At 51.6% G+C, this 56,833-nt stretch overlaps 2 protein-coding genes across 6 annotated transcripts; one reads left to right on the top strand and one right to left on the bottom strand.

Annotated features, from left to right (window-relative positions):
- Window positions 1–1,959: 1,959 nt before the first annotated feature.
- Window positions 1,960–21,577, bottom strand: TTC22 (tetratricopeptide repeat domain 22). The gene is made up of 8 exons (XM_047724933.1): window positions 21,505–21,577; window positions 20,696–21,420; window positions 8,205–8,260; window positions 7,892–8,007; window positions 7,481–7,599; window positions 6,059–6,220; window positions 4,329–4,481; window positions 1,960–3,788 (listed from the first exon to the last, which is right to left on the bottom strand). Exons 1-8 carry the CDS (start codon window positions 21,575–21,577, stop codon window positions 3,252–3,254), a joined length of 1,941 nt encoding a protein of 646 aa, XP_047580889.1. The 3' UTR covers window positions 1,960–3,251.
- Window positions 21,578–24,499: 2,922 nt separating this feature from the next.
- LEXM (lymphocyte expansion molecule) lies at window positions 24,500–51,554 on the top strand. 5 transcript variants are annotated; one of them, XM_047725813.1, is made up of 10 exons: window positions 24,500–24,627; window positions 27,127–27,214; window positions 27,697–27,861; window positions 27,964–28,086; window positions 32,812–32,949; window positions 33,126–33,281; window positions 34,738–34,899; window positions 35,924–36,049; window positions 37,562–37,695; window positions 50,345–51,554. In XM_047725813.1, the coding sequence occupies exons 2-10, from the start codon at window positions 27,176–27,178 to the stop codon at window positions 50,415–50,417; spliced, it is 1,116 nt and encodes a 371-aa protein (XP_047581769.1). In that variant the 5' UTR covers window positions 24,500–24,627; window positions 27,127–27,175; the 3' UTR covers window positions 50,418–51,554. The 5 variants fall into 5 exon arrangements, with proteins under 5 accessions (XP_047581769.1, XP_047581767.1, XP_047581766.1 ...); XM_047725811.1 differs by lacking the exon at window positions 24,500–24,627 and adding an exon at window positions 24,643–24,797 and having other exon boundaries at window positions 33,126–33,269; XM_047725810.1 differs by lacking the exon at window positions 24,500–24,627 and adding an exon at window positions 24,643–24,797.
- Window positions 51,555–56,833: the final 5,279 nt, after the last annotated feature.

Here is a 56,833-nt window from a genome sequence, read left to right as displayed (position 1 = left end):
GCTAGCATCCTCCTGGGGGTTTCCACACCTGGCAGTGACTTGCTGAACAGGTGGAGCCAAGGGCCAGGGAATCCAACAGCCAGGGAAGTGGGGAAAGGCCACTAACACAGGATGAGTATGACTGGTGTGGTGGGGGATGGGCAGCCAGCGCTGCCAACTAAAACCTTTGATAGCTTTCCATATGTCTTCCAATGTCCCCAATGTGGCCCACAAGGCCACCTGCTCTGCCTGGCAGAGACTGTGAGCTCCCTGAAAGCAAGAGCCTATTTTGGTCTCCACTGTGGCCCCAGAGCTTGGCACTATTCTTGGCGTTTGGCCAGTGCCTGGTAAGTATTTGCTGAGTGAATGAATAGAAAGCCTGTAGTCTTCCTGGATTTACTGCAAGTAAACTTGGCAGAGGATACAGTGCTGAAAGGAGAGAGAGCACTGGCCGACGGGTCTGGGGGTAGGATTCAAGTGTGTACCTGTCATCAGTTTGTTGCTTGACCATGCCCAAGTCCTGCTCTCTTGCCTCGGTTTCCCAGTCACAGAACTGGGGATTGGGAGAAGGTGGAGAGGAGGTGGAGAGAAAGCTGAAGCTTTCTGGTTGAGCTCCAAGCCTCCCAGGTCTTTGAGCTGCAGACCTGGCCCCAACCTCAGCCCTTGCACCCCTGGTGCAAGTCATCCATTTGGGACTGAGATGGTCCTATCACTGCTGAGTTTACTCAGCTCAACAACAAACCTGAGCATATCTTGTGTGCCAAGCTCAGAGCAGGACCATAGGGCTGAATCAGATGTGGTTCCTGCTGTAAAAATTCCAGAGCTGACTTATGACCCAGGGAGAGGAGAATAAATGTAACACAGTGGGTCGCAATGCCCTGAGAGCACTCCTTGCATAGAAGAGAGTGAATAATGACAATTGGAAGGATTTGACAAGATTCCCTGGAGAAGACACTTTTGAGGCAAGCACTTGGGACAGAAATTACAGGAAAAAGAGCCAGCAGAGGAATAGCACATACAAAGGCACAGAGGTAAGGCCCTTTGGGCAGGGAGACAAGTACCCGGTGGGGAGGGAGCATGGCTAAAGTGATGGGATGAGTTGATCACAGGCCTACCTCTAGACCACAGATGACGGATCTTCGGATCTTCGAGGAAGGGCTTTGTCCCAGAAGGCAGAACACAACAACGGCAGGTCTGGTCCAAATCCTGGCCCTTCCCATATTTATCTGTGACCTTGTTTGGTGGCTCAGTGTCCTCATCTGGAAAGTGAGGATTATAGTGCCTACTCCTCAGGGCTCCTGAGGAATTGAGTGAGCTTACATGTATGAATTGCCTTGCACATAGGAGATGGTCCTGAAAATGGGGTTTCCTTTCTCTCTTTGTCTTTTGGCCGGTATGCAGATACCCCTGAAAGAAACTCTAGCGTGTGTATGTTGGTTAATTATACAGTTAGTTATGGATGAGATTGTCAGAAAGAGTTTACTGGAAAGGTTCAATAGGAGTAGGAGGCAATGGAGGGAGAAATACACAAACTGGCGGAGAGGTAAAGTAAGGCAAAGCAGCACACTGGGGATCCTGGGGACATAGACAAAGTTCACCAGCTTCCCAATTTTCCCAGCAAACTGCCTTGAATTCAGTTTGTTTGGGGAAGTGTGAGCAGAAAGAGTTGCTTTTCTGGCCTAGGGAAGGGTACAGGTCACAGTTGTGGGGTTTGAAGGACATGGGGGAGGAGGGGACAGGGCTGTGGAGTCAGCTGCTGCACTCTGCTGCAGTGGGGGTAAGAGTTAGGAAGGAGAGAGAGGTCACCACCCACAGCAGTGAGCCATGGTGAGCCATGAGATGGAATTTGGGGGCTTTGGGGTGGTCTCACTGCCCAGACGTCACAGATTTCACTTTTGGTGTTAGAGCATTATCCTGATGGATATCACTGTGCCCCCACATGTTGGGTGACATAAAAACCCTTAACATATAAACCCTTAATGCTTTAGCATTAATCAGTTTATTAGTATTTTTCCAAACCTGTAAAATGCTGACAGTAAGTCTGAAGTACAGTGGTGGGAGGCTGGGCGGTGGGACTTTGGGCAAGCCATCCCCTTCTAGGTCGTCTCAGGATTCTCATCTAATGGGATTGGAGTGCATGATCTCTAAGGACTTCACTTCTCAGTCTGTTCTCCATCTGTCACTGGAGACATAAGAAGCAATGCAGGGGTGCTGGCTTTTCCCTGGTAAAGTTTGAGGGTCAGGGATAGGAGCAAAGCAATCGGTATTAACTCTCCAAAGAAAGGGGAAAAAATGAAAAATAAATCATAAACCATTATGGGGGTCCTGCCATCGCAGGTATGAACAACCAGCATTCCCAGAGTCTGGCAAGATCTTCATCTGGAATTTTAGGTTAAATTGGCTCTTGTAGGTAGAGCTCAAGAATCCAACTTGGTGTTTCTAAGATTCACTGGTGATTAGAGCCTAAGTCTTTGACAATAAAGTTCCATATCTAGAACTCTACGACTACGAGTTCACGAGTGTAAAATTCCAAGACTTTCTTCACTCTTTTGCGGAAGGTTCACGACCAGGTGCAGGTAGCACTTGCTGATGGGTGGGGAGGGGAACCCTAGGTTCTCCTAAGAACGGAGAAATGAAGCAAAGATTCTACTGGATGGGCTTTAGGTCAGGAAGTCTAAGGGCCTTTCAGACCAAGCTGGCCAAAGATGAGGACTGCTGGAAGACTGCTAGGCAGGTGGGCAAAAGGCCTGCGCGGCCACGTGTAGGCTGTCTTGCCCTTACCTGCTCACCGTTCAGCTTTGCCCTCTGCTCTGGAATGGCTTTTCTGGCTGTGGGACCTGGAGACCCACTCCAATCAATTTATGTAAAGGCGGCTTTATTATAAGGGTAGAATGTGGTTCACAGCAATCCCAAGACAGGATCTCAGGTCTCAAGGACTGCGCACTGGGACTAAAAAGCCGCCAAAACGGAAACAGTTACCTTCTGTATCTTGCATCCATCTTACTTTTCCTGTGTATTTGTACAATTCAGTGCTTCATATGGCAGCTTCCCAGTGGCCTCTCGCGTCTGCCCCAACCTTCCCTGGTCGCCTGAATCATGCCTTTGTAGCTCGGTGGGCACGCCACCCGACCCTCGCGTCTCAATCGCCGGGTCCCAACATCCCCATTCCCGGAAGAGGATCTAATTGGCTCTGCTCACCAGCCAGCCTATGGCAGAGCAGGTCCGTTTTGAGCGTCCAGTCAGCTGTAGGTGGGGCGGGGCTTCGTCGCCCTTTAGAGGGAGAAGGCGCGGTGGCCCCGCGGCCCGCTCCCGATGTCGCCGTCCTGCTCCATGGTCTCGAAGAGTAGCCGCACCAGCGCCGGCCGTCCCTGGGCCACCAAGGCCCGGGCCAGCCCCAGCACCTCGCCCGTGTGGCCGCGCCACACGCGCTGCAGCTCCTGGCGCAGGCGCGCCGCGGGGTACTTGCCCTGGGCACGGCGCAGCCACGCGTCCACGTCGCGGCCCAGCTCGGCGTCGCTCAGCTGCGCCTGCCTCCACTGCGCCAGCAGCGCCTCGAGCAGGCAGCCGAAGCCCTCGGTGTGGCTGGAGCCCGCGTCGTCCAGCTCCACCGCGCGCTTGAAGCAGGCCGCCGCGTTGGCCTCCTCGCCCTTGATGCGCAGGCACTTGCCGCGCAGCAGCTGCAGCTCGGGCAGCGTGGCGCCCAGCTCTGACTCGCCGGCCTTGGCCAAGAAGACCAGCGCCTGGTTCAGCGCCGCCTCGTCCACCGCCAGCAGCTCCTGCACAGCATCCACACCCATGTAGTAGTAGACCTGGGCGGGGAGTGGGGCGGGGAGCGGTGAGCCTTTCTCCCTGGGCATTCCGCTGGCATACTTGCTTTAAAAAAAAAATATTCCACTTGGACGTTCCCACCCTCCCTCCAACAGTTCTAGGCAAATGTTGGTCCCGCCCTGGGAAAAGGAGAAGACAGCGATTCCAGTGCCAGCCTCACCACTCTTGTTCATATAATCTTGAGCCAGGTACTCTCTGGGCCTCAGTCTTATCGCATGTAAAATGATGATATTGTCACCTCTTGGTAATCATTTCCTTGCGCCCAGAAGGCACTTTTGGATAAAGACTAATAGCCCTCACTTCCTGAGTGCTTTAGAAAGAGCCTGGCCCTGTTCTAAATGCTGTATGTGCATCTTCTCCTATAATCCTCACCATAGCTGTAGGAGGTGGGCAGGGTATCGAGTGGTGGGGGGTGGACAGCTATATTTCTCCCTGTGTCCTCAGTGCCCAGGCCTGCCTTGGTAGAGAGTAAATGGGTTTTTAGTAAGCCATTGGGTACTCAAGCCAAGAGGCTGCCTTACCTGGCCGATGTCCAGGTAGGTGTTGAGGCTTGGGCACACCTTGACCACTTCCTCCAGGTCGGCCTTGGCACAGGACAGGTGGTCCCTGTCAGGCATGCCCCCGAGGCCCATCTTGGCTCGCTCCAGGTCATGAAGGTAGGCTTTGAGGTGGATCTGCCGTAGAGAGTTAGTTCAGGGTTGATGCTCCAAGCAAGGGCTTCTGCCCTCCCTTCTACCTTAAATGATGCCGGTCTTTTTCTCCACAGCAACTCAGGGAAGTTCTGTGGTGGATAAGGCCCCTGAGACTGGGACCTAGCTCTGTGCCAGCAGTGCTAATGACACCTTTTCTGGGCCTTAGTTTCCCTGTCTGTACAATGAGGGGGTTGGATGAAGTTAAGAGTCCCTCATTCATTTAGCAAATATGTATTGAGTGCCCACCCTATGCCAGGCCCAGTGCTAGATACTGGGCATGCAGTGATGACAAGTGGCTATGAAAAAATAAACAGGGTGGTGGGCTAGAGGGGACTGGGGGAGGGGGCTATTCTAGATAGGATGGCAGCACTGATTTTGTGAGAGTCCATGTAAGCAATTTGGAAGGAATGGAAGGTGGCCCCAACATACAAGCATCAAATTATAAATGATTCTAGACTCTTACCTTCATCCCCACCCCTCCTTTCCCCCCATACTTGGAGCATTAAAAAAATCTAGAGGTTCAGAAGGGGAGGCATGAGAAGGAGGAAATAGGTAAAAGGGGTCATTGTTGCCTAAGGTCTTAATGCTCTATAGCCAACTGGGTGGGCTCTGGTTCCAAGAGAGCCTCATAAGGTGGGGGAGGGGGGAGCTCTGGCTTGGGAGCCAGTTGGACTTGGCGGAATTCCAGCCCCTCTCTGCTCCCCTTAATAGCATGTGATCTGGGGAGGATGCTGTTCAACCTCTGTGAGCCTTATTTTCCACATCTGAAAAATTAGTATGCTGCTCTCTTCCTTGGAGAGTGCCCATGATGACTGAGAGAACATACTCTAGCCAAGATCTAGCCTATGGTAGGTGCTCAGTTCATGCCTTCATTCATTCCACAAATATTGATCGAGAGCCTGTTATGGGCTAGCACTGTTCCAGGCACCCAGGATGCAGTAGAGAGCAAAACGACAACATCCCCTGCCCCCACGGAGCATATATTTTAGTGTGGGAGAGAGAAAGACAATATGCATGGTAAATGAATAGTATGTTGGGGAGTAATAAGCACTAAGAAGAAAAAATAAACCAAGAAAAGAGGACATAAAATGTTGGCGAGAGGTTGACATTTTTGGTAAGTTGGTGCTAGAAGCTTCCTTTCTTCAACACCTCCAGGAATCAGGGAGAAGAGCATTCCAGCCAGAAGTCATGACCCATACCTCACAGTTCAGGGAATGGGGTTTTCGAGAAGTGACTTGTCCCCCGTCCCAGAGTAATAGCTTGAGGGGCCAGATTTCAACCAAGGTCAGTCAGTCTGTACAGAGTGCTGACCGAGTAGAGGCTGGAGGTCATTGACCAGGTGGTTGTAGCGGGGTGCCTGTGGCAGGTGGGAGTCTCCTTCATTCTTTCACTCAGCAACCTTACAGAACACAAAACTGTGTCTCCATGACTCCTAAGCTCCTTTCCGCTGTGAAGGCTCACTCTGTGACCTTTGGTCTCTGGCAACACAGTCTAAACCCCTGGCCTGTGTTCTCTGATTCCTGGTGGCAGGGTGAGGCGGAGCCTGCAGGCTGACTCACCTTGGCCCTAGTGCAGTACGCCTGCCAGTTGAGCTCTGGATCTCGTAGGCTATCCAGAGCCATGTTGCAGGTTCCAATGGCCATATCCTGCTTTCCTAGGAAGTGGAAGATTTTGGCCAGGCGATTCAGGATGGTGGGGTGGTCCTTGGCTATCTCAATGGCCTAGGGAAGGGAGAAAGGGTAAGAGAAAACTATTTGGGTTATTTGTCTGACCTGTAGGTCTCCCATCTCTGGACAGGGACATGTCACTGCAATGCTCTGATTCCCTAAAGCCACCTGCCAGTAAGTTTGGACATACCATGGAACCCAACACTTTAGAGTACAACTCACTGGCACTCAACTCCCAAGAGCCCGACTCCCATGCTCTCTGCCATGTTCATGTGTCCTGTCCAGTGAATCCCTCCATACCCCAGGCAAACCTCTCTTCCTCGGACATACCCAGTGTATGCTCCCCCAGGGCTTTTGGAAGGAGGGTCAGAATCAGCCTTTTACCTCCCCCATACTTCTATAGCAGTGTTTCTATCGGGGCCGTAGCACCTCCTCTCTCTACTGTTACTGACCACTGCCTGTCCTGTGTGTTTCTGCCTCCAGGATAGTGAACTCCTGCAGGGACTCATCTCTGTGCCGGGGCATGGGATAGGATCTTAAGGAGGGGTGAAGGTATCGTGTTTGTTAAATTAGACACAACTCTCAGAATCATGAACCAGCGCTTCTATTCTGTTTTAAGATCTCTCATCAAGGACCTGCTCATTAATCTACCCACCAGCAAATATGAGGGATGGGCCCCATGCAGGGCACTGTGCTGAGTGCACAGGTCAATGGATATCACAGCGTGCCCGGCCTTCAGGAAAGACTTCAAAACTGAGCTAGGTGTGGGAACTACCACATAAGCAAGGTGCCCAAGAACAAGGCTTGAACAGTACTTTACAGTTTACAGTGAACTCTTTCAAGCACTACTTCCTCTGAGTCTCTCAATGACCTAGAAGGTAGACGACATCATTAACACATAATGAGGTTCAGAGATGGAAGTGACTTGCATAGGGTCCCATGGCCCGTGGGCAGTGCTGGCACAAGATGCCAGCTAAGCCCATCTACTTTCCACTATGTCACTGGGGGTGGGGAGGGACAGTGAGAACCTTGGCCTGAAAGGGAGAAGTCTGGGTATATCTGAGACATGGTGAAGAGCTTAGAAGATGGCTGGAGAAGCAGGCTCGGGGACTGGGTGTGGAGAGGTTCTGATTCTTTAGCAAAGAGGAACGATGACAAATATCACTGTTGTTTTAAATGAAGAGAGGAGGGAGAGCCAGGTCATGCACTTGGGGTGGTGGGACACCACCCAGAGAAGCAGCGGGTTCCAGGAACAGAGGCTGGGGCATCACACTCCATCCCAGTTTGGAGAGTGGGTGTGGCCAGGGGACATACCTTGCCAAAGCAGTCCAGGGGGTCCGTTCCCGAGTACCCGCAGTCGTGGATACCCATGGGGGTGGTGGAGAAGGTGTCCTTCCTCTCCAGCAGCATCCCGAGGTAGCACCAGGCTAGAGCTGGGGGTGAAGTGTGGGAGAGGGTGTCTAGGAAGCAGCGGGGTGGAGAAAGGGAGGGGGCCTACGAAGAGGAAGGGTCCGTGGCATGAAATCACTGAGCAAGGTGCAAGGTGCCTGTGTTCGGTGGGAAGGTGCCCGCATTCTGTGAGATGAACGAATGAGTATATGGGACAGAGGGTGAGAGAGAGAGAGAGACAGGATGTCCCAAAAAGGAAGACGATGCTAGAGGTGGGGACAATGACAGTGACAGGCAAGGCTGACGACAGGTAAAGGGGGAGCCAGGAAGCCCTACCTTGGTGGTGGGGGTCCGAGGACTTGAGCACCTGGCGGAGCAGGGCCAGAGTACGGTTGAAGGCGGGCAGCCTCTTCTGTTCCTCGCTGCCCAGTTCCAGGAAGATGCCATCTAGCCTGTGGCCAAGAAGGGGATGTGGGTGGCTGGCACCCATTCCAGCTGTCCCCAGGGTGCTGTGACCATTCCCCAGGCCAGTGGCATGAAGGGGAACTTGGGGAGCCCTTGCCACGAAAATGGACTCAGCCACCTCTTCCCCGGATCCCAGGCCACACGTCACCCTCCCGCTGTCCAGTCCCCGGCTCCCCAGCCTGACCTGATGAAGAGCGTTGTCATGGTGAAGTACCAGCCCCTTTTCTCCTCCATGGGGATCTAGGAAAGCAGAGGATGGCCCGTGGTGCTGTTACTGAGGCCCACAGGCCATTGTTCACAGATTCCCACACCTGCCCTGAACCCCAAGAAGCAGGAGGTACGCCTCTGTTGTGGTCCCGGATCTGCCACTGGTGGCCGGGTAACCTGGGGCGAATCACCTCACTTCTCTGTACAGGTTTCGATGAGATAACCCGTGCGAATGCCCTCTGTAAGGTGCCCATTACGGGGCAGGAGGAGAATACACTTCTGACCTCCATCTTGCTTTCCAAGCTAGGCTCCCCTCTCCCTGGGTCCCCGACCTGTGCCCTGGGATTCCCCCCCATTCCAGTGCCCGCCCGTCACTGGTCACCTTCTCTCTCCCCCACTGTCCCCTGACTTCTCCCCCCTTTGGCGCCACCCCTCAGCCTCCCTCCTTCCCGAGAAAGCCCTTTTGGGCTTGTTGATGGAGTTCAGCCGCAGCCCAGGACCCCCCTGAACGGTTTTCCCACTGTTATTCTTGCCAACCTCACCAGGCATTTAGACTGACTTGGGCACCAGATAAAATATTTATGCTGTTATTTATGGGAGTAGCTGCTGCTGCCTCGGGAAGGAATTTTAATGAAAACCAATAAAACCCCTAGTGCATATCCGCAGCTCTGTTTCGGGCTCTGGTCCCTCCCTCCGCATTCGTCTCCTGGCATGGATCTCCAGGCTGGATTCTGCACTCACCGCCCCCCGCCCACCACGGCCTCCTTAGCTCAGGATCTCATCATTCCTTCACCCCTACTCCCAGCACCTGGGTGAATGCACTCCAGCCAGCATTCCTGGGCATCTGTGGTGTGAGGCCCTGTGCTGAGTGCTATAGGGATGCAGCACTGCGTTGTACCTGCACCCTGGTCCAAATGGGGTCAAAACCTAGCTAGGAAAATAGGTCCAGGCATAAATAATAGAGCTTGACTGGGTGGCCGTCATGTGCAAGGATCCCGACACCCACCCTCTCAATCTCTCAACTACTTATTGGGTAGGTATCATCTGCCTTTTACAGATGAACATATTGAGGCTCAGAGGGGTTAAGGGACTTGCCTAAGGTCACACAGCACGTAAGTGTCAGAGCTGGAACTTGAACTCCCTTTGTGAGGGTCCAAAGCCCAGTGCTCTGCTTACACACCAGGTTTCCTGTAACACTAGTAAGAGGCCAAGTCTGAACAAGGCCATGAGAGAGATGTGGGAAGATGCACTAGGACGGGGAGGCCACTCCCAGCCAAAAGACTCTAAGAAGGTCTTGTGGAGGAAGGTCCTGCTGTCAGGTGAGTCTTGAAGAGCAGTGGTATTTCAGAGGGTGGGGAGGGGGCCAAGGACATTCCGGATGGAGGGCTTAGTGTGGAGACACAGGGTGCACCTGGTGAGCATGGAGCATGGAATGTGTGAGTGGGGCGTGGTGGGGAGCAAATGTCCATAAGTTATGCCGCAGGTGGTCTGGGGAGACTGTGGATGAGCTTGGAGGGAGATGAGAGAAAGGGGGTCCTGTGAGTCCAGTCTCACTGAGAGGTGTGACTGCCCATCGAGGCAGGGTCTTGACCCAGGCTCAGGCCAGAGCCCCCAGAGGAGTCCCTGCTAAGCACATTTCTTAGCCACTATTCATCCAGTACCTTCTCTGTTTGGCCCAGGCTGGGCAAAATGGGGACAGGAGAGGAAAGGCCGGTCCCACCTTTAGGAGCTCCCAGTCTGGGGCGAAAGCCTGATCATATCACAGTGCGAGCGGAAGGAAAGCCAGGGGTTATGGGAGGAAGTACCCTGCACGATACAGGAGTGCCCAGAGAGCTTCTAGAGGAGGGCTTGCTGGAGTAGGCTTCTCCAGGACAAGGAGGAACCATCCAGGTGGACACCATGAGAGAAGACAGCAGATGGAGGAACATTGTGTGCCTAAGCTCAGTTGAAGGTGAGGGAGCATGGCGTGTTGTAAGGGGCGGGAGAATGAGCCAGAGGGGGACATCAGGAGGGGCCCCCGAGTGCCTGGCTCAGGCCCGGGGATTCTTGTGCAGGGCAGTGGGAAGCCATAGAAAGGGAAGTGCCCAGATCCAGTGTGTTTTACACTCATACCACCTTGGACAGTCCTCCTGTCACATAGGTGGGAATACACACATGGGGCTTTGGCTGGGGACAGGGCTGTCCGGAGTGGAGGGCGGCAGTTGCCAACGGCAGAAGGCTTCAGTGGGGAACATTTGCTAAAGCAAAAGCCTAGGATGGGCTGCTGGATAACCGTACCTGGTCTACCTACACGGCACCTGGGACATAGGAAGGGGGACTCAGAGTCATGGGACCACTACCGTGGGCCACACTGGCCAAAGACTAGGACGTAATGTCAGTGTGTGATCGTGTGAAGTGCCTCAGGCTTCCTGGCTGTCTAGAGGGATGATCTCGTGACCTCTGGCCACATGCCCACTTTGAGGTTGGCTAAGCTGAGTCCTGGTGGGGAGAAACGGAAACTGCTGCCTCGTTCAGCCTTCCGACAAGGAGGTATGGCCATGAGTGCGAGCAGAGGCTCAGGCGGCCGACAGACCTGGCCATGTGAGGCAGGTGACCCCGGACAGATGAGTTACCTCTCGGAGGCTGTGTCCTTATCTGCAAAGGGGTAACAATATGGAACTCGCAGGCATTGTGCGGGCAGTGTCCAGCCCAGAGTACACGCTCCTTAAGTGTCAGACCCCTTTCTCCTGGCTTGGGTTAGAGCTGAGCAGGCTTGGGGGAGTCCAGGAGGCTGCGCTGTCCATTGGGCTCATTTCATATCCCTCCAGGGCAACGACCTCTCAGGATCCCAGAGGGGTCCTGGCTCACCCTGCTCTCCACTGCACCCCCCACCCACCCACTGTGCTACTATGGCCTCGGATTCCCTGTGGGGGTCCCATGCACCTTTCTCCCCTTCACAGACCCCCAGTGTTGGAGAGTCACGTGGTATCCTCAGGGATCTCCCTGTTCCTCTTGTTTGGCATTTAAGCCACAAGAAAGTAAGTTATGTGCCCAAATCATAGCTAGTACCAGACAGAGCTGACACCCCAATCATGCCTTCATCATCCTAGCCCCAAGCCTTGTCCTCAGCACTGTTTCCTTGATCACTCGCATTCTCCCTCTGAGAACACCGAGACCGCAGAGGTGATGCAACTTACCCAGTAACACTCTAGTTAGTATCAGGGCTAAAAACCCATTGGTATCCTTGAGTAATTCAAGAGCCTGGTTGTGGTTTGCACTACGCGGGCAATACTACCACCTGGTGGCGATATGCCTGAATTGCAGGGGTAACTCCAATCTCCTGGTTCCCTTCAACTTGAAGGCTAAGACAGATTTTCAGAAAAGTCGCTAGCTGAGTGACCTCTCTGTGACAAATCCCAAACGTAGTCCCTCCTCAGATTCTGCCAAAGAGTGACATTTGCAAGAGGGCTTATGGGGTTGCAGATTCGGACTGGAGTGAGTGGCCCAAACAGATCTAGCCTGAGGCCTCTCCTGCCATGAGCTTTAATCCTCTAACCCCGTGATGAAGCTGGTGGGCACCATGCCCTCTGCCATACGCTCCTGGCCGGAAAATGGGCTGTCTCTTTAAAAATCCTTCCGGTTGTAACTAAAGCAGCAGCTGAGGCTGTTACCAGGGGCAACCTGGCAAGCTACAGTGCGTTAAATTAAATTAAACAGGCCTCTGGTTCCCCTCTTCCCTCCTAGAGATGGGAGGGGCTGTTCCACCTCTCTCCTAGAGAATAAAATTGCCCTGAAACTTCTTAGAGCTGCAAGGCTCTCACTTCCAGAGTTGATAGCTCCCAGAGGCAAGGTGGTGGAGGCAGACTGGGAGACCTGGAGAGGGCTTCTAACAGAGAAGCAGTGTTCCCCAAGGGGCTGCTGGGTGTGGGCTCTGGGCAGCACACCACCCTTTCTCTTGTTGGGTCCTTCATAACCCTGCGAACTGGGGGTTCCGGGGTCTGGAGAGGGAGCCTGCCCAGGCTGCAGGCTGGAAGGGGTCTCACATTAGGTCACCACTCCATGGCAGATCGGGGGGAGGGAGCTGGGCAAGGCCCAGGCACCAGCACTGACCCTCAAGTGAAGTCCTCAGACCCTGGGACTCACTGAGTAAGGAGCAGCCCTCAGACAAGGGGTTCTCAGGACATTTCCCTGCTACCCAGGCCGGGGCCGCACTATTATCTCCCTCACTTGAGAGAGCGGGAAGGCTCGAAGAGGCAGAGGCTTGCCCACTTAATCTGACATTTCAGGCCAGGTTTCTCTGACTTCCAGTTTGTGTTCTTCCCACAACATCCAGCTGCAAGGGTTTGCACAGCGTTTACCCTTTACAGAATGGACGCACACCGATGCCATTTGGTCCTCAGACCATCCTGTGTGGACTGTAAAGTTACTCTCTTAGCACAGATGGGAAAACTGAGATGGGACCATGTCAGGGCCAGTGTAAGCCCAGACCGAAACCTGGAAATTGGCTCTTTCAAGAATTTCAGGAGAAGATCTTTTAGTATATCAATGAGCAGTGAATTTTTATGCATCTGCACAGGCTATAGAGAGACCTTGCTGGAAAATAATTGCCTTGCAATTTGGATGTTGCTCCTGATGATGTTGTACCCTCCATTTCTGATTCCTGAGAGCACAACAGTTCTCTTTCGGGAGAGGGAGGATTTGAAGGAGCAAAGGGCATGAACTCTCCATTGGGCGTTTCAGCACCTACGGGGAATGGATCCTCCCAGCAGCCCGCGAAGGTGAAATGTACCTGCCTCCTTTCCTGGGCGAGGAAACAGCCCAATAAAAAAAAAAAAGCCGCCACCCCGCCTCGTAGCCCTGGGTGGGAGTGCCAGGATTCAAGTTCACATCTGCTTCCCTCCAACGCCCCTGCTCTTTCCACCTCCTCACGCCGACCCTGTGAGGGCTGACGCTGCAGAAATCAAAGTCACGCGGTGGTAGGCCTCGGGAGCACGTTCTTCGGCACAACTGGAATGTCCTCTGTGACGACAGGCAGCAGCCTCCCTGCTCTGCACGCCGAGCCCCGCCCCCACCCCGCCCCCACCCCACCTGTGGGACGCGCACCAGAAAGGGCAGGGTTTTCCCTCCCCTCACCCAGCTCCAGTCACAGGGGTTGCGGAGATAAACAGGGATGGGATTGCCCATTCCTGCCTCTCCCTCCCCCCGGGGCTCCTGGAAAGGCCCCCAGCCCAGTCTGGGCCTCGGTTTCTGCGTCCACAAATGGGATGATCCCCACTTGGCCCTCCTGTGTCACAGGCAGGTTGGTGGGGGCGGTCAAGGTGACTGGTGGGAGGGGTTTGAAGGGGCGGCGCTGTGCCGTGGTAGTAAGCCACTATGCCTGCCTGTCCTGGTTTCTCTGGATGGTCTTCGTAGAATTTAAGATTTGAGCAGACTGACCGCAGCTTCCCATTCTCACTGCCCTTTGCAAGACGGCTTATGGGGTTGCAGATTCGGGCTGGAGTGACCTGATCCTAGGTCTGTCATGTCACCGAGGCGAGTCATCTTTCCCTGCTCTGGTTGCCTAGACTTGCAGAACTGTATGGAGCCACTTCTCTATCCCGCTGTCCTTAGGGAAGAGGGACCCTTTCTAGCCCTGGGTCCAAACCCAGCCCTGGAACCAGTAGAGATGGGTGGGTCTGAAGAAGTCTCTTGCCTTCTGTAGTAATAACAGTGATGCCCGAATGTTCTCAGTTCCTCCCATGCGGCTGTGCTGTGTGTGCCCTTAACATTCTTTCCTCCTATAAAAGAGATGGCTGCGCCAGGTGAGGCTAAAGGCAGGCTGGACTCTGGGATCCTACATCAATGAGGAGGGGAAACCCAGTTCTCAAAGTTGCTAGGTACAGAGGGAGAGAAGCCAGCCTCAAACTCAGAAATGTGAGTGGTTCCAAGGGCTCAGAAGGCTGGAGCCAGAGCCCAGGAAAACTGTCCCCCAGCCTGGGCTTTAAGTCCAAGAGACCTGAGTTCAGTTCCTGCCAGCCCCTCCTGGCTGTGTGCCCTTGGGCAAGTCACTACTCTTCTCTAGCCTCAGTTTGCTCATCAGTAGAATGGGCTAATACTGGTTCTGGTTTCCCAGCATTTCTGAGAGGACCCGATGAGATCATCTATGAAAAGCACATGAGTGCACAATACCTAGCTCACTGTCTAGGGTTATCCATCTCTTTTTTCTCACCGAACCCAATCAAATCACTCAGATTTGTGGGGGCCCATATGTGTGCCTCTTTGCAAGCACTATGGGAGGTGAAACCCTGCCGCGATCTCCAACTCTTCAGTCCTCAAGATACTGTCCTCCATGTTCCCCAAGCTGTGGTTTCCCAGAAGGTTCATTTCTTCCCCCACTTCTCTGCTTCTCAAAGTCCTTCCTGTCCCTGAGTCACTCTGGTCGCCACCTTAGTCCAGTGCTCTCACTTGACAGTGGGGGAAACAGAGACCCAGGGAGGGGAGGGGACTTGTCCACTGACCCACAGTGAGTTGGGGCAGGCCTGGGGCAGGAACCCCATCCTGGCCCCCAACTTGGGAGTGGGGTCCTCCCCAATGCCATTGTTCCCTTCCCAACCCTGGCTGGGGGCTAGGTGAGGGAGACCACAGGAAGGACTGGAGGAAACAGAGTGGGGTCTCTCTGGGAAGGAGAGACCTGGGGCTCCCTTGCATCCTGGCTCCTGGCAGCCCCATCGGGGGATGAGGATGGGAGGCCCGTGACCATCGATCTATGTCCCTGGGGATGGGCTTTCTGTCTGTGAGCACAGTTACTCCTCCCCCAAGCCCGTCAGGCAGGCACCACTGTCCCTATTTCACAGACATGGACATGCAGAGAGGCTGGGCAGCTGGCCCAGGGCACCCTGGACATTGCCAGCAGAGCAGGGATCCCCTCTAAGTTGTGGACTCCCACGCAGACCCCCTGACCACACTCACATCCGTGCATCTGCCCTGCACCATGCACATCGCCCCCCCCCAGGGCCCTGGGGGTCTCACGGCAGCTGTGGTGCTGGAGGAGATGGGGAGAGGCGGGGAAGGAAGGCTGAGGGAGAGGGGGGCCACATGGGAGGCCGAAACTCTGTAAGGAGGATAGTTCTTTACTCCCGGTTCTGGAGCTGGCCTTCCCTGTGGCTGCAGCAGTACAGAGGGTGTGTGTGTGTGTGTGTGCACGCGCGCGCGTGTGTGTGTGTGTGCATGCTCGCATGCATGTGTGTACATGCCCACGTATGCGCAGGGGCCCCTGGGGCTTCTGACCAATGGTGCCCTTGCTGCCCTCTCTGAGCCTGTCATGTCCTTGGTGTGATGTCAAATCACACTTCTCAACGGGCAGCGTGTCTGTGAGTCTGAACAATGATCAAATGCACTAATGAATATAAAATTCTGAACTCCAGGCCTGGCACCCCTCGTGCTATCCCCCCGCACCATAAGCAGGGGGACAGGCCTGCGGGAGTGCATGCATGCGTGGGCATGTGTGTGTCAAGTCACCGGTGCCGGGGCAAAGGGGAGACAATCAAATATACCGGAGCTAGCTTGGGACAGGGGTATTTTTTAGAGAAACAGAGGTTCAAGTTACCTTATTTAAAAAAAAGGGGGGGAGATTTGAAGACTCAAAGTCCAGTGATTCAGTGAAATGAAATTTAGTAACAGTTACAAAGACCTCTTGGGTGTCCCACCCTATGCTGAACACTGGATGGTGGGGGGCTAGAGAGAGGCCCAGGGCACAGGGAGAAGGCTGGGCCTTGACACAGCCTTCCATGTTCTCTCAGTCCTCATGGCCACCCAGTGAGATGGGCGTTAGAATCCTATTTTGCAGATGAGGAAACAGAGGTTCTGGGAAGTAAAATGACTTACCTGTACTACCGTGATGGAGAAAGAATTTTAACCCAGTCTGTCTACCTCTAAAACTCCTAACACCCCCCACCACCACCACTTTGAGATTTGTCACCGGGAAATCCCCCATGACTCTTTGCGTGTGCAAGCCTGCACCTGCGTGAAGGGGGTGATGGCAGGACGACAGAAATGACAGGTAAGAGCAACCTGCCTTCTCACATTGTTGTGACTTGCAGAAAAACAGGAGGGAATGAAGAGCTGAGAACAGGAGTAATAAACACCCCCTTACACACACACAGGCACACGTGCATACACACTGGGCTTATTTTTGGGTTACGGGCGAAATTATTAACTGTACAAGGTTTTCTCTGGTCATTTCAGTTAGCAGACAAGCCCTGGTTCACTAGTCCTTCTATAGCCTTTGAGCACCAGGGGCTCCTCCCTGCCTGAGACAGTCCCAGCCCCAGGCAGATAGAAAAATCTCTCCTATCGACAGAGTAGGATGGAGCCAGACCACGAGCTGCCCACCCCCAGCTGTCCCCCCATGGGTCAGGCCCTCTCAGCAGGAGTCCCACCACCTCCTTCCCTGGCCCTGACTCTGACCTGGTCTCTGCCCCCTTCCTTCCCACCCTCTCCCTCCCACACATAGCAACCCACCTCCTGTTGCCCGAAGCTTCCTCTGCCCTAGATCTCCAGGACACAGTCTGTGTACAAAATCCCTTACCACCCACCAGCCGTCTGCACTTAGTGCGCCCCCCACCCCCTGACCTCCACAGAGACAGCAAAGGCTTTGTTGTCAGACAGGGTGTGTTGGATTCCACTGCCACTTACTAGCTCTGTGACCCTGGGCCAGTTACTGAGCCCAACTATGCCTCAGTTCCCGCTTCTGTGACACAGGATCAGAAGGTTCTTGTGGGGACTGAGATGGAGTCTGGAAGACATGCACAGACGACGTTCACAGGTATTATGGTGTGTGAAGGTGCGTGTTGCGTGAAGGAAGGCTTCAAGGTGGAGGTGACATCTGAGCAGGGTTCTGAGGGATGGAGTCTACTTTCCAGGCAGGGAGGTATGAGAGAGCACAGCATGTTGGGAGGAGCAGAGGTGGTTTCTGGTTGCTGGGAGGTCAGAAGCAGCTGAAGAGGAGGGCGGGAAGCAGATTTCAGAGACCGAGTCAGCAGTTCCTGGGCCAGCTTGGGCTCCTCTGTGAGAAGCTTCTGGCTGCCCTCTTTCTAAGCCATTCGGCCTTCACTAACACTGGCAGGCTCTGCAGGTCCTCGCCCCAGGACCTTCACACACACCACACCCCTGCTGGGCGTGCCCTCACCTCGTTCCTGCCAGTACACTCCGGCTTCTTCCGGAAGCCTCTGTCACTCACTTGTGCTGAAAGGAAGTGTTCCTTCTCTGAAACTCAGTCATTGTCATTCTACCTCCAGAACTTAGACTGCAAACTCCAATATCTGGAGCGCTCAGGCAAGGGTAAATAAAAGAACAAATGTTTGCTCCTCCCTATGTCCATGAGCTTCTTAACGACAGGGCCTGGCACACAGTAGGTGTCCCCTAAATGTTAAGGTGCCGAGCACCTGCCTCTCAGACATGCCCAGGATTTGCCAGCTTATGGGCACTTTCATCCCGTGATTTGATCGGAGGCAGAGATCACTATGGTTAACATTCATGAAGCAGACGCCAAGACCAGAGACGAAAAGTGACTTGTCCAAAGCCACACCACAAAAGCATGAGAGCTGGGTGATTGAACCCAAGCCTCCTGCTCTAACGACAATGGAATCATCATTGTTACCCCAACGTGGCCATTTCTTAAGCATCTACTCTGTGCCAGGTGCTTTGCAGCCATGATCTCTTCCAAGTCTCAGATGAAAAATGGGAGCTCCAAATCCCCAACTTTTTCCTGTGATGCAGGCACTGACCAAGGCCGCATTGACCAGAGACCTGAGGACAGAGCATGGAGCTCGGTGCCGGGCCACTGCCCACCTAAAGCAGTCAGTTTCCTCCCTGAAGCCCTGGGCAGCGCTCTGCGTGACATTCCATCCTCTGGGGGTTGCTCATGGTGAGGGTAAGCGGGTGGGGAGGTCGGGGTGGGGGGTGGCCCCCACCATGGCTAGGCTGACCGGTGTCAGGGAGAGAGATGCTGGACCCTGTCTGATCCCTAAGCCTAAACCTCTGCCTCCATGCTCACCTCCTCCAGGAAGCCTTCCCCCAGCCTTCCTGAGAGCAGGAAGGGGCTTTGTGGACCATCCAGTTCCCCCTCTCTCTGCCCCCATTTCACATAGGGGGAAACCACAGCCCAGAAGGGAAGGCCCAGGAGGCCTCCTGGCTCCTAGCTTAGGGCCCTTTATGCCCTCCTCTGCTGCTGGGACCGCAGTCAGTACACACGACACTGTCCATGCCTCCTGCTGATGGCAGCAGGTATTCAGGGCCTCAGGCTCAGACTTTTAAACAAAAACCTGGGTCCCTATGGGCTCCATGGAATGGTCATAGCTACACCCCCCTCCCTGAGGCAGAGAAGACTCCCCGGGCCTGCCCAGGAGAGGCGGGCGTCATGTCCTATTTGCTGGCTCTGTGCACACTCTTTTCCTAGTGCTTTCCAAATGTCAGCTCTTTATTATGAAACCTACCAACTAAGAATGCCCTCCTCTGATGGTGGAGGGAGCCCAGGACATGAGGACCATTATTATCCCAATTTTACAGGGAGGGAAATAGAAGCTCTGTGATGCTGAGGATAGGCTGGAGGGGAGAGAACGTCGGGGAGTTGGGATTTGATCTGGAGTGTCTGACCTGGAGCCTCCCGTTTTAACCTCTACCCTGTGCTGCTCTGTTGAACTCAAGTCTGTGCCCTCCACCTGGCATTCCCTGAGGCCTGCACTCCACATTTCCTCTCTGAAGCTGGAAGGGGTTTTGGGTGGAAAAGGCTCCAAGGGAGTGTGCAGCAGTTTTGTGAATGGAGTCCTGTATGAAGGTGTGTTGTTATCTAATTATCACCAATCTAAGCCACTATAAAACATCATGGTTATCAGCTAAACCCTTCACGGAAAAGTCATGGTATTTCTCTGAACCATGGTTTCCTTTTCTGTAACAGGAGGAAAACACCCTCTGTCATCCAATGCAGTTAACCTTTGAGATGGCTCCCAGGGATCCCCATCTGGTGTTCGTGTCCTTGTGTAGTGCCATCTCTTTGAGTGTGAGCTAGAACTAGTGACTGACTCCCTTCTAGGGAACAGACCATAGCAAAAGTGACAGGATGTCCATGGGGCAAGGACCTCAGGGGGGCTTCTGGCCAACAGCCAGTGAGGAACTGAAATCCTGCCAACAGCCACACAAGGGAACTTGGAAGCAGGTGTTCCCCGCAACTGAGCAAGCCTTCAGATGAGAACACAGCCCAGAGGCACCCAACTCAGCCATGCCTGCATTCTTGGTCCACAAAAACTACAAGGCAATAAATGTTTCTTGTTTTAAGCTGGTAAGTTTTGGAGGGTATCTGTTATGCAGCTATAGGTAACCAATACACCTGGAGTTTTTCTACAGTGCGAGGTCTATTCTGCCCATACAAGTATTCAAGATATATTTATTGAGCACCACTGTGTGCCAGGCACTGTGCCTGGTATAGGGTTTGCAGTGATAAACCAGACAGATGTTATCTCCGCTCTCAGAGACCTCAAGGCTGAACTAAGGAGACAGATTTGTGAACGGACAGGGTGAGCAGTGCTGTGGGAGCCCAGGGCAGGCACCTGACCCACCCTGCAGAAGTCTGGGGAGGCTTCCTGGAAGAGGGGATGCCTGAGACAAACCCAAGACTGGGGAGAACCCTCCGGTCAAAGATGGAGCAGAAGGGCATCATAGAAAGAGGCCAAGGGAGTGGCAAGGTGAGCTGTAAGGAGAGTTGCCCACTGGGGGGACACAGGGAAGCAGGCTGTGGCAAAGCATGGCTGGAAGGGAGTACATGGGAGAGAGAAAGCAGAGCGGAAGAGCATGGAGGGTCTCAGGTGCTCACTGGAGAGCCTTGGACTTATCTGCCAGGCAGTGGGGAGTTACCAGGGGTGGAAGCAGCTAACATGGCCGGTAAGACTGAGCAAGGTGAAGAAAAGGCAGAAGGGTCAGGCAGGAGGGCAAGGACCCACGCAGGATGATGGCAACTACACCAGTCAGGCAGAAAACGGTGAGGCTGGGCTGGCGGAGAGAGGCTGGGGAGGCGTGGCTAGATCTTAGAGATATGAGCAGGCCCAATGGACAGGGATTTGGGGTCTAAGCAGATGGGGAAGGTGGGGGAAGGGGAAGAGAGAGGAGCTAAGAATGCTACCCAAGTTGCGTTGTGGGATTGGGTATGTCATTTACTTGGGCGATGTGCACAGGCGCATGGGCATGCGCTTGCTGGGAAAATCAAGAGGAGAAGGATGAGTTGGCCAACTCAGATTTTGCAGCGTTGCCAAAAAAGAAACTTAGGCAGACTGTCCCTCTAGGAAGCAGGTCTCCGCCCTAGCAGAGAAAAGCTACAGGCCGGTCTGGGAGAGGCGCCCTGGCAGGGCATTCCGGAAGCCAAAGGGCCAGGGTTTGGGGACAGTCTGGGGTGCAGGCACGTCCCTGAAGACGCTGGGGGCCACGACGCCAGCCCTCCCGACCTGGGGACGGGTCACCCACCTGCTGCGCGTAGCCCAGCGCCTTGTCGTACAGCGCGATGCCGGCGGCCAGCACCTGCGCTCGCTCCTCCCGGCTGGTGCAGCCCACGTCGAAGCCGTGCGCATAGCCCTGCTCCGCCAGGCAGCGCGCCGCACGGAGCTGGGGGTCCCCCGCCGCCTCGCGCTCCGCCTCCAGGCCCATGAGGCCCGCCAGACGCCTGGCGCACGCCTCCTCCTCTTCCTCCTGGCCCAGCCGCCCGTACACGTGCGCCAGGTTGGCCCAGGCGTTGAGGTTGCCCGGGTCCTCGCGGGCCACCTCGAGGAAGCGCTCGCGGGCCTCGCCCAGTTCGTCGAGATAGAAGGCGAAGGCGCCTAGGAGGTGGCGCACGGCGGGGCGCTGCGGGGCGGCCGCCAGCTCGAGCTCTTGCTGCAAGCCGTCCCGCTGCAGCTTCAGGTCCCGGGCGCGGAGCGAGGCCGGCGAGCGCGGCTCGAAGTTCAACTGCATCTCCAGGTGGAAGTGGCCCGGCAGGTAGTCCAGGTCGTCGATGAGGGCGTCCAGGTCCTCGGCCGTGGCCCTCCGGCTCCGCCATGGCAGCCCCGCGGCTCTCCGGGCTTCGCCCCTGCCCCGGAGGCTGAGGGGGTGCAGTAGCTGAGGCCCCCCCGGGGGAGCCCGGAGCGGAAGGCGAGGGACAGCGCGAGCGCGCGAAGGCACAGGGTCCTGCCGCCTCCGGGTCCTGGGGCGCCTCCCTCTGGTGGGAGGGTTTGAGCGTCGGGCCCTGGGAGCGCCCTGTGGGCGTGTCGGGCTTTCTCTGCTCAGTGGCTCTTAGATACCTGCATTGCACAACCAGGTGTGCCCGAAATACAGGTGCATTGTCAAGTGCAGGGCGCTAAAACCTCGGTGCATAGCGAAAGGCCTGTTTTTACTCTCTCTGCTCAGCTGATGCGGAATCAGGCTTAGGAGGAAAGGACTTGCCCAGGTCACAGAACTCAGGCTGTGCCCAAGCAGCCCGGAACCCAGCTGGCTAAACCCCAGGCGGGCCCTTTCATCCGTGGGCGCTTCTCCCCGATCTCTGCGTGTGCTCGCTAGTGACTAGGAGGGTGGGGACTGGTCCTTCCAACTGCCTGCGGAAACCCCCTCATTCTTGCTGCTTCTCCCGTCCTCTCCCAAGTTCCTGGGCTCTCCTTCCTCTGAAGGGAGCCTGCCACTTCTCCTTAGGCCTCCTTAGGCCCCTGCCCCACTTAGGATTGCCCTGACTCCTCTCTGCTCTGCATCTGGCCACTGTGGGAAAAGACTCTGGGGCTCCATGTGCTTGTTCTAATCCTTGTTCTTCATCCCTAATAACATGTGACCTTCATAATTGTGCATCACTTCATAATTTCACACTTCATGCTTTCCTCATCTGTGACATGAGGGTCACATTCTCTCCCCCCAGGGGTAGGGTAGATATCTGGGGTTAAACCTGGTAAATGTCACTCTGTGTAACTATCAGCTCCCACTCCTCCGCCTTGGTTCCCTCTCCATCCTGTATAGCACCTGTGGTCCTGCCAATCTCCGAGGACTGACACTGATTCCCTCTCTAGAAGTCCGGGCTGTGCTCCCTGCTGCAAGCCTGCTCATTCTCCAGGGCTTGGGCTGTGTAGCAAGTCCAAGCTTCTGAGACCCTCCCACCCCTCATTCCACCTGGGCAGGGCTCCAGACACCCTGTCCCTCCATCTTCTTGACAAATAGGCCAGCGTTTTCAAAAGTGGAAATAGAGCCAATTAGTAAACCTGGAAAAAAAAATGGACTTGAGCAATAAAAAGGTAAATTAAAAATATCATCCTGGTGTTACGTGTAATTTTACAATATGAAATTTAATACTTTTTAATAAAAAATTATTATAAATTCCTGGTGACTGTAGGGTGACACTTGGGCTCTGACCTTCTTGGGGGCATCAGGGACAGATTGCCAGAGTGCTTGGTCGTTTTTCCCCTTCTTTTTATTGCGGCAACATATACTTAACACAAAACTGACCATTTGAACCATTTTTAAGTGTACAGTCAGTTGCATTAAGAATATTTCCATTGTTGGGGCGCCTGGGTGGCTCATTTGGTTGAGCCTCTGCCTTTGGCTCAGGTCACGATCCTGGGGTTCTGGGATCGAGCCCCATAGCAGGCTCCCTGCTCAACAGGGAACCTACTTCTCTCTCTCCCTCTGCCCCTCCTCCCTGCTTGCGTGCTTTCTCTCTCTCTCTCTCTCAAATTAATAAAATCTTTTAAAAAAAGAATATTTCCATGTGGTGCAGCCATCACCACCATCCATCTCCAGAACTATTGCATTTCCCCCAAAGTGAAACTCTGTAACCCTTAAACAGTAACCTCCCATTCCTCCCTTTCCCAAGCCATTGGTAACCACCGTTCCACTTTCTGAATTTGAATCTCTCTCTGAATTTGAATACTTTAATGACTTCACATAAATAGAATAATATAATATTTGTCCGTTTGTGCCTGGCTTACTTCACTTAGCCTAATGTCTTTAAGGTTCATCATGTTGTAGCCTGTGTCAGAACATCCTTCCTTTTCAAAGGGGAGTAATAGTTCATCGTAGGTATGTGTATGCATTCAGTGGACATTCAGGTTGTTTGCACCTTGGCTCTAGGGAATAATGCTGGCACGGACAAAGGGGATACAAGTATCTGTTTGAGTCCCTGCTTTCAGTTCTTTTTTGAAGATACACCCAGAAGTGGAATTGCTTGCTCAGATCAATCCTATGTTTATTTATTATTATTATTATTATTATTATTATTATTATTATTTTTCTTTGCAAACTGTTATACTGTTTTCCATAAGAGCTACATCATTTGACACTCCCGCCAATAGTGCACAAAGGTCCCAAGGTCTCTGCATCTTTGACAATACCTGTTATTTTCTGTTTCACGTTGTGTTTTGTAATGGCCCTCCTCAGGCGTGCGTTTGACTTCCGATCTGCCTCTGAGAAGGTGAGTAGGAGCTGGATGGCAAGTGTAGGTTGCAGGTGAATTTCAGAGGAAGGGAGGGCCACAGGGAAAGGCCGGAGGTTTGCGGTGCAGGGGGTGACTCAGGGCACCCATATGGCTGAAATGTACAGTGGGCCAGAGACAGAGGGGATGAAGACTGAAGGCAGTGGGGACAGCACCATCATGGAGGCCTGAACCCCGAGAATCTTGACCTGATTCCGCTGACATAACAGCTGGTCCTCAGCCTGGGTGGGTGGAACATCTTGCAGCCGGGGAGCTCCCAAGCCCAGTGATATCTGCCATGGGACCCTACACCTACACTAGACTGACCAGCGCAAGTTACTCTCCCTCTCTGAGCCTTGGTTTCTCCTTCTGTGTAATGGCATGGGAGGGGCTTTCAAGAAGGAATGAGTTGGTTGCTAGGACTAGTGTGTTGCTATAATGGGGAGGCCTTGGGCTGACGTGGGTGGGTGGCTGCCTTGTGGCAGAGCTGACTCACCCCTGCCTGTGCCTGCTCTGGCCTGTCTGGCAGCCAGGATTCCCCACCCGACCGACCTTGGTCTATATTCCATGGTCACCCCTCCATGAGTCCTGGAGCCAAGGGGCTCAGGCCGGGAGCGAAGCTGCAATGCAGCCTCAGGAAGGTTCTGGCCCCACTGACGACACTTGAACAGAAGAGGGGCTGGTCACAGGGCCGCTCCTGTGCACAGGACTTCCTAGTGGACACAACCCCACTTCATGGACACCTCCAGGGAGCTCCTCTGCGAGGCAGCAGTCACTGCCCAAGTCACAAACAAGGAACTTGAACTCTGACCAGTGTCACGTACCCAAAGCTGCCAGTTGGAAGGCAGCAAGAGCCAGGATTCAGATGTGACTCTCTTTGAGGATTTCTGCACGACTGGGAAGTTACTCTAGATGAATTCCTTTATTGTGCACTCATTGTTCAACAAATATTTACTGGGCTTTTACTGCGTGCCAGGTACAGTACCAGGAAGGGAGTGAGATACAGTCTCTGCCTCTGGACCTTTGCTAGGTCCCCTTCCAAGGGCTGGGGATGGCCTCTCATTGAGATTCTGCTATGTGCCAGGAGCGTACTCAGTCCTGCTCGAAGTCTGGAGGGAAACAGAGATTATTAGCTTCCTTTTACAGGTAAGAAAGTGGGGAATCGGAAAAGGAAATGAATTGCCCACATCTGCTCAGTTGGGAAGGGGTGGAGCCTGTGCCTAGATGACCAAGGGTGTGTGTCCCCAGGCCTGGCACCTCTGACTGCCAGCTCAGTGGTGCAGGGTGGGCACTGTGCCAGACATGGCCATGTGCCTGCCTGTCCTGGGGCCTGAGAGTCCGGCCCACAGCTATGCCAGGCATCTGGACTTCTAGTTCAGTGCTATACTGGGATGTCAGAAGGGTACTTGGTGGACCCTAAAAGGAGACACACTGTCCCGGGAGCCCAGCTCCACCATGGACTGGATGTAGGACCCCAGGCAAGTCCTGCTTTTCTCTGGTTTCTGCCCTGTCATCATTAAATGGAGTGTGGCTCTGTGCTGTGCCTCAGCCTTAGACCACTGGGAGGATCAAATGTAATCATGAGAGATGATAAGAGATGTAGCATGACCAAGGGGCACTGATCAAGGGATAAAGGAGGAAAAGGAGGAAAGGGAGCTGACCATACCCTGCTGGGAGACTCAATTCCTTTCTTTCCTTTTCTTCTTTCTTTTTTTTTTTTTTTCCTTTGTTTGTTTGTTTATTTATTTGAGAGAGGGAGAGAGCAGGAGAGGTGGGTAGGTCAGAGAAGAAGGTTCCCCACTGAGTAGGGAGCACGATGTGGGACTCCATCCTGGATCTCCAGGATAATGACCTGAGCTGAAGGCAGCCACTTAACTGACTGAGCCACCCTGGTGCCCCTCAACTCCTTTCTTTACTAGCACTTCATACACACACTTAATGATGAATTTGGAATTCTCCTCCAGGAAGCCTTCCCTGAACTACTACCTACGGGCTGGGTCTGAGGACTCCTTCTCTCATAGGCCTGGCCACACTGTGTGGTTACTGGTTCCCCCAATAGATTCTTAGGGCCAGGATCAGGCATCTTACACAGCGTCTGCCCAGGGTGGGTGTCTGGGGGTTTGTGGGGGACAGATGAGCCCGGCCTCCATCCCTGCAAGCCTTCCCTCCCTCTCTGCAGCCCTCCATACTCTGGCTCTCCTTGTTGGTTCCCACTTTCTCCTCCTTCCCTCTCCGAAGTGGAGAAGGAATGGGGATGCCCTCTCTTGGCCCAGGCCGAGCCCTCTCTGCGGCTCCCAGCGGCCCCATGAGCGTCCGTTAACATTTCGAGGCATTTCGGAGCCTCGCTCTAATAGGCTCCGCGACCTGCCGGGATAAAGCAAGACATCGGAAAGGGTTCCTCCACAAATGACTCTAAAATGACTCTAAAAACCACCAGGAAAGCCATTAAAGCTGCAGGGCTCAGAGAAGGATCTCAGGCAAAGTGGCGCGGAAAATGTGCAGAGCGGAAGCAGAACGGCAGGGGGCGCCTGTGGGCACAGACGCGCACAGAATCTCTGGCGAATCACAGGTCACAAGGCGGGGTTGCCGCGGCAGCAGTGGCCGCTGGCCCCAGCCCCAAGAGTTACCTCGGCGGGAGTCCCAGTTGAAGACCTCGACTGGAGGGGGAGAGGGGGGACCCGGGCCATGGGCACCAAATGGTTTAGCGGGGCACCCTTCGGGGTGCAGAGCCACAGGTGGGGGTTCCCCCTCCCCCCCCGGAGGCGCGGCTGGAGTCTGGGGGAGGAGGGAGAGACGGGAGGGGGCCTGGCAGTGAGGAACGGGGGCCGGTCTTTCCAGGTCCCACCGGCTGCCCTTCTAGGCCCGGGGCTCATTCACCATCCTTAAGTGCTTTGAAAGCGTTTGGAGAGCACCTCCTGTGGGCCCCGCGCAGAGAGGCCTGCAGCCCAGCGCGGGGTGTATGTGTGGGGGTGCTGTCACTCCGCCCAAGAGAGGTGGGCAGGGTTTCAGCGCAGAGATTCCCCCCACCCGCCACATTTACGCTATCTACTCTGTGCCGGGCACAGCTTTAGCACCTGCGAACATAACAGCGAGCATACGGCAAAACCCGTACTCCGGGGTTGGCAGTTCTCGTCGGGAGGGGTGGTTGGAGTAGATAATAAACCAAAAGGAAAAAGATATAAAATGTTGGGTAGTGATAGGGCTAAGGAGAGGAAGCAAGCTGGGAGGAGAAGCTGGGAGGTGCTGGCAGCTGGTGGTTGGAAGGAGAAGATGACTTTTGAGTAAAGGCCCCCCAGCAGAGGGGAGGGGACCAGGCAAGGGTAGTGTCCAGGGGAAGAGAGGCAGGAAGGACAGAGACCCTGGGGTCCCAGCAGCCAGGTCCTCTGGGAAGCCAACACGGCCAACCCCCAGAACTGTCCACACAGTGTCTGGGGGCCAGGCCTTGGGATCTCACTGGGCCTCTGTCCCTCCCTAGGTTTGATGTCTCTGCAGTTTACCCCAGCCACAAGAAATTCAGCACCTTCATGGAGGCCCCGTACTCCAGGCTTCATTCTTTGGACCTGGTAAATTTGTGTAGCTTCCCTGCAGCCCTACCTCTCCCCCATGCCCCCCTCCAGTGCCTTGCCATTGGGGAAGAGCTGAGTTGTGTCACTGTTGTACCTTAACACCTCTCCAAGCCTCTAGTTGGGAGCATAGAGCGTGGCTCAGAGTCGGGGCCTTAGATGTGCTGATAAGTGCAGGACTGGGGTGAGGACCGCGTGGGTTGGGACCACAGAGCCCCGGGGGGCATTTCCTCTTTGGTAAGAACTGGCTGTAGGCTATACCAATGATACTACCCTTCCCCGCTATAGGGGAGTATACGGGGATCAACGACAGAGGGTGTTGTGATGGTCCCGTGAGAGCCATGCCCCTCAGCGCTGGGTTGGGGACTAGGGGTAGAGGCTGCAGTGGGCTCGGCCTGTCCACCCCCAGCTCAGGGTGGCCTCTGGGGGGAGGAAGTTGCTCTGTGGACAGATTCTGTGGATGTGACTGTGCTCTGACTCAGTCCCACATAGGACCTGGGACCTACAGCTCCAAGGAGACCTGCTTTAGTAAGAAGAAGCTCAGAAAGGAGGTGGGCACAGGCTGGGCCCGTGCCCAGGAAGCTGTCCGGCTGACCCAGCTGCCCCACTTCCAGTACCAGACCATCATGAAAGAGAAGCAGCTGCAGGTGAGTCCTCCCTTGGGGAATGCCACCACCCTCCAGAGTCCTTCCTGGGAGGACCTTCCCAAGCAGAAGGTTGTTACCCTCTGCTTTCTTCTCTTGGGGCAGAAGGAGAAGCTGGGACCCGGCTCCTACAACCTCAAAGACTTCCTGGAAGAGCTGAAGGAGAAGCCCGGCAGCACCCGGGGGCTGCTCAGCTCTGGGGAGGTTCGCTTCCGAGGACTCATTGGGGTAGGTGTCCTCAGGTACTGGGGAGGGTCCCCCCCACCATGCTCCCCTCCATCTGCAGAGCACGCAGCCTGGCTGGTGCTGGACACACCCCTCCTTGTGCCATGTCCTCCCCAGGCTCGGCCAAGCTCTCCTCTGGGTCTCCCAAACCCCCCTGCCTCCTGCTTTCCAGTATCACAACCTTGAGTCCAAGGGCTGTCATATATCCCTGTGCCTGTCCCTCACTGGCCCAGGAGCTTCCAGCCGGCAGGACGGGTCTGGTTCATCCCTGAGTCCCAAGCACAGAGTCCAAACATCTATATTTTAGGTGCTCGACAAACTCATCCACCTATATGTCCATCTGTCTAGCCAGCAAATAATGGCTGAGCACCTACTAATTGCCACGCACTGTTCTCGGGCTTGAGGACTGAGCAGTGAGAACTGGGGCCCTAGTGGAAGGCACAGCGGTACAAAGAAGCAAATCCTGTACGATCAGGACCGTGAGGAAAAATGAGACCAGGAAGGGATACAGAGTGAGGGAGGTGCAATTATAGGGTGGTCAGAGAAGACCTCTGGGAGGAGGTGACCTTTGAGCAAAACCTGCAGGACATGAGCGCTGGAGATTCACAGTAGCTGCAGGAGAGCATTCGAGGCAGCGGGAACAGCAGGTGTAGACAGGGAGTTGAACCAGCAGGCAGGAGGCCAGTGCGGCTGGAAGGAGGGACAAGAGTGGAAGGAGGAGAGACGGCAGAGGAGTGAGGGCCAGAGCGCAGGACCTTGCAGCAAGGCAGGGCTTGGGGATTGATTCTGAGCGCTGTGGCAAGACTGTGGAGGGTTTGGACAAGGGAAGGGCCTCATTTACATTTTCAGAGGAGCACCCTGCTCCTGGGGGTGGGGCTCGGAGGCATCCAGGTGGGGGAGGTGATAGTGGTAAGGGGTGGAGTGGCATCCGTGTGGGTGGGGGCGATCATCCCATATGGGGAGAACAGAGTGGGGTTCAAGCTCAGGACGGGCAGGAGGGAGAAGGCAGAAGTCACACCCTCCCAGAGCAGAGCTCGCTCTGAGGTTTACTAAGTGCCCTCCCCCACGGCCCTGGTGCTCTCCGCACTGGATGCTCTTGGTCTCCTTCCAGCTCCTCAAATGGGCCAAGCTCTTTCAACTGGGGCTTTCCTCCTGCCATTCCCTCCACCAGAAGTGTTCTTCCTCTCCCTCTCCTTTGGTCAACCTCGTCTGCTGCCCCCCAGTCAACCCTCAGCTGTCAGCTCCAAGGTGACTTCCTCCAGGAAGCCTCCCTGACCCCCACTAGATGCTCCCTTTCCTAGGAGTTCTGCTCATGGTTGTGTCTAGTGTTTCTGCTCCCCTGGACATCAGCCCCCGAGGGTGGATGACATCTGCCTGGTCGGCTCACTGCGGGACTCCCAGGTCTTAGCTGTGCCTAGCACTCAGTGGGGCACATCGTAGGTATTTGTAGACTGAATAAGTGCATGCCTGTCTGCTAAGTACGAGGTGTCCCAAAACATTCTCGGTGTTTGCAAACCTTCCAGGTGAGGCTCGGGCCTTGCCTGGGTGAAGCCTGGAAACTACAGCTCCTTGTATCTTAGGCACAACAGACGCTGTTCAGGGCAGCCTGGGGAGAGGGGCCGCCCCGAGGCATTTCAAACTGAGTCATTACCTTCAAGTCTAAAGTAGTAACAATTGACGAATTATGCCACGTGCCAGGTGCTGTCCTAAGCACCTGAGTGTACCAATTAGTCTAATCCTCACAACACCCCTGTGAGGTCCGCCCTGTCATTATCCCCGGTTTACAGATGAGAAAAAGAGCCCAGAGAGCTTAAGTAACCGCCCAAGGTCACAGAGCTGTGAGTGGTACAAGCAGGATTTGGATCCAAGGGCGACCGCACATAAGCAGTGTACTTGACACCTCGGTGGGCTTACTGGGATTTTGTTCCTTGGTGGCCCCTGGATGACAGTCTTGGCCAGAACCCTGCCCAGATGGTGACAGAGAAACAAGCCTGATGCTTCCTACCCGTGTCTCCAGCCCCCGGCCCCGGGGCATCTGTGAGTGTTGGCTGAGTAAGGGTGAAATGTCTCACTGCCCGGCCCTCGCGTCCAGCTGGTTCTTCTGCTACTTTGTCACCCTATCTGCTCCTGCAGTAACCTCCCCCAGGCCCTGCGGGATTTCTCTGAGCCACTCTCCTGGGCTCAGGGCTGGACAGCAAGCTCAAGGGGGTGGCCCTGCCCTGGTGGGTGCAGAAGGCAATCCCTCGGGAAGCTCATGTCCAAGGCCCATTTTCTGTCTTCTTGCTGTGAGACCTGGGCTGGGAGCCTGGTGGTCTCCTCTGGGTTACAGCTGCCCCCTGTCCAGAATGCTGACCCCTCCATGGGTCCAGCTAAAAAAAAAAAAAAGCTGTGCCAATTCTTACATTCCCACACACCTCCCCCAGAATTAATCACTCCTGCCTGGGTCCCCAAAGTGCTGACAGCCAAACATTCCAGTCAAAATCGTGGACTTTCAGGGTGCCTGGGTGGCCCAGCTGGTTAAGCGTCTGCCTTCGGCTCAGGTCATGATCCTAGGGTGTTGGGACGAACCCCACATCGGGCTCCCTGCTCAGTGGGGAGCCTACTTCTCCCTCTGGCGTCTCCCCCTGCTTGTGTTCTTTCTTTCTCTCTCTGTCAAATAAATAAATGAAATCTTAAAAAAAAAAAGAAAATTATGGACTTTCACATCAGCCCAGGTGTGTTACTCCATCTTGAAACCTGAAGGGTTGAAGGAAGAGATGAGCCCAGGGCTCTGGGCTGGGTGCTGTCCATGGACTCCAAGCGCAGCGGTCACTCTCTGTTGTAACTGATGCTGCTGCTTCTTCTTTTTTAAGATCTTATTTATTCATCTGAGAGAGAGAGAGGGAGAGAGAGCACACAAGCAGAGAGGAGGGGTATAAGCAGAGGGAGAAGCAGACTTCCCATCCAACAACGCAGGACTAAATCCCTGGAATCGTGACCTGAGACAAAGGCAGACGACTGAGTCACCCAGGCATCCCTATTGTAACAGGCACTTCTAAGGTCACCTCGAAGGTGCCCCCAGGATCATGGCCCTCCCGTCCCTGGGGCTTACACAGGGCCTTGGGAATCAGCTCCGGAAGTGGGTGGATTTTGCAGCTGGAAGCTTAGCCGCGGCTCCTTTCCGGAGGTGGGACCTTGGACTTGAGGTCTGACTCTCTGAACTGTTTCTCATCTGTTCATTGTGGATGGTGCTGATTTGCTCTCATTGGGTCACCTCCAGGACCAACGTGCTGGGGCTTCTGAGGCACCTCACACACCACCCAAGGACCCAGCTTCCTCCCTGGGGGCTCCTGAGCACACCTGCAAACCCCGGGCCCTGGAAGGAGGCAACGCGTCATCCTGTCCTCTGAGGGCAAACAGATCCCCAGCAGGGCTCCCTGCCTCGTCCATCCTGTCCTGTGGGGTTGCTTTCCCAGACTGGTTCCAGAGGGCAATGGGCAGGGCTGAGCCATCTGTTGGGCGGCAGCGACCTCGTGTGGCTGAGAGAAGCAGCGCAGCAGCAAACGTTCCAGGTCTCTCTCCAAGGACCACCTCCCCTCACTAACCCGCCCACCCACCTGCACTGCAGGGAGCCTCCCCTCACCCCACCTACAGAAACCATACTTCCTATCCTGGCAGTGGAAGCTCCAAATACTCACTCCAGCTGCAATTCTCCGTCTCTCCTTCCCCCTCAGACTCTCCTCCTGACCCCCAAGACAGGCATCCCACCCTGACTTAGATTTTGGTACCCAGTATGGGCTGAGCACTGTGCAGGAGATTTTATAGACATTATTTAAAATTTCCTCCTCATTGTCCTGGAAGAAAAACATTACTATCTCCATGTTACAATGGTGGACCCTGAAGCTTAGGATGAAGGGGTATGTCCAAGGTCACTCAGCTGTGGAGCAGCAGAACCAGGATTCAAACTCAGGACCCCAGATCCTTCCAGGTCACAGCATCATTCATAGCACAGTGAGAACCCCATTCATGCAAATGCAGGGCTATAAAATGGGTGTAACAGATGGCATTTCTAAGACCACCGAAGCCGGCGACTGTCTGGGGTGATAGGGAAGGAAGGCTTCATTCCCAGGAGAGATGACATTTGAGCTGGGTTTGCAGAATTAGACTTTTCTTAAGATTTATTTATCTGAGAGAGGGAGAGAGAGCCGGCGCACACGCCTGTGAGCAGGATGGGGGGGGGCACAGAGGGAGTGGGAGAGGGGAAGCAGATTCCCTGCTGAGGGAGGAGCCCTACCCTGGGGCTCAATCTCCTAGCAGAGGGAGATCATGACCTGAGCCAAAACCAAGAGTTGGACGCTCAACTGACTGAGCCGCCCAGGTGCTCCAGAATTAGAATTTTCTGAGGCCAAGAAGGCAGGGAGGCAATCGAACACAGGCAAGGAGGCTGGCAGAATGGTATTTGGCGAGCTGCAAGGAGCCCAGCTGGTAGGAGTGTGTGATGGAGGAAGGCAGCGGCATGAAACGAGTTGGCCAGGCCAGTGGGGCCTCCGGGAAGAGCCTGAACTTGGGACTGAAGGTTCGAGCAGTGGTGGAACTGTGTTGAGACCGAGCATGCCGTGTGTTGGGGTGTGGTTAACACACAGAGGCCCCGAACATCCCGTTCCCCTCCCAGGGGCTTCTCTTCCTCAGACATACTCCGCATTAGCAGAGGGACTGATGACCTTTCTGTCCCTCCCCCCCTCCTGACAGAACTACTATCCAGGCCCCGGAAATTATGGGGTGAAGGGTAACCCATACACAAAGCTGGAGGAGAAGTCCTGCAGCCGCTCTCACTCTGAGGCCCCCCCATGCCGGACAACCCACAGGACGCCCCCCATGGCTCACCAGGTACCTCCCCCCAACCTGGCCGGGCCTGGCCTGCCTTTCTGCACAGTCCTGGGCCAGTGGGGGCACAGAGAGGACTCCTGGGGCAGATGGGGAAACTAAGCCCCCGTGGAGGAGGGGGCGGGAAGGGCCTGCTTCGGTGGTTCTCCTGGGGGACTGCCATCTGCGCTCTGTTCTAGGGGAGTGGTCTGGCACCCTGCACCTACTCTTTCAAAAGTGGCATTGAGGCGTACCTGGCAAAATCCATGGGCACCCGTGGTTTCTACGACACATTCTCTGGCGACCGCAGCAAGCCGCAGCCTTATGGGCATTTCTCGGTGCAGGTGTGTACCCAGGTGAGGCGTGGAGCAGGTGTTCCCCGCCGGCATGGCCAGCCTCACTCCCTGCACTGGGATCACCACCAGCCTGTGCGCTCCCCACCCTCGTGGCCCCCGTGCGACAGGGCACCCCGTGTTGGGTGAGGAAGTGGGGTGTCCGCGCCTCTCAGAAGGAGAAGAGCTAGGGTCTGAATGCCAGCACATCTGTCTGGCTTACCCGCACGGACCGCAGAGGAGGCACAGAGGGTCAGGGCTGGATGCCACGGGCCCCCGAGGGCACAGGTGTGGGTGCCTGGCTACTTCGTAAGCACTTTCCAGGCGTCACAGGCCCAGCTCCCAGCAGTGCTGTTAATGAGCCAGAGACCTGGAGGGCCGGGAGGGCCAGAAAACCGAGGTCGAATTTTAACTCGCAGCCCACCTTTCCCGCCCCCATCACGCTCGTCGTGTGATCCTTGGCATGGCGTTTTGCTTTCTTCCCATTCGTGGCGACTGGAGTTCAGTCTCTGTCCCACGGCCCGCTCATTTTGTCTCCACTCGCTGTGCGAGTTTGGGGGCAGGTCAGAGTCATGGGCATGACCGCCACTATGGTACTTCTAGCAGAAAAGGACACACAATCATGAGTAAACACCTCACAGAGTGTCGGCAGGTGGTGACAAGGGGTTGCTGGTGGTGAAACATTGACACGCTTCAGACCGATGGGCGACTTGCCACGGAATAAGCCCTCCCACCCGGCTCCTCGCCAGGGCCTCCCACATGCCCCCACGACCAGCTACCGACGTGATCCCCTCCAGCACAGCAGGCGCCGTGGGAGAGAATATTTTTTATTATCTAAAGAAGAATAAACTTTTATTTTTGGAGCATTTTTAGGTGCACAGCCTACTTGAGCAGCAAACCCAGAATTCCTATACCTCCTTGGTGTCCCCTCCCTGCCCGGCCTCCCACACTGGCCACATCCCGCTCCAGGGTGACAGATGTGGTACGATATACTGACATTATTATCACCTGAAGCCCATAGTCTTCAGTCTGAGGATTGTGTCTTCTACAGGTTTGGAGAAAAGTGTCCATCATGGTAGTGTCCTACAGAGTAGATCACAGCCTGAAAAACCTGCTGTGTTACCCCATCACACTGGTTTTTAGATGTTTGGGCCATTGCTCCTGCTGAGAATAGGATGCCGGCCATAATGCCATTGAAATGAGCACAAAAGTGAAGAAATGTGCAAACAGATGCTGGTTACATTGTCCGGGGGCACAGACATGGAGGCTGTGAGACTCACTTGGCCCCTGGCCAGGGCTGCATCTCTGCCCTCCCCGTCCCCGCCCCCCCCCCGCCGGCTGCTTGGGGACATGGGGAGGCAGGATGGACAGCGATGCCTCCTTGTGTGGCCACTTGCTTTTCTCTGCTGCTGAAGGTCCAGAGAGAGGGCTCGGGTTTTCCTGGCCTAACAGACACCTTTTTTTTTTTTCTGTTTCTCAGAAAAGAAAGCCCAGGGAACTGATGAATTTTACGAGCTTCGTGGAAGAACTTAACTCACATCACAATAAGAAGCGTGGGGTTTTTTCGAAAATTTCTCGCAACCCGGAAACCCCTACAGAAAGGATTTACTGGGCCACCCTTAGCCAGTGTCCCCGAAAACTAGTCAGTGTCTCCGCCCCCCCAAAACCTTACTTCCTTCTTCTCTTGGGAGGGGCTCTCCTGCGGGGCCAGCATGGGATGGGGCTGGCTATTTCAGGGGAAAAGTTAGCCTTGGGTATCAGACCCACGTGGTTTCCAGTCCTGGTCTTGCCTGTCTTGTCACTCTGAGTACGTCCGTCCCACTCTCTGAGGCTCAGTTTACTCGCTTGTCCTCTGAGCATACCCACGTGGGCTGAGAGAGGTGAAGGTCTGGAGCTGGCAGCGTTGGGCTTGGAACCCCCCAAGTGTCCCTGGGAAGAAGCTGAGGGAACATGGGGCAGGGCAGAGTGTGAATAAGGGGGTGTTCCCTGACAGGGGACTGCCCACCTGCTCCCTCCAAGGGAATGGGGCACTCCTCTTTGGGGGTGGGATGGCCAGTGACCTGGATAGACCCCCCAGGCAGGACCTGCCCTCCAGGGAGAACTGCTCAGGGCTTGGGAAGGAGTAGGGCCCGGAGGAATGGAAAAGGGTGCCACCATTTCCTGAATGCCTGCTCTGGGCCAGGCATCTTCCAGCACCCCAAAGTAGGAGTTAGCATTTGCATTTTACAAAAGGAAACTGAGTCCCCAGAGATAGGGAGGGATTTGCCCAGGCTCCCCCAGCAAGTATGAGAAGAAACCAGCTCCTCTAGTTCCAAACTCTTTGTGGCTTTCACTTTCTAGGTTGGAAATACCTCTGTGGCCCTCCCAGGCCTGTGGGCCTTTGGGAACCCTGAAAGAGGGGTCAGGTTGATGGGTGGGGTTAGAGTGGGTGGCATGAGTTATGAGGGCTCCACAGGGCTCCTGTGGACATCCTCCACAGGGCATCCTCACAGAGGATGAGTGAGTTGGAAGGTGGTTGGGTAAACCCCTCCCGCCCCTGTTTTTGGCTCAAGGCCCAGGGCTGCCAGGTCAGCATGAGGTCAGCCGCCCAGAGCCCTCACCTGCCCCGGCCCCAGGCTGACACCGCCAGACCCCTCCAGCTTTCCGCTCCCATTCCTTACCCCTAGGCCACGTCTGGTCCCGGTTCATGGCTTCCTCCAAAGACAGAATGTAAACGTGTCAACCAGCCACCGTTCCTGTTCTCTTCCAAGCGGATGGGCATAAAGGCCTGCCAGATGGTTTTGGGAAGCTGGGTGAGTGGGTCTGGAGTGGGAGTTACATGGTGATGAGCAGGGAACTCCCTCCTGTCTCTACAGGCAGCCCCAAGCCCTCCTTGCCCTTAGAAACAGAGGCTCTATGTGAGCCCAAACCCACTTATTTCTCCCTGTCTTATTCCCACTGTCTTATTTCTCTAAGGCAATGGTTTCCAGACTTGAGTGGGTATTAGCATCCCCTTGGAGGGCTTGTTAAAACACAGATTGCTGGGTGTCCCGCCAGAGAGTCTAACTTGGTAGCCTGTAGTAGAGCCTGGGTGTCTGCATTTCTAACACGTTCCCAGGTGATGCTGCTGCCGCCGCTGCTCCAGGGATCACACTTTGAGAACAGTTGCCCTAAGGGACGTCACCCCAGAGCCATCCCCTTCTCTGATTTTCTCAGGGAACTGCTCCCTCCATTCTCTTTGTATTTGTCTCGGGGCCTCTGGGGCAGTTAGCCCCCTTCTCATCCTTGGTGAAGCAAGGTCCCCTTCGGTCGCCGACCCGCTCCCCAGAGGCAGCCATCCCCACGTGTGCGATGTAACCTTTCGTTAGTGTTCTTGTAAAACAGCTAAGCTCTCGGGTTGCGTGTGCATGTCATCTTCATTTACACAAATGGCACTGGGCATCGAGCTCATTCTGTTTCTTACTCCCGCCCTTCAGTCTTTAAGGGCACCTTTAATTGGGTTCTAATAGTCACACAGAGAGGGGCGTGAATCCTAAGTGAACGGCTCCATGAATGGCCACAGAACGGACTCACCTGTCTCTTTCCATGATGCTTCCACCGCCTCCCCTCGCACCCCTACACCTGCCTTCCCATGATGCTCCCACTGCCTCCCCTCGCACCCCGACTCCGGAGTGCTGGCTTGGCTGCGACTGTGCCCACACCCTGTCGCCCTGCCTGATTCTCAGGAGGACCTGCTAGTCAGCTCTCTGCAAGCTTCTGTTTTCTCAACCCAAGCTGGCACCTCCTGCAGAGGAGAGGGTCTTTGCTTGGGGACCCCAGGAAAGGTATTTAGATAAGAGCCAGATGCTGCTGCCGTGGGGCTGGCCACTCCAGAGTGGGAGGGGTGAGGTGAGATCCACTATCTGGGGCGGGAGGCACGCCACCAGGACCTTGCTGCCAACCAGACTGGCCTGTCCCCTGTGGGCAGCACCTCAGACCCTGTCTGGCTCCTGTCATCTCCCAGGCCACTGTTGGCACAGTAGCTCCGCAGGTGCTGGGGTTCCTGGCCCACCATTGTCCTGCCCTTCCTGGTGACTCTGGGCAGGTGGCTTCTCTCTGAAAGTCTCTGTTGGTGCCTCTTGATTATATCAGCGACTGTTCCCAAGTGAGGTCACATGCTGAGATACGAGGGGTTAGGACTTCTGCACATCTCTTTGGAAGACACAGTTCAAGCCCTAACAAGTGGAATAGGGAGCAGTGTGGTGGTGGGGGGGAGGGGCTGAGTTCAAATCTCCAGGCCAGGCCTTGGGCTTGCTAATGTCCTGCCATCCTCTCCCTCTGTACAGAACCCTGTAGGTGTGGGTCGCTACCTCAACACCTGGCTGGCAGAGACCAAGGACCATCGACAGCGTTATCGGTCCCTATTCCTGGGTGGATCCAAGCGCTACCCCTCAGACCCAGCCAGGGACAGGCTCATGCAGTGAGTGCTCCTGGAGCTCTGGCAGAGGGGCAAGGGCTTACTCTGGGGTGGGCTGGGGTTCCCCTCTTCTCCCCCTGCCACCAGTGTGTGCTCGCTTCCCATGGGAACACAGCTCTACGGCCCCTGGGGCCAGCCCGACAGCGAGGCAGTGGAGAGGTTTCAGACTGCCACCTGTGCTGCCTACTGGCTGTGTGAGGTGGGGCGCATCCATTAACCTCTCTAAGCCTCCTTTCCTTCAGCTGTGATGAGCAGAGGACTGTGGGGCCCCCCAAACGAGAGGCTCTGTCTAGAGCTCCTGCTGAGGAAAAGGGGCTCAGTGCTAACTCCTCCACCCACAACCCCCACCGTCTCAGTGCGGCCTTGGCTGGCCTCCCCATGCAGAATCTCAGTTTCTTGGTGTTCGTGATGGGGTTGCTAAAACTGGTTTCAGGGAGCTGTTGTGAAGCCTAAGGAGAAAAGGTGCCTGAGATGCCACGGCTAAGTACAAAGCAGCTTGTAAATGCGAGCTGCTGCCATTTTTTTTGACCCAAGAGGCCATCAGGTTCAATGTAATCTCCACTTCAGAATGGTCAAGGGTGAATAAACATGCACTCTAGATCATTCTGCTGTTGGAAAATCTGTGAGGGCATGAGGACCGGATTGCTTGGGGAAAGCCCAGCTTTTAACTGCTTATTTTTAGCAATAGGGCTGTTGTGTCTTTGTTCTTGACTTATGCCCTTGTTTTGAGAGGGTGGCGCTTTTTAAGAAAAAAATTTTTCCTACCTGCACAACTGATTAACAGTTTGCTTGGAAACAAGATGTTAGGTTGGAAATATTATTCCTCCAGAATTCTGAAGACTTTGTTCCATTGCCTTTGAGAATTCAAGCGTGGTGAAAATTCCTTAGCCATTCTGGTTTTCGGTCCTTTGAATGCGTCTTCCTCTCTAGAAGCTTTTAGGATCTTCTCTTTGTCCTTTGTGTGCTGAAATTTAATCTTAAATAATCCTAGTGTGAATCTGTTTTCACCTACAGTTGTGGGTACTTAGTGGGTTCCTTCCATCTGGAACAATTTTCTGGGAAAATCACTTGCATTTGTGTCTTTGGTGATTTCCTCCCCTCTGCTTTGTCTCCCTTCTTTTATTTATTTTTTATTTTTATTTTTTTAAGATTTTATTTATTTGTCAGAGAGAGAGGAGAGCGAGCGAGCACAGGCAGACAGAATGGCAGGCAGAGGCAGAGGGAGAAGCAGGCTCCCCGCCAAGCAAGGAGCCCGATGTGGGACTCGATCCCAGGACGCTGGGATCATGACCTGAGCCGAAGGCAGCTGCTTAACCAACTGAGCCACCCAGGCGTCCCTGTCTCCCTTCTTTTAGATGAAGGTTAATTATCCTGGTTTGATGTTTTAGCTTTCTTATCTTGTTTTTTTTTTTTTTTGTTTTGTTTTTTTTTTTCCTTATTTCCCATCTCTGCCTTTTCTATCCTACTCTTTGGTCAATTTCCCTTGTTCTTATCTTTGAACTCTGCTATTACCTTTTGAAATTTTGGCTTCATCTTTTATAGTTTGCAAGAGCTCTTGAATGTTGTGGATTGCTTTCTTTTCTTTTTTCTTTTCCTAGCCCCCAGAGCATTGTCTTATATGCCATATGTTCTTTTATCTGAAGATAACAATGACAATTTCCCTTCAGTTTACTTTTGTCCCCCACAGGGCCTGTGGTTCTTCCAAGTTCCTTATTTCTTTGACCTGTGTTGTTCATGTTTAAGAGGAAAGCACTAACCAGGGCTGTGAGTCTGGTGGGGCTTGTGGGTTGGTGGCTTCACCTGGAGTGAGTAGATAATGGGGGTCTGATCCTTCTTTTGGAAGACCCTCCAGGTCAGTGTTTCTAGGTGCTTTCTGTGGGACAGTTCAGCTTCTCTAGAAAAGGATCCTACATCCTGGGGTGGGTAAATGTGGTTGCTGGTATTTAAGGGAGGAGGCAGGGGGATCTGAAGCAGGGTATGGATTTCTACCTACTTCCTCTATTCTGATGACAGTGCCTGTCTGCCTAGCTTCCACTGTGCCCAGCCTCCCCCTCTGGAGTCACTATGCATACTAAACCTCCAGTCTTCTACTGGGTGGGCGAGGAATGGTGTGCGTGTGTCTAACTTTCCCTCTGTTTTCAGCCATTGGTCTTGCGTCTCCTTTTTGGTGCCTCCGATTCCTGGGTCTCTCTGGGGTTTGTGGAAGGAACTGACAGGTTTCTCACCGGCTCCCCGTCTTGTAAGCAGCTTGTTCCATTTTCCAAAAAAACATGTCACACTCCTGGTCCCCTGATATTGGCCTCTCCTTTTCTCATTTGTCTATCTTTAAAACACTCCTTTCTAGTCCTTTCAGGAGACTGAAGAAGGAGCAGAGAGAGTAGAGATAAATGCATGTATTCATCTGCCTTGTTTAATTGAAAATCAAATGGAACACTGTGAGTGTGCAAAAGCACTTTCTTCCTCTTTCTAGCCAAGGTGGTTGGGTCTATTTTATGGGTGTTCACCAGGACCAGAGAGGGAAACATCTTGCCCAAGGTCACACAGCTGGTGAACTATAGAGTGGGGACTCGTATCTCGTCTTTCTTTCCAGGGCAGGGCCCTTCCCATCACACATGCCCACGTGAGGATTTGGGGGTTCCTGCAGGGCCCCTCCTCCCTGGCCACCCTGTCAGTGAAGCTCCATTCTATATACTGTTTGTTCAGCAAAGGCCTGCAGGGAAGCAAAAGAGGCTCCATCCCCATTAGACCCTCAGCTTTCTCCCCTGAACATCTGCCTTCCCCATGGGTCTGAACTTCCTTTTCACCACTGTGATCACATCCAGGACTCAATCTTGTGAGGCTATAGGACTTCCTTTGTAACCTGGTTTAGAATTTTGTCGCTGCTTAGCTGTGTGACCTAGGACACGTTACGTGGAGACAGACTTTGCTCTGAAAAATGAGAGTGAATGAAACAACCCACTTCATAGTGTCTGCTTTGAGGACAGAAGGAGATGATGCTTGAAAAGGTGTTCTGCCTGGGGATTCTGGTTGGCAGGTGTGTGGCAAGTCCTAGCTTCCTTGTCCCTTAGCAGCTGCTATGACTGGGCAGAATTCTATGTTTTAGTTATATAAGGGCTGAGTTCTTTAGAGAGCCTTAGAGTGCACATCAACCAGGAAAAGAAATGATAGCAATTTAACTTACCCTCTGCTGTCAAAGAAGGAAAAATATTAAGAAGGAAATTTGACAGGGAAGGGGGGGAGATATGGGAGGGCACTTGGGTCCTGAGGGAAGTTGGGAGCTTTTAAAGATGAGGCCAAACTACTAAATATGATAGTAAAATGCTAAAGGCTTCTCATGAAGTCAAGAACAGAACAGGGATGCTTGTGTCACCAACATTATTCAACACTGGTGTGGAGGTTCCAGCAAATGCGGTAAGACAAGAAAAACAAATAGGAAATAAAACTCTTAAGGAAGAGCAAATCATCACAATTTATAATGTGTTTACCTAAAATAGTCCAGGCGGGCTCATTTTAAAACTGTAAAGGTGAAGAATTTCCTCTGATACTGCGGCCATAACTAATAGAAAACATAATTGAGAAAAAGGGAAGGATTTCATTCTTTGTAGCAACACCATTGATAAAAGGCATTGGGATAAACTTAATTAGGTGTAGTTAAGGCATACATGAAGAAAAATATAAACCTTTGCTAAAAGATGTCAGAAAAGGCTTGAATAACTGGAAGGAATACCATGTTCATGGATGGAAAGATTTGATATTGGAAAAAATAGTAATTCTCCCACTGATGTACTTATTTAATGTCGTTTTAGCATATTTCAAGGGGCTAGTAGATGGAACTTGATACATTTATTATAAACTTTATCTGAAAGATGAAATACATATGAATATTAAAAATAGAAGTATAATGAACCTATTAAAATATATTTCCATATGCATAGACAACACGCTCTGGAGAACTAGACCACAGACTGTTTCTCATGGTTACCTCTGGAGTGTTACTAGGGTCTTTTGCATTCTACTTTGTTTGTTTTATTTCTGAGATGTTTGGATTTTTCAGGAAAAACATATAACATTTTTATAATCAGAAGAAAAAATAAGGTAAATAGAGGACAAGTGCTCTTGAGACAGATTACACACATTGTATGTTCTCCATTTAGACCCATCTCCAGCCGAGAGTCACCCTTTGTTTTTCAGACCTCAGTTTTCCCATCTGTAAAATGGGAATGATTTATACCCGACAGGGACATAGTCAAAGCCTATGAATGTTACTGAAGGGAAGTCAACCAGCAGATTCCTGTGGGTGTCTAATTGTCAGGCTGGTACATGATTTGCCCTGGGGCTCTGGTTTGACATTGTCCCTGTAACCCTGACCCACTTGGGCTCTTTCCTGGGTCAGGAGAACTGTGTCACAAGGCATAGTAGGTAGGTCATAGGTGGGAAAAATGATTCCCTGATAAGCTCTTTCACAGATTCATTTGAAAAGCCTGCTCTGTACTTGGTTCCATCCTGGGTATGTCTGAGCTGCCAATTGTTTTCAGGTGACTAGAAATTGTTTTCATTCACTCACTGACTTTTTCATTCTCTGATTTCATATTTTAATTTCTAATTGCTCTTTTTTGTTTTCTAAATGTTTTAGTAATGCCATTCTCTTATTTCATGGATACAGTGCTCATACTTTCAAGATATTGTTGATTAAGACAAGTTTGCCTGACTATTGTCTCCTTTTATTTTACCAAATGTTTTTTTTCCCTACCTGTATATTTGTTTTGGCCGCAATATTCCATATCAGAGGTTTTTCTCAGATGTCTGGTATTTCTTGGCTGTGCATTCATGTCTAACTAAAAATCCAACTGAAAGCTCTGGTTGATTATGGACTGTACATAGGATGACCAAACTGAGTGTTTTCACTGTTTTCAATGTCAGTGTTGTGAGATGTTTTGTCTTTTACTTTGGTGGAAGAAAACTCTTCTGGGAGTCTTGGCTACCAGAGTTCTAAGTGGAGAAGAGCCTAGAGGTCATATTTAGGGACTGAACTTCCATTTGTTTTCATTTTAAATATGGTACCCATGAGATCACCTGTGCCTGGTGTCATCCTGTACAAAGAACCTCTCTGTCTCCAGAGAACAAATTCTCCAATCTTCATTCATGAAAAGCACTCATTTGGCTGCAGAGAGTGGGGAGGGAAACTAATACTCTGCAGACTCTCTATCAGTAGCTTGGGTTTGGTTCTGCTTTCTCTGCTTTCTCTCTTACTTTCTCTCTTTCTCTGCTTACTCTTTTACTTACTTCTCTCTTACTTACTTTCTCTCTTACTTACTGGTGCTGCCGATTTGTCAGCCTCTGGCGTGAGGGAATTCCTAAATTTATCTTCTATTGGCTTAGAGTTTAGCTTTCTTGGGTCTGCTAACTTAAGTTATCGTTCTTCCATCAGTTTTTTAACTTCCAATTTTTTTTTTTACCACCTGCTTCTTCTACTGTTTTTGTCCCTGTGAGTATATACGTTAAAAGTTTTTATTCCTTTACCCTTGTTTTAGTGGGATTTCACAAGGGAGATAAGTTAATGTATGCATTCAGCTCACTTAAAGAGTGATAGAATTTCTGAGTTTCAAAGATAAAATAAAAGTCTTAAAAAAAAAAGTCTTGTATCACAAATAACCTACAACTTAAATAAAAGACAACCAGACATGTTTTGGGCTTCTCTTCTGACACATGGATAGAAAACATTGTGTTTAGAGTTCTCTATCTAAGCTAACTGTCATTCATGTGTAAGGCAAATAGAGATGCACAAGGATTTAGGAAATACACTGAATGTGTCTTTTCTGAAAATAGTACTGGGGGATATACTCCAATCAAATGGCAAAGGAATTAGCATGGAGAGCTCAAAGAAAGGGGAAGACAAAATATGTAAGAATAGATCTGATTATGAGATACCAGATAAATGCAACCCATAAAGAAAGAAAAAGTGGTAATACAAATACCAAGCAAAGTAGAATTCAAGGCAGAAATATTAAATGGGACAAAACTGGGTATTTCATCATTATAAACAATGAAAGCCATGAAGAAGTTATAATAACTGAACCTTTACAACCCCAAAATAACAGTGACACACCCCCCACAATCTTGATGAGAATTCTGAATAGACTTGTTTGAGTATTTGACAGATAGGCTATATAAATAATTATTTGGAGGATTTGAATAGGTGTACTTTACTCCATATCATTTTCAGATACTCACAGAACATGTATAAAAGCCAATCGTCTAAGAAAATCTCCCTAAAAATGTCTAGGATTAAAACATCCTACATAGAAAATTTGAGGTCACTTTTTCTAAACGTAGTACAATAAAACAAGATGTTAACAGTAAAAGGATAGTCCCCCAAACCAAGTATTTGGAAATTAGGAAGTACACTTCTCAATAGCTCTTGGGTCTAAGAGAGAGTCAAGTTTGAAATTACACACTCTTGGGGCTCCTGGGTGGCTTAGTGGTTAAGCCTCTGCCTTTGGCTCAGGTCATGATCTCAGGGTCCTGGGATCAAGCCCCACATCGGGCTCTCTGCTTGGTGGGGAGCCTGCTTCCCCCACTCTCTCTCTCTCTCTGCCTGCCTCTCTGCCTACTTGTGATATCCCTGTCAAATAGATTAATAAAATCTTTTTAAAAAATAAAAAAAGTTATTACACACCCTTTAGAAATTAATTATAATAAAAACCCTATATCCAGTTGGAGCAAAATTTAGAACTTTAATTGCTTGTGATATTGAACAAGAAGGATTGAAAGCAAAAGAAGCAAAAGAATTCATTTGAGTCTAGAAGTTTAAAAAAAAAATCAAAACACATAAAAATAAAGCCAGAGTCAAGAATGAGTAAGAAGGAAGGGAGATGGGGAGGATGGAGGCGTTCTCACTGGATCCTGACGGCCGAGTGCTGACTTGCTCTTGTTGACCCCTGCCTGTGGCCCCTGCGTGCTGCTTGTGATGACATGCGCCCGTTGGGGGAGATGCATGCAAAGTCCACGGGCTGTGCAGGAGCCATAGAAGACAAAGGGTCATTGTCAGTGCCATCTTCCCTGCTGTATGCATGAGTTAGTGAGGCTTGGAGAGGAAGTGACCGCCATGTATAGACAGGGCAGAAGCGGTGCCCCGACTCTGACCCTGGGCTTCAGCCTCTCCTCCTGGGCCCGGTTTTTGGAGGAGGCCACCGATGGCAGAACACATGTCCTCAAACACTTTGCTGTCTCCAGTCCAAGTGAGGAAGGGTGTGTGTGGGAGAGTTGTGAAATCTCTTCCTGGGATGTGAAGTGACAGCTAATCCGTGTCACCTCTCACCCTCCGGCCCTCACCTGCTTCTTCCTGCCCAACTATTGGGTTCTGGGCTTCCAGTTGAGCAGCCTGGGATTTAATTCCTGCGTGGGAAGGAAAGCCTTTTGGTTTTTCATTCTTTAGAGCTGTGTATGCAATAGGTGTTTCATAAATGTGCTTGATTGACCGATGACCACTGTTTCCAATCTGACCACATTTTTGGTGCTTACAGCCAGGCCTTTTTTTAAAAGAAAAACAGATTTTTGATTTTAACGTTTCTTTCTTTCTTAAAATATCTTATTTATTTATTAGAGAGAGAGCATGTGAGTGGGGAAGGGGTAGAGGGAGAGGGAGACAGAATCCCCAGCAAACTCCCTGTTGAGGGCGGAGCCCAACGCAGGGTTCGATCCCACAACCCTGAGATTCTGACCTGTTCCTAAACGAAGAGTCAGATGCTCAACTGACTGAGCCACCCAGGTGCCCCTCTTTTTTTTTTTCTGTAAGTAGGCTCTAAACCCAACATGGGGCTTGAACGCTCTACCAGCTGAGCCAGCCAGGACCCCAGCCACCAGGTCTTTTTATTCTGTCTGACCCACCTTCTTGCTGTGTGGACAAGAGAACTCTGTGCTCTAGCCAGGCCACGCTTTGCACCACTCTCCATGGGTTGGCCACAGTGACCTGTACTTAGGACATCCTTTTGTTCGTTCCTATCTGGAAAACCCCTATTCATCCTTTACAACTCTGCTTAAGTACGAAGCCTTTCCTGATTTGTCTGGTTAGTGTCTATCCTCAATCTCCTGTGATCCCCAGGTCGAGGGGCTTTCCCCCCTTATGCTGTAATTACTTACTCTCATGCTGTTGTCCCTATCAGATATAGCTTCCAGATTCAGCTTCTTGATTCTGGGGCTCTGGTGTCTCACTGGCCTGCACAGAAGGTGCTCAAGGAGTATTTGTAAAAGGGGGAGTCGGGGCATTAACTGGTGAGATGGTCTGGAGTCTGAATGACTCCATGAAAGGAACATGTGGGAAATTTCCAATTTGATTTGGCAGAAGATTATTTTTCCTTAAAGCTTTTTTGCCTGACATTTTTTTCATCATGAAAAATTTCAAACATACAGAAAAAATAGAAAGGATTTTTACCATGTACATCTATGTACCTACCACTTAGATTATATCACTAACGTTTTGCTCTTCTTGCTTTATGACCTCTCTTTCTACCTATCCGTCCTTCTGTCCATCTGTCAGTCACCTTATAATTTGATAACGTGTCAAGTAGATGGCAGACATCAATACATTTCCTCCTAAATACTTAAGCATGCATACTACCTTTTTAGGATTTTAAACTAAAGCCATAGTCCTTGCTCAGAAATCTGAATTTGAAATCCTAAATATCCATTCTTTGTAATAATAATAATGATAATTATTCTTGGAGCATGTTTATGACATACAAAGTGATTTCGTAGGCATTTGCTATATATGATGACTTTAAAAGGGAGATCTCACTCTTGATGTTTTCCAGTTGAGACGACTGAAATTTGGAGGGAGAGTTCCTAAAAAGTCGCTGCCAGTCAATGGCATTCATGCACACCGTCCTTGGAGGCTCACTGCGCAGTTGCTGCATGCCAGCCCTATCCTGACTGCTAGGACGGGGCGGAAGAGAACCAGGCAGCAACTCTGCCCCCACAATGGTGCCCAGCTTCATGCAGAAGACACTCACCCCTTCCCATAGTGATAGGGCAGCTGAGAAGGAGGATTGGGGCAAGTGGACCCAGGACTTCCGTCTACAAACCCAGATACTTCCCTTGGTCTTTCCCCATGGTCTTCTGGAGGATGAGACAAGGAGGGAGGGCTCTTCTGACCCAGGAAGTCTAAGCCAGAGAAAGACTTTATTGTGACTCACCTTCCTGTCCTCATTCTACCTGCCCCCTGTGGGTCAGTTTCCTTTGATTTCCCGGGCCTTTGTATATGCTGCTTTGGTGGGAGATTTAGGAGTTTGGACTGGAAGAGGGAACCCTTAGGAAGCTCAGCACGGAGTCCCCTCCCTCCACAATCCCACTACACATTTACTGTGGAAGTATGGTGACTGCTGTAGACACAAGATGACACAAAGGAAATATGGGGTCTTAAGCTCCAAGGGAAGGCAGAGAAGAGAGGAGATCGTATTTTTACCCTTCCTTCCTTCCTTCCTTCCTTCCTTCCATCCATCCTCCTTTATTTTTGGCAGGAGTGGGTGGGGATAGAGGCTTTAGCTTACTTCCAGTCTGATGGGCAAGGAAGAAGTAGGTGCTTCAGTTGCAGGGTAGTGGAACCCACCTCTTGTTCAGGCCGGAGGGGCAGTTTCCCAAGTGCAGAAAAAGGTTGACCTTGGATGAAGGCAGGAGGTGGGAAAGGCATAGAGGTTGATGAGCCGGTTAAAGGTAAGCCAACAATTTCTAGGGGGCAGTGGTTTGTGCTCAGAAAGTCCTAGGCAAATGGAGCAGAGGGGAGGAATTGATTTAGAATCAGGTCCATGACAGAGGGCTCGGCAAGGTGCTGTGCAAGCATGGTGTGCAGAGAGAGGAGCCACAGTCTGCATGGGAAGATGGTGCAGAGATGGCAGTGTCCCAGACTGCCGGCCTGGGCATGGACAGATGACAAGCCTGGCCAGCTGGGGGTGGCTGAGCAGTGGGAGGGTGGGGCACAGCAGAGGGTGTGGCAAGAGATGGAGCGAGATGGATAGGCACAGCAGGATTTCGGCGTCCTAATGTAGGAGTTTGCAAAGAGATACCTGTGATTCAAGCAGCCCACAAGCTGTCCTCAGAGTGCTGTCCACACAGAAGGAGGTCTTTGGAAAGGGCCACTGGGAAGATGTAATATTGGGGTGGAACTTGGTTTTGCCTCTTCGTGTCTGAAATGAAGGGACCTTAAGGGGTGATGATACTTTACGGTAGACCCTAAAAAAATGGGCTCTGAGTCAGGGGAGGAGATGGGTCTGTTGGTTGGCTGGGGCTGGCTGGTCTGGGATGGTCTTGGATGGGACAACTAGATGCTCTTCCACAGGGACTCACCCCTCAGCAGTCTAGCCTGGGCTTATTCTCACTGAAGAGGCAGAGGTTTCAGAGAGGACGTGTACGAGGCCTGTGGCAGCCTAGGCTCAGAGTGGCACATCCTGACTTCTTCCACATTCTGTTGGCCTAGGCAAGCTGTAAGTCCAGCCCAGATTGAAGGGCAAGGGGAAGCTGACTCTATCTCTGGTTGGGGAAACTGCCGAGTCACAATGCAAAGGGCTCAGATACATGGAGAAGTGGAGACTGGGATCCCTTTCACCTTCTGTCTACACCAGGAGCCAAACAGGATTGCATCTCCAGCCCAGCTGGTCCCGGTCATGTTCTTTCTGGGGGGGTTCACTTTTTCCAGGGAGGAGAACATGTTTAGGACAGAGAGAAGAGCCGGAGCAAAGGACAGGGAGCAAAAAAAGCTCAGGACGTCCGGAAAAGACGAGATGGTTCATTTTGGATGATGCGTGGAGTGTGTACAGGGAGAACAGCTGAGAAGAGGGCAGATGGGACTGGCTAGGTCAGTCATCAGGGACTTGGAATGCACAGCTAAACTGTTTGGACTTTATCCTGCCTGCAAAGAGCCACAGGAGGATTTCTTTAAAAGTCAGATTTACAATAGTATAACAACGTACAGTAAAATTCACTCTTTATAGGAATATAATTCCGTGAGTTTTGACAAATGCCTGTGATCATGTAATGACCAAGGTGGGTGAGATGTAGAATATTACCATCGCCCCGTAGGGCTTCCTTGTGCCGTTCATAGTCAATCTCCTCCCTGTCCCCCAGCCTCTGGCAACTACTACCAGGACTTCTTCTCTGGAGTTTTGCCTTTTCCAGAATGTTGTGTAAGTGGAATCATGCCATAGGTACATACTTGTGTATCTTTTCTTTTGTTTTATGTGGCACTCTTGGGGTTCACCCGTGTAGTTGCGTGTAGCAGTAGTTCCCTTTGAATGCGGAGTTGTGTTCCACTGTATGGACGCACTGCAGGTTTTTGTTTTTGTTTTTGTTTTTTGTTTTTTTTTTTAAAATACATTTCCAAGGTGAGGGCCATCTGTATTATTTCCAGTTTGGGCCATTTTGAATGAAACTGCTTCAAACAGTCACATGCTGGTCTTTGTGTAGACACCTGCTTTGGTTTCTTCTTGGCAAATATCTACCATAGTGTGTCAAGGTCAGGTGGTATGTGTAACTTTATAAGAAACTGACAAACTGTTTCCCGAAGTGGCTGTACTGTTCCGTATCCCTGTCAGCCGTGTGTGTGGGCTCTCCTTGCTTCATACCCTTGTCAGTTTACATGGAAGTCAGACAATAAACAAACACATAAATATGTATCACGCAATGGCTGCTAGATGCAGTCAGATACACAAAGGGTTCTTGAAATGCCATCTTCCAGATGGCTCTGGGGATGGAACCAGAGTCTCCAGGGGTTCCCCTTGGAGGAAAGAATCAGAACAGTGCAAAGGAAACTAGACTGAGGTTAGGGGCTCTGGGCTGGAATTCTGGCCCTGATTCCGGCCACCACGGTAACCTCAGGCCAGTTCTTGCCTCTCTTGGACCCTCAGTCTCCCTCTCAGGGTGGACTAGACGATCTTTTTTTTTTTTTTTTAAGATTTTATGTATTTATTTGACACAGAGAGAGCACAAGCATGGGGAGAGGCAGGCAGAGGGAGAGGGAGAGGGAGAAGCAGTTCTCTGCTGAGTTGGGAGCCTGATGTGGGGCTTGATCCCAAGACCCTGGGATCATGACCTGAGCCGAAGGCAGATGCTTAACCTACTGAGCCACCCAGGTGCCCCTAGATGATCTTTCAAGTGCTAGGATTTTGTACTTGAAGTTCTTTTTTTTTTTTTATTTTTTAAATTTTTTTTATTTTTTTAAAGATTTTATTTATTTATTTGACAGAGAGAAATCACAAGTAAGCAGAGAGGCAGGCAGAGAGAGAGGAGGAAGCAGGCTCCCTGCTGAGCAGAAAGCCCGATGCGGGGCTCGAACCCAGGACCTGGGATCATGACCTGAGCCGAAGGCAGCGGCTTAACCCACTGAGCCACTCAGGCGCCCCTGTACTTGAAGTTCTTATAAACCAACTTGGAGGCTCTGATGAACAAAAGTAGGTGCAAAGGAAAGGAATCTCCTTTTTAGAACCAGGCTGTTTTGTTGCCGGAGGTCAGCCATTTTGTCCTCTTACCCATATAGGATCCCTTGGGAAGCACAGCCAGCAGGTACCTGTTCCTCGTACCCCCCCAACCCCCGGTGCCTCTCCAGGGATGGGGGCTCAGTCCTTCCAAGGGACCAGTTTCATTTTCTCTTTCTGTCTTTTTAAAGGGAAAGGATTACACCTTTTACTAAGGGGAAGTGCCCTCCAACTGTGGATTACAATTCAGATCCTACTCCTTAAAGCTGCATATGAAGGACAGCCTGTGGTGACCAGAGGGCCCAAAGGCCTGAAGACAAATTTGGGATGGGAGGTAGAAGTGGGAATCGGGAGGGTGGGGAAGGTCTTAGAGAAAGGGACACATGGGAATGCCTGGGAGAGGGAGGGATACGGTGGGATCACTTTTGCTGGAGACATCCACCCGGAGTTCATGATGTCTGCTAGGACAGCTGGGGCCAGATACTTTTGATAAGGAAGATCAACTATCTTTAGAATTCAGATTATCCAGTGGCACAAACATGGGAGCAGATGGACTAATGGAACTTCTTCTATTCTAAGGCCAAATTGCTTGACTCCCTGATCATTAAAATCCAAAAAGAGACAGAAAAGTGTAACATATGTCAGAAGACAGCTGTAGGCCCCTTTTGGGAACTCTCCATCTCCATCCAGGATGCTTCTGGAAGCCCAGCAGGGCCTAACACTATTATGAGGAGGTTGCTGGCCCCCAGGCCACGTGCAGCCATTGGAGGCAATCAGTTTCATCCTTGGAGCTGGGGCTTGTGGGCACACAGGTCTAGCCCAAAAAGATGGGTCTGTGGGGTTGGTCACAATATCCCGAGCTACTTCCTTCACTGTTTTTTGTTGGTAAGAGATTGTGTAAGGTGGCAGGATTGTGTTGTCCCTAGACATAAAGGAGGCTGGGACACCACAGACTCAGCCATAAAACTCCAATAATGGTGAAAAATACTCTTAAGAGCGTGCGTGACTTATGAAAAGCGTTACTTTCTCACTCATGTCAAAATGACTGTTTTAGAGGAAGTAAAACTGTCTTTATTGTCAGACATGTCACCTATGTGAAAAAAAGTCCTGTGAATCCTCAAAAAAGCTGATGAGCCAAAACAGGTCCAAACTAGATCTAATAAATCAGCTTAGCAAATTTTCAGGAAATAAGATCAAAATATCAAAATCAAATGTTTCTATATATTAGTGATAATAAAAATTGAAAATCTAAAATACCACTTATGATAGCAAAACTAGGAAATATTTAGGTGTAAATTTTTTTTATTAAAGATTTTTATTTATTTATTTGGCAGACAGAGATCACAAGTAGGCAGAGAGGCAGGAGAGAGAGAGGGGGAAGCAGGCTCCCTGCTGAGCAGAGAGCCCAATGTGGGGCTCGATCCCAGGACCCTGGGATCATGACCTGAGCTGAAGGCAGAGGCTTAACCCACTGAGCCACCCAGGTGCCCCTTATTTAGGTGTAAGTTTGACAAAAGATGTACAAGATGTTTACACTGAAAACTACAAAATACTGCAGAGAGACATTAAAGAAAACTTGAAGGAGAGGTATACCATGTTCAGGATCAAAAGACTCAGTGTTGCTAAGATATCAGTTCCCCCCAAATCTGTAAACTCCATGCAATACCAATCAAAATCCCAGTAATTGTTTTTAAGTCGACAAACTGATCCTAAAACACAAGAAAATACAAAAGACATAAAATAGCCAAAACAACTTTGAAAAGCAGGAACAAAGCTGGAGGAATAGCATTATTTTATTCCACAGCATGAAACTAGTGTCAAGAGCCACAGATTAGAGGACGAGAATAGAAAAGGTAGAAACAGACCCACAGAAAATCAGAAACTGATTTTCAACAAAGGTTCAGTGGAAAAAGAATAATCCTTCAACAGATAGTGCTAGAATTATTGAACATTAGTATGTAAAAAAGTGAACTGTGACCAATGACTCAAATCATACAAAAATTAACTCAAAATGAGCCATAACCCAAAACATAAAACCTAAATTAAGAAAGCTTAGGAGGAAAATCTTTGGACTTTGGATCAGGCAGAAATTTCTTAGATACCAATATAACTATTTGCTATATTCCATAGATCATACTTCAGTATGGTATGAACAAATCGTTAAATTCTTTTTTATTTTTCGTTAAATTCTTAAATTGGACTTAATTACAATGGAAAAGTCCTGTTTTTTTCAAAGACACCATTAAAAGAATGGAAAGACAAGCCATAGGCTGGGAGGAAATATTTGCAAATCATAGATCTGATAAAGGACTTCTCTCCAGGCTACATATATTAGTCATTAAGGAAATGCAAATTAAAACCACAATGAGATACCACTACCCGCCTATTAAAAAAGCTAAAATTAAAAAGACTGACCATGCCCTGTGTTGGTGAGGATGTGGAGAAACTGGAACTCTCATACATTGCTGGTGGAAAATGTAAAGTGATCCAACTACTTTGGAAAGGAGATCAGCAAAAAACTAACTGCACACCTGCCACCTAATCCAGTCCCTCCTCTCCTGGGTATTTACCCCAGAGAAACGAGCGTGTAAATCCATACAAATGCTGTAATGTTCCCAACCACTTTATTTGTTTTGGCCGCAAACTAGAAAGAGCCCAAATGTCCAACAACAGGAGAACGAATGAACAACGGTGATGTGTCCACGCAAATTTCGAGCCTGACCAAATTCTACAGTGGAACTATGTGCCGTTTACCAGATTAGAGTTTGGAAGAAAATAATTAACAATTAAGTGCAATACAGAATCCTAGATGGGATTCTGGAAAGAAAAAGAACATTTGTGTAAAAACTGGTGAGATCCAAATAAGGTCTGTGGTTTAGTTAATAATAATAGTAATAATAATAATAGGGTGCTGATGTTAGTTTCTTGGTTTTGAATATTCCACTGTGGTTATGTGGAAAATGCTGATGTTAGTGGGAGCTGGGTGAGGTGGGTACGGGAACTCTATTTGGTCATTGCAACTTTTCTGTAAGTTTAAAATTAATTCAAAATAAAAAGTGAAGAAAAATATACATAATAAAACCTTTTTAAAAGATTGCTTTACCTTTGGGGCACCTGAGTGGCTCAGTGGGTTAAGCATCCGACTCCTGATTTCAGCTCAGGTCTTGATCTCAGGGTCATGGAATTGAGCCCCATGTCAGGCTCTGCGCTGGGCGTGGAACCTGCTTAAGATTCTCTCTCTTTCCATCTCCTTCTGCCCCTCTCCATCCCCTGCCTGCAGGCATGCACACATGTGCGCTCTCTCTCTCTCTCAATCTCTCTCTCTCGCTCTCTCTCAAAAAAAAAAAGAAAGAAAAAGATTGCTTAACCTTATAGAATAAATAATTTTTTCAAATACATTTGCGAGCTGTCCCATTACTGACAATCACTGTCAGCATAGAGCAGGTTAGCAATTTTGGAATGCTTGCCTTTTTGTAAGAGAAACCTGTGTGACTTTAAATGAGGCAATTCCTTTAAGTCCTTTGTCTTGAGATACCCATGTACTCCTCTGAGTTACAAAAGTCACGCCGGCTAAGAAGGTGCGCCCAGCCATAATGGAGTGGAAGGTTCTCTGGCTGCCATGGAAGGCTTCCTTTCTAGGGAAGGTTGGAAGTGCCACAGGAATGAACGCCCCCCCCCAGGAGCTGTCCTCAATCTGACCAGTGGCGTTAGCCAACTCACTCCTTGCAGGACACAACTCTGATGTGTATGTTTACTCTGGCTTTGAGAGTTTCTCCCACACGATTCAATTCCCGCAGCCCACAGTGGTAACCCAGTGACAGCACACACTTTCTTGGCTGTCCCCTTTTCCTCCACCTACTGTTTTGTTTTCTTCACCACCCAAATGAACAGCTTGCGCTCCAGTCCTCGTCTCAGGGTCTGCTTCTGACCCAGACCAACGCAAACACTAACTAATGTATTTTTCCAGCATCCCACTGTGTCACCTTGCCAGACCGCTGGCTTGGGCATCTCACTTCAGAGACTACTGCTTTCCTCCTGTCTGTCCAGCTCCTTACACACCTGCAAGACAGCCCCGTCCAGCCCAGGGCAGCCATGCCTGCAGAAGGACCCTAGGGACGACTCCCAGCTGAAATCCGGTTTCCCTGTGACCTTTGCCCTTTTGCCTGGGCAGGGCTATAAGAGACAGAGAGCTGAGGTTTGTTAGCTGGGCTCTACTGGCCTCTAGGGAAGGGGGACAGGAAGTCGGGGCTCTTAGCTTTGCCCTCCTTGAACCAAAGTGCAAACCCTGTTTGCTCTATGTCGGACTAAAAACTTGGGAGAAAGAGAGGTCCACAGCAGGGGAAAGGTTTGCCCACCTTCAGTTCCAGTTCCAACTCTTGCAGCAGTCCCCAAGAGACTGGGGTAAGCCCTCTGACACGTACATCTTATAAAAGTCACCTGGCATCTCCCTGGTTGCTTAGGAGGGTAGCAGTTTCTTCCAGTTGAATATGAAGTCCCAGCAACTGGCCCTGAACAGGGCAAAAACTGACTTTCCTAAGCCATGTCACCAGACCTGGGACTCCAGCCCCATCCTGCAACCTGGATCTCAGGTGACATAACAATGAGTGGCCATCTCCCGTGGGCAGTCTCGTTGCTGCCAAGTAGCTGGTCGTCTAACACCCCCGCACGATCAAGCCCAGCTGGCTTTTTGCAAGAGAAAACAGGCTCAGAGAAGGGACGAGTTTCCCCAGGTTGCACAGCACGTTCGCTTTAGCTAGCAGAGTTCACAGGAGGAGGCTTTTCTTGGCTGTGTTAGGCTCTCTGTAACCGAGGGTGATGGTTTGGACCATCAGGAATCCTATCCAGTGCCTTATACCTCGAGTTCACAGTGACCCCAGGCACAGCAGCCAGGCCAGTGAGAGGGGAAGCCCCTCCTGTTTAGAGCTCACATCCTGAATCCTTGTAATAACGGGCTCCTCACTGCCTGCCCTGGGCCTCAGCGAGCCTGGCCCTTGCTGTTGGCCCTGCCATGGTCCTTTGGCCCTAAAGGGTTTCACCTTCTCTAACTTGACCATTGGCACTCCATCCCCGAACCCACCAGGAGCCCACCCAGAGTTGCCTCATTGGGACAAAAAGATGCTCCTATCACCCAGGAAATTCCAAGGGATTTAGGAGCTCAGAGTCGGGAATCAGGGTGAAAGGCCAAATATTAGAATCAAAGTTGTTCCTCGTGCTCTTATCACTTAGGAGATTACAAAGGATTTTTTTCAGGAGCCCTGTGCCAAGAACTAGGGATAGAGACCATTATATATTTTTTCTATTACCTTGCAGTGTCCCACTAAGAAACTCATTCCCTGGGACTGCTCCCTAGGGAAACTCGTGGGGCAGGAGAGGTGACGGACAGAGTGGGATTCAGCTATTTCGGGGTCCGTTGGGTCAACGATCTTCACACTACCCGTCTTCAGCTGTTCAAGCTGTTAGAACAACTTACCATAGACTGGGTGAATTAAACTATTTACATGTCACAGTTCTGGGGCCTGGCAAGTTTAAGATCAAGGTGCGGGCAGATCCCGTGTCTGGTAGGAGCCCTCCTCCTGGTTTGGGAATGGACATCTTCTATCCTCACATGGCAACAATCAAAGAGAGACCTACATCTCAGAGTCTCTTCTTCTAAGGACACTGATCCCATCACGGGGAGTCCACTCTCATGACCTGCTTACTTCCAGAAGGCCCCACCTGCCAATACCATGACATTAGGGCTTCCGCACACACGCCTCTAGCACCACCGAAATGCCCCTCCCTAGATCCCTAGAACTCCACAGAGCCTCACTGCTCTTTCTCAGGGCCCAGGCAGGCCCCTGAATGATCCGAGTTGTCAAACAAGATGAATCCTGTAGACCATTTAATCACCAGCACAGAATTAGGAAAACTAGTTTAAAAATCAATCTACAGGGACGCCTGGGTGGCTCAGTTGGTTAAGCAGCTGCCTTCTGCTCAGGTCATGATCCCAGCGTCCTGGGATCGAGTCCCACATCGGGCTCCTTGCTTGGCGGGGAGCCTGCTTCTCCCTCTGCCTGCCATCCTGTCTGCCTGTGCTCGCTCTTGCTCTCTGACAAATAAATAAATAAAATCTTAAAAAAAAAAAATCAATCTACATTTCCCTTGCATAGCGTGAGTTTTCACACTACTAAGCCAAGTGTGGAAAACCAACAGTCACTACTCTGGCGTGAATGCGTGTGTGTGGACACCGTGTGTGTGGGCCGCGGGTCTGTTTAAGCAAGAGGGGCTCTGGTGGAGGGAGGGGCCCCGAGTCAGAGCCCAACGCTCCGTGCCTCCCTTCTCAGCAGATCATGCCGTGAACCCTGACCTCCCGCTACAGCTGAGGCCCAGCCGTGGAGGCTCATTGCACCATGCCCAGAGCCGGAGCCACTGTCTCAGCTGGGGCTGGCTAAGGCTCATTCCGGACTTCTGTGCTGCAAGGTGAGATACAGCTCTGTGCCCTTGTTGAATTCCATAATAGCATCCACGTGACCTTCAGGCACATCACTGGACCTTCCTAGAGCTTCACTTTGTCGCTTGTAATATGGGGGTGTAAGCCGACCTGCTTCTGGTAGAGGATGAAGATTCGATACGAGATGGTGTGTCGTGTGATATGTAAGGCTTAAGATACTAATTTTATTTCAAGGAACGTTAAAGGTTTT

The sequence above is a fragment of the Lutra lutra genome, chromosome 4, assembly GCF_902655055.1.
Source record: "Lutra lutra chromosome 4, mLutLut1.2, whole genome shotgun sequence".
In the NCBI taxonomy this organism is placed as follows: Eukaryota; Metazoa; Chordata; class Mammalia; order Carnivora; family Mustelidae; genus Lutra; species Lutra lutra.
This window is presented reverse-complemented; position numbering and strand designations above follow the sequence as displayed.

Excerpts from the sequence above, each read along its gene's own strand:
- LEXM (XM_047725810.1), top strand. The coding sequence starts at position 24,727 with ATGTGCCAGGAGCGTACTCAGTCCTGCTCGAAGTCTGGAGGGAAACAG. Across the intron at positions 27,215-27,696 it reads GGCTTCATTCTTTGGACCTG|TCCCACATAGGACCTGGGAC; the intron begins GTAAATTTGTGT and ends GCTCTGACTCAG. Across the intron at positions 33,282-34,737 it reads CGGTGCAGGTGTGTACCCAG|AAAAGAAAGCCCAGGGAACT; the intron begins GTGAGGCGTGGA and ends TCTGTTTCTCAG.
- TTC22 (XM_047724933.1), bottom strand. The coding sequence starts at position 21,577 with ATGCACCGAGGTTTTAGCGCCCTGCACTTGACAATGCACCTGTATTTC. Across the intron at positions 7,600-7,891 it reads CTCGGACCCCCACCACCAAG|CTCTAGCCTGGTGCTACCTC; the intron begins GTAGGGCTTCCT and ends CTTCACCCCCAG. Across the intron at positions 4,482-6,058 it reads CGTACTGCACTAGGGCCAAG|ATCCACCTCAAAGCCTACCT; the intron begins GTGAGTCAGCCT and ends TCTCTACGGCAG.